Source organism: Centropristis striata, chromosome 16, assembly GCF_030273125.1.
Source record: "Centropristis striata isolate RG_2023a ecotype Rhode Island chromosome 16, C.striata_1.0, whole genome shotgun sequence".
In the NCBI taxonomy this organism is placed as follows: Eukaryota; Metazoa; Chordata; class Actinopteri; order Perciformes; family Serranidae; genus Centropristis; species Centropristis striata.
Genome location: NC_081532.1, coordinates 11,757,576 through 11,822,605, shown reverse-complemented (window position 1 = coordinate 11,822,605; position 65,030 = coordinate 11,757,576). Strand labels below are relative to the sequence as shown.

The 65,030-nt window shown below is 36.8% G+C and overlaps 5 protein-coding genes across 7 annotated transcripts; all 5 read right to left on the bottom strand.

Moving 5' to 3' along the window:
• Positions 1-9,489: 9,489 nt before the first annotated feature.
• Positions 9,490-12,762, bottom strand: LOC131988463 (probable N-acetyltransferase camello). Of its 2 annotated transcripts, none has more exons than XM_059353580.1 (2): positions 12,386-12,762; positions 9,490-10,559 (listed from the first exon to the last, which is right to left on the bottom strand). In XM_059353580.1, the coding sequence occupies exon 2, from the start codon at positions 10,545-10,547 to the stop codon at positions 9,873-9,875; it is 675 nt and encodes a 224-aa protein (XP_059209563.1). In that variant the 5' UTR covers positions 10,548-10,559; positions 12,386-12,762; the 3' UTR covers positions 9,490-9,872. The 2 variants fall into 2 exon arrangements, with proteins under 2 accessions (XP_059209563.1, XP_059209562.1); XM_059353579.1 differs by having other exon boundaries at positions 9,490-10,556; positions 12,386-12,760.
• Positions 12,763-13,667: 905 nt separating this feature from the next.
• Positions 13,668-26,734, bottom strand: slc39a8 (solute carrier family 39 member 8). The gene is made up of 8 exons (XM_059353226.1): positions 26,115-26,734; positions 24,797-24,959; positions 21,391-21,560; positions 21,147-21,269; positions 19,574-19,744; positions 17,400-17,607; positions 15,550-15,734; positions 13,668-14,074 (listed from the first exon to the last, which is right to left on the bottom strand). Exons 1-8 carry the CDS (start codon positions 26,337-26,339, stop codon positions 13,928-13,930), a joined length of 1,392 nt encoding a protein of 463 aa, XP_059209209.1. The 5' UTR covers positions 26,340-26,734; the 3' UTR covers positions 13,668-13,927.
• A 1,816-nt stretch (positions 26,735-28,550) lies between these two features.
• manba (mannosidase, beta A, lysosomal) lies at positions 28,551-41,828 on the bottom strand. Of its 2 annotated transcripts, XM_059353224.1 has the most exons (17): positions 41,555-41,828; positions 40,669-40,763; positions 40,479-40,584; positions 39,392-39,565; positions 38,900-39,023; positions 38,013-38,182; positions 37,660-37,770; positions 37,032-37,183; positions 36,669-36,786; positions 35,264-35,350; positions 34,806-34,973; positions 33,745-33,963; positions 32,926-33,090; positions 32,698-32,842; positions 31,501-31,643; positions 30,400-30,657; positions 28,608-29,680 (listed from the first exon to the last, which is right to left on the bottom strand). In XM_059353224.1, exons 1-17 carry the CDS (start codon positions 41,750-41,752, stop codon positions 29,456-29,458), a joined length of 2,658 nt encoding a protein of 885 aa, XP_059209207.1. In that variant the 5' UTR covers positions 41,753-41,828; the 3' UTR covers positions 28,608-29,455. The 2 variants fall into 2 exon arrangements, with proteins under 2 accessions (XP_059209208.1, XP_059209207.1); XM_059353225.1 differs by lacking the exons at positions 40,669-40,763; positions 41,555-41,828 and having other exon boundaries at positions 28,551-29,680; positions 37,660-37,765; positions 40,479-40,641.
• A 1,267-nt stretch (positions 41,829-43,095) lies between these two features.
• Positions 43,096-51,599, bottom strand: LOC131988118 (ubiquitin-conjugating enzyme E2 D3-like). Its single transcript, XM_059353144.1, has 7 exons — positions 51,194-51,599; positions 49,699-49,762; positions 48,767-48,798; positions 48,479-48,556; positions 47,951-48,056; positions 47,284-47,377; positions 43,096-44,173 (listed from the first exon to the last, which is right to left on the bottom strand). Exons 1-7 carry the CDS (start codon positions 51,215-51,217, stop codon positions 44,128-44,130), a joined length of 444 nt encoding a protein of 147 aa, XP_059209127.1. The 5' UTR covers positions 51,218-51,599; the 3' UTR covers positions 43,096-44,127.
• Positions 51,600-54,487: 2,888 nt separating this feature from the next.
• Positions 54,488-64,825, bottom strand: zmp:0000000662 (RING finger protein 145). Its single transcript, XM_059353989.1, has 11 exons — positions 64,476-64,825; positions 63,995-64,263; positions 62,674-62,782; positions 61,983-62,074; positions 61,210-61,451; positions 60,520-60,695; positions 60,262-60,402; positions 59,036-59,218; positions 58,784-58,931; positions 57,574-57,930; positions 54,488-56,050 (listed from the first exon to the last, which is right to left on the bottom strand). The coding sequence occupies exons 2-11, from the start codon at positions 64,161-64,163 to the stop codon at positions 55,151-55,153; spliced, it is 2,517 nt and encodes an 838-aa protein (XP_059209972.1). The 5' UTR covers positions 64,164-64,263; positions 64,476-64,825; the 3' UTR covers positions 54,488-55,150.
• Between the last annotated feature and the right edge of the window lie 205 nt (positions 64,826-65,030).

Sequence of the window (65,030 nt, the reverse complement as noted above, 5' to 3'; positions counted from 1 at the left end):
CAGCAGCACTCTTGTTTTCTGGCTTTTCTAATAATTCCATGGCAACAATCACCTGAGATTTCATAAAGCACTGAAGGTCTCATGTGTGGAGAAGAAAATCACACAGTAAAACGTTTCAACACGGGCTGCGATATGTTGTAATCAAATAATCCTGCATAACCCAATTTACAGTGTGATGTCCTAGAACTGCTGGTGACTCAGCAGAACAGAGAGGAGCAGATATTATTACTCTGTGAGAGAACAGGCTCTCCTTGACTTTACTGTAAACATATACTGTCTTTGAGCTGCTGTTTAACTCAAAAGTTACATAAAAGGCAGGACAGAGAACCAAAACAGACAGACAGCAGCAACGTGCACTGCAGGTTTCTGTGGTCATGTTGAATCCATTTTGAATCAAGCTGTTTTATTTCTGACTACTTCTAAAAAGTCGCCATAGCTTAGCTTGTTGACAACTTAAGCCTGTTTCATGCTTCTTGCGGTCAGTGCGGCCGGAGGGGTGCGGACGGCGATATGTCGCAATCACGGCTGGGCGACTGTGTGTGGAGGGTCTGGGCGCCAAATCATTTATCTGCAAAATTTTGTAACAATGTGGACAGGGCTGCACAGGTCGCGTTGTAATAATTGGCTAGCTCTGCTTGAAATACGCATTACAAATACAGTCCTGGAAAAAATGATTAGACCACTTTTTTGTAGATCTGATATCTAGCCATATTCCATGGTTTTCTTGATAATAACCAAAATCATTATCAAGAAAACCATGAAAAATGGCTCTTAAATTACTCTCTTTATTTTTTTTGCTATCTTTATGATTGCCCAAACAATTGTACCTTTAGTTGTACCAGGCATTAAAATGAACAAGTAATTGAAGAAAACAAGGGGGGTCTAATAATGTTTTCCATGACTGTATATCTTAATTTACTGGGGCAAAACACTCAACCAATATCAAACAACTAAGTTTATTCTTACTAATAACAAGTTACTTGGAAAGTTTTGAAACATAACAATTTATCTTATATAGGAGCCAAGAATTGTCTTTTGCCTATGTTTTTGTTATTATCGGATTAGGCTGCACACTCTTTTTGGCTACCATCACCTCTGGTAGATGGTACATAAGTGTGGTTTCACATTATTTCCCTCTTTAATTGTATCGTGGGATCCAGACAAAGAGGGTAAGAAGGGCTCTGATATTTTCTGTTGACTGTTACATCTTGTTTTCGTTATTACAGTACAGTTTTTTTGGAAATAACTGTGTTGAATACAAAACATTAAACACATCTTGACTTCAGTATGGATTACACATCAGAGTTAACAGCCTACTTATGCTTTTTATCCTCGCCAAACCCAACAATGGTGACAGCAGTGACATGGCGAGCAATACAAGGTGACTGGCCATTATAATATGAAAGGGACAGAAACAAGAAAATGTCATAAAACTGTTCCTGTAGGCTTTAACATTCGGCTGTCCATACTACACAAGGTGAGGGCATTAAATCTAAGTATGGGCTGGAATGTGGTCACATAAAGAGGTTTTCCTTTAAGTGAGTTTTAAACATAAGCTCAAAGAGGGTGTCACTACTTAAGAGGCATACAAAAGATTTACATTTCTCAACCATAGCTCTGCTAAACCACAGATTTGATGTATACAGAAATATTCTCAGCCACAATACTAGGGAAACTGTTACTGTTACTTATTTCTATTCTTAGCTTATTATCAGTGGAAATTAATTGGGTGTCTGCTCAGGCCTAACTTAGAGCTATAATAACAGTTCCTTTCTCTCTCCTTAAATAAATCCAAACATTTTCTCGACAAAAACATGAAATATTATCAAGAAGAGTAGAAACTATCTTCCGGTGGCCGTTCATCTGCACTGCTTAAAAAAAGGAACAGACATAATTTAACAGTTAGAGATGATGATCTTTTATGAACATCACTGTTAAGATATTCAGCGATGCAGCAGCACTTACACAAACCCTGAATTCCCCTGATTGCTTTATATCAAATTAACCTAGCTTTTAATTTATGACCAAAATGGCAAGAGACACTCTAACATGTTATATGCAGTAAATGCCTCCTCGAGTCTTTGTCAAGCATTTCCTACGCCACAGACAAAATCTTTTATTCAAGCAGGGATCTTTGGTTTGAAGACTCACATGCACCTGTCAACAATCTGCAATCAAACATCCATTTGTGGTTTCTAAGTCATGCCTTCTTTATAAAAATAAATGCTCCAACTGACACTAGTGTGTACCGAAGCCTTCACTGTTGTTCAGTCATTGCTCCGACCTGTTTGCCACGTGCTGGAGGCAGAGACGACCCGTGGAGGGCGTGTTGAATTATTTAGTGCCACTCTACTCTTAAAACACGCAAGCTCACAATGACTGTAATGCTAAAAGAAGATGAAAACAGTGAAACAGCCTCATTTGCTGCACTGTAACCCTCCGTTTTGGTACGGGACGGTTTTGTTTTCACAGAAAAGTAAGCTACCAAAATGCTGTCAAGCACCCATCACCTTGTTACGCAGTCTCAATGATAAAGTATACAATCTAGTCTTGATGAGAAAGGGTTATCTTGTGATCTGAAGGAATGGAAGGATGGTGTATGAGCACTGATGTCATCCCTCATGGTGACAGGAAAGCTGCCTGACTCAGAGACTAACAGGAAGTCTTCTGGGGCTGGTGGATTGTGTGTCCAGCGTCTAATGACAACAAAAAGCCTCACGGTCCCATTAACTGCCTGTCATACATCATCTCCTGCTCAGAGTACAGTCATCACAGAGGTCTGAACCTCAACATCATCACAGCAGCGATGTTGAACCCGGAGGGGCATCAGAGCCGAACAAAGAGGCGACAATTCAGACAGAGGAATGCAGCGCTGAAATGGATTAGAAACCCTTCTATTCAAAGTGAAAATCGACATGGAGCGGATGACAGAGTGAAACAAATTGAACAGACAGAACAGAAAAACGATGGCGCATCAGGACTAACTTAAACATCCCAGTCTGGCCCATTCATTCACCTCACTGGGATGTATAAACTCCCTGTACACACTCACCCGGGTGTACGTGTTCCTCCTAGTCTGTGACATGTTTCCTGCTCGCCCCCCAAACCGCCTGTCTCGACTGAAGGGGTGTTATGGGGAGAGCGCCGGCCAGACAGAAGGGGGTCTAAGAGATGGGTGGGGGGGGGTTCGGTGATGTTGCCGGAGCGTCTCTTCTCTTCCTCTCCTTTTCTTTACAGAATCACACCATCCCTCTCCTTATCCTCACAGCCCAGCCTGAGCTTTCCAAAGTCCCCGTCCCTCCTCTCTGCTGCTGCCAGAGGAAAAGCCGGCAGGAGCTTTATTGTTTTAGCTCCGTGAGGAAGTTTCTGAGGGGCAGACGGTGGACGATCCACCCCTCCGATGAATGGACCAGAGGAAGACAGCGGAGCAAACAAGGAGGAGGAAAAAACATCCAGGTTCAGTCTGCTGTGAGTGCATCAGCTGAGCGGCAGCACTGCTCTGCGCTAGTGTCTGTGCTGGCTTCTGCAGGAGGGAGGGTGGTTTAGGCCCAGACTGAGGTGCTGGGTCCTAAAGCCTGCAATAACCCTCTTTAAAGCTTCTCAAAATAAAACAGTCACAGTCATTATTCCCATGCATGTCCGCCTGTCCTGGCATGATGCAGAAGTTTGCATTTGTTTTGGACTTCTTCAGGACAGCTCTGGCTGATCACAGAGCTTTCTAAGTCCTGATAAATAAATTCTCAAAATACAAAATCATATTATTATCACTACAGTTAATGATAGGATTTTGAACAGCTTTTGTACAGCTTCAAGTCGTCAAGTACATGCATTTTAAAGGTACCTAAACCCCAAAAATAAAAATGCCCAGTTTCATTTCAGTGCACATGTCAGTGAAGTCCTCTGGAGTGATGCCAGGAGACAACAAACAAATTTGACAACGTAATTGCTTGATTTAAAATATTCAAGATTTTTGGTTTACATCAGTGATTGGGTTAGGGTTAGGGTTTTGATGAAAATCAACATAGAAACATAACGGTTGATATTCAAGAGTTATAAATGATTAATCGTCAATAAAAACAACTATTTTAAGACCATCAATGATGCAAAGAAATATTTTTTAAAGGGGGGGAGGCGTATAACAAAACCTACACTTTTTCAGTGCTTACGCGTATCTGCACCCACAGCTTTGTCAACTACCTTTGCAAAGGTACACCTTTTTTTTCTCACGACCCAATCAGAGCAGACTGGGCTTTTTAAGGAGGTGGGGCTTAAAGAGACAGGGACTAAAACTGTGTTTCAGACAGGTGAATAGACGTTTGTCCTCTCCAAAGACTGAAAGGAGGATAAGTTACCCTCCATACAGCAGACCAGGGGGCAACTGCTTGGCTTAAGGACTTTGCATTCGCTAAATAAATAAATAGACGTATGTTCAAATGTTCAAAACAAAAATGTTTTTTGAACATTAAAGCCTGTAAACACATTCATAAAGAAACCCAAACACCAGTATGAACCTGAAAATGAGTACAATGTGCTCCCTTTAAAGAGCCCAGATGTTTCCTTGCACCACAGTCTATGTCAGATTACTGTCAAATGTCTTCAAAAAGCACTTTACTTTCTTTTTTCTACTAAAAACATGAGAACTGGGAAGAAATAAATTAAAAAACAAAAACACCAGCAGTAAGCAATACCCAACCGGGGGGGGGGGGGGGATGGGGTGAGCCAGTTCAACCCAATCTGATGCAGTTTCATTGTGATTGAACACAAAAGGCCCAGGTGAGGCTCTGTAATGCAGCACACTGTAAGCAAAAGCCATGGGATTGCATTCGGGCCCCGCCTGATGCTGTGGCCCGTCACAGAGCGAGGATTAACTCTCCTTTATCAGCTTTTATCAGCTAACTGCATGGCTGGGGCTTTTTTTTAAAACTCTCAGTCCTCTCTGTTTCTGTGTTGTCATCTTTTTGCAACAGAAGCGAACGCTGCAGGGTTTCTGTGTAAAAGCTTTCGGCTTAGAGGCTGATGAGAGATGTTGTAAGAGTATGCATTTGCAGCATCACAACAAAAGAGACCCAGCCTTCAGGAGGGGGAATAATGCATCACTCATAAAGCAACAAAAATGGACCAGGACAACAAAATGTACTGTCTGTAGGCTCAGGTCAGTGTACGTTTGTGGTTTCAAAGCCTAAATAAAACTCCCAAAGTCCAGAGAACAGCTTAAATATACAAAATTAAAGCTATGATTTAAGACGCGGGAGGGTTATCCACAGTTGAGGATGTTTAGGGACATGAAATAAATCTCTGCAGTCTCTTTGCACCCTTTTATGCAAATGACGAAGGCAGGACCAAAAAAAAGAGTGGGTGTTGAGGATTTGTGGGAGGTGGAGGGGAGAGGAGAGGGGGAGCCCTTATCTCTCACAAAGAAATAATAAGGAGACAACCAGCAAACAGCCAAAAATCAAAGAACTGCCTCCCTCCAGAAAATGAGGACAACAGCAGAGAGAGAGAGGCGTCACCAGCTCAGCCTGATGCTGACTGCTGCTGCACAGGAACAGAGGTGACACTCGTTAAAACCACACTGCACCTCAGCCGGTCTGCAAGTCTAGGAGGAACAATCGGCATCACTAAACAAGGTACAGATGAGCATGTCTACGCCCTGAAACTGGCATCGATTAAGGCTATTTTGGGATGTAACATACTGAAGTTACATTGACAGCTAAATAATAATAGGCTGAAATGTAAAGTGCTGCGTATGGAGTCATCAAGGTGTCATCATTATGTCATCAAGGTAAAGAATTTTAATGTACGTCACAGAACAGAGAGTTTAGTTTAGGGCTGCTAATGACAGTGGGGGGGGGGGGGGGGGGGGTTTATCATTAGAAATGAATTCCTTTTTTCTTGTGATGAAGTTGTTGGTTTGTAATTTGTTCATTTTATTTGAAAATTAATCATAAATGCTCAATGTTAGCGTCTTCTTCTTCAGATTAAGGGTATAAAGATATGAAACAGATCAACTTAAGTACAGTATTAATGAACAAATATTTATTTTTTTTACCTGATAAATGGTTTAAATTATTGGTCGGATAAATTCCTTTCTAGTTGCTTGACTCTTGGCATATGATGATACTTTACTAACTGAATGTCACTAGAGATAATTTAATCTAACATTTTGCTGGCTTGCTATTGTAACATAGGGGTTATGCTTTAATAAAAGTGCAAGTCATGTCATCCAATATAAGCAACTCATTTTTTCCTCTAAATTTTGAAAGAAAAAATATTTTCTCAATAAAAATAATCAAACTATGATCATTTTAATATGTTTTTTTAAAAAGAAAAGTAGAACAATAATGCCCGAGTATTGATTTATCAATAAATTGGTTAGTTAGATCAACAGGATATTATTGTGCAACTATTTCAATAGTCAAGAAATTGTTTTTCAGTCATTAAACATTCACTTAAATGTGCTTTTCATTGTTTTATATATAAAATATATTTGGCAATTGAATTTTTATTTTGACAGACAAACTTGAGGATATCAAATGTTTTTTTTCATCATTTACTTAACTCAATGATTAATTATTTTTTTAAAAAGAAAAAAAAACAGTCGATGAAGTGAATCATTGACTAAGAATAGATCAGCTAATTATATACAGGGCTTCCTCTCCACCACATGCATGCTAATGATATTCAGCCTGGTCTTAACACTACACCATGCAGACAGCAATAAATAGGTCAACCATAGAAAACAAGGGCAAAGCCTGTTCATTCCTCTACTTCACTCTAATGTGTATCAAATTAGCATGAAAGTGCTCAATAATAACTGCATGGTCGACAACAAGATACACTTACAAATATAAATAAAAACGTCTTGTGTGGCATGTATGAGCTAAATCTGTAATTTGGTGCCATCTAGTGAGTTCAAAACCCAGAGACCAGTGCTACACAGACATCCTACTGCCTCACTGACCAAATTAATGTTATATCAGACAGGTTTATTACACAAGGAACAACAAATTAAACCAAAAAATCTAAAAAATATTAATATTCTGCCGGTTAGGTATAGTGGGAATAATAATAAATCACAGCATGGGTGTGGCTGCAGCCTGACATGACATTTTCTCCCGACAGATTAACCAAATTGGATGAGAAATTAGGGGGAAACATTCTGGATTTGAGATTAATTCATTGAAATGAGAATAAAGCCTTATAATCCCAATTAGCGCTGGATATAAGGATCCATACCGCCTCAATAATCACCAGCCATAGCTCATTAAATATTTGTAATGATCTCAATTCCATAATTGGTCGTTTTAATGTGCAAATATTGTATTTTTTAAGAGCCATGATTGGCGTTAAATCATCACTGTTGTGGTTGAGGTTTGGTGCTGTCAGCTGTCAGTTGGACACTCCCTGACCAGCTGCTAGCACAAGTAGCCGTTAGCTTCGGTTGGTTTTCCCCAAACAAAAACCTCTTTTCGAGTTAAATTTAACAAAAACACACATGCATATGACTAAACATGGGTGTGTATTTCTTGTGAATTTATCTCCCATTGTCCAGATAACACCTGGGTACTAATGCTTACCTGTTTACTTCCTAAAATCCTGCTAACGGCTCAGCCTCGTCCCTGACAGGCTACATCCATCCATGGAGGTCTGACCGGACTCATCCGTCCTGAGGTGTCCGAGCTACTGCCTGCCCGGGCCCGCCTCACACACACAGAGGAGCCTGGTATTATCCTTTTTCTTTATTAGACTAGAAAAATGGACTGGCAAGTGCATTACTACATCCATGGGTAATTAAATTACATCTGTGAAGGTTTAAACACAGTTAGACAATGTCGTGTGAAAAATATGTTTTTATTAGGAGAATTTAGTACATTTAAGTAAATTCCTCTGGAAAAAATGGTATGTTTTATTTTGCATTGTTGAAACTTCATCTAGGTTAATTCATTTTAATGAATTTGGTTTAATATATGTATACAGTAATATACCTGAAAGAGGAATGGGTAAGAGTAACAAGTTTAAGTAGCAACAAATAAGTACAAAAAACACATACACATGGAAAAACAAAACAAACAAGAAGAAATAAAAAACTTTGGAAATAAAAGGTAACTAGAAGCACTATGTTCTCTGTATTTTATTTTATATTTGCAATTGTGAGTGTGTGTCAATTGGTCACCTGCCTATTAGACAAATTTATCCTTGGGCACATTGAAGCTGAAACTTGATGTTCCTCGAATCATGATATAAAACACAAATTTGTAGATCTGTGATGAGAAAAGAAACCACTACTTGACAACCTCACAGCTTGTGAGCATCAGTCTGGAACAGTGTGGCATCCTGGATTCAAAACAACCCCCAGAGCAAAACCTTAGTATAGCCTGAAACCATTGATTTCAGATTCAGTTCCTGGTAGAAGCCTCGCCCCGTGGCCACAACCTTCCTCTGGCTCTAATGAAGAAGCTGCTTGTTCTTCCTCTTTTGAACAGATGCTTGACTCTCTTTTAGGCCTACAGTAGCACAATTTGTGGTGAAGGAAAAGATAATGGAAAATGGAAAGCTGTAGGTCTCTTTTTTCAGCAAACCCTATTTTCCCCTGCATATTAGTTTCTACAGCACTCCCCTCTTCCTGTTATAGAAACATCTGACAATTGGTCATCTAGACCAGTCTAGAGATGTAACACAGCTCACTGGCAGAAAAAAAAGGAACTGAAGGGAGATTGTTACATGGAAATGTGTACAGATTACACATGTATTTCAAATAGTATGTCAGAGGGCAATACTGTTAGTGCATGAAGTGCAACTACTGTAAAATAGTTGAGAGCAGCAGAAGATGTGCTCACTCAAGTCACATTTTTTGCTGATATGAAATGAATCAGATCTAAATTCAGACTGAAAACATATTACTCATCGCAGCCTCATCATCTCAAGTTCTATTGCAACTAGGGCTGTAACGATACGTCCGTCTGGATCGATATATAGATTCAATGATCTGTGATCCAATAGTATAAATATGGATATGTATCATCTTTAAGATACACGTTTGTGTTCAAATTCAAACTTCATATTTGTTATTTATTAGAAAGGGTAGATTGTTTTTCATATAAATATACTGTAGAGCTCAGTAATGATGATGATTTAGCAAATTATATTTTATTTGTTTTAGGTCATCTCATATTGATATATTGAATGGTATAGAATTTTTGTTTAATAAAAATCAATGAATGCCGTAGCATGATAAAACCCTTATATGTCTAATGGCAACATAATCTTGTTGCAATCTTAAAGTTTGGTAAAATGATCACATTGACTTATAAGAACTTTCTACCTGTATATTATATGGTAAATAATATCTTCTTAACCCCTATGAAAAGTTTCCACTTTAAATATTTTCCAGAACTTTGTAACCCTAGCTGCTTATAACCCAGTGTGTCTGATCAGTGCATCCCTAATAGTACTAAAGTTAAAAAAAAAAAAAAAAAAGAACGCTACACATTTGTAGAATCATGATCAGGTCAATCAATTTATTCTAAGTATGACGAATAAAGGAAATCCTTTACAAAATTAAAATATGCATATTATTTTCAAGACAATCGACACAGACCCTTTGACAACATGGACATAGCAGACTTTGAAAAAAACAATAATACATGATTAATCTGTTTTGTGTGTTTGTAATTAGATTAAAAAAAAGCCAAACCTTTTACTGCAAGTGTGTTGAGTAAACAGTTCCTCATGTGGATGCCGTCACCTGACCTATCTTGAGAGTTTGGTATCTTTCACAGTAATGCATGCTGGGATCTCATAAGCAAAGAAATAGAATGAATGGACGGTACTGTCACCCTGAAATGTTTCGCAGTCTGTCAGTTTCAGACTGCTCAGTCACTTTTCCCATCTTTCTGTAAATCCAGTCTGTACTCAAACAGAGTGAAGTTCATAATTTTGGCAGGAAGCTCAGGAACAACAAACTCTCTTATCTTCTCATAGCCCATGTGCTCGTACAGTTTCTGAGCGTCCGTCTGCACCACAGAGGTGTACAGGATGACTGCTGCGTAGCCCCTGTCACGAGTATAACCAGCGACTGTCCGACACAGAGCCTTAGCGATGCCCATCCCGCGGTGACTGCGGCGTACAGACAATCGTTTCAACTCCAAGCATCCAGGTGCATTCTCATTAGGAAGGCAAGCCACTGAGCCAACCACTCGACCGTCAACTTCAGCCACCCAAAAACACGTGTCCTTCTGGTTCAGGTAGACCTCACTGATGTTGTTGAGGTCCTTCTTGAGGGAGGTGTCGATGTATTTGTTGAACATGTAGACAACGAACTGCCGGGCCCCAGCCAGGAGGAGGGTGACGGCCAGGATGGGCAGCAGGAAGGACTTGGAGCTTGTGATGAGAGCACAGAACGTGCACATGAGCACCATTTGACACAGCGGCTGTTTGAGGAGGTGCATAAAGGACGAGGGCACATGCTCGCTCATCCCCAGGGTGAAGATCTCCCTAACTGCCTCTGCGTCGTCATCGCAAAACTTCCGGATCTGAATACTGGCCATGGCTCAGCTCTGCTTTTAAAAAAACAACAGGAGTTCAAGATGTGAGAAGTGTCAAAATGCTTCAAACATCAAGAAAATTCAGTTTGCAATCATAAGTGAAATATTTTTGTACTTTTATTTTCCTTCTTTTCAGCCCCACAGTGAGCTGAAGCCTGTCCCTGTATCTCTAAACTGTTCAGTATTTAGAAAAACATTAAAAATGATTTTTCAAGTAGCATATTCTCTATTTGTGGTAGTATAAATTGAATAATTCAGATTTTTAGCTTGCTGATTTATCTCACTTTGTTAGCTTGTAATGTGTGTATGAGAGGTGGTAACTAAATACACAGTACTATACATACTGAACTGAAGCTCAGCAAGTACTTTGTTGCTACAGATTTTTGCATACTCAACTTTAAAAAAGCTTGTGCTGTATTTATAGTCTGATGAATTGTGCTGTGCAATACAGTATGGTTTGCGGTTTTCACAAACATATCAGTATTGTATTTATATAATATATATTGTATACATATGTGACTTCCAATATGACATATTTCCAATTGTAACATGACAAATCTGTATATATCGGTCATAATGTTTTAATAATTATATTTGAGGGATCTTAATTAACAATATTTGTTTATGGCATGTGTTTATATTTAAAAATATATATAACTTATCTATTTATAATTTTTTAAACCCAGATATTGATGTCTGTATCAGCATGAGAAATACAGCATTAGTAAGACATTATTTTACTATAACAGACACAGTGCTAATTAATATTCCTTTTTACATATCGTCACACTGTTAAAATAATCGTTATTTTTTGTCTAAATCATCTCCTCATGACGCCGGCCACCTATGGTAAAATCACCTACACCCTCAGTTGATCAGATCATGTGATTTTACCCCTTTAACCTCATCACTTCTTTGACAATTTGCCACATTCATAGGCATCAGATAAGAACCCAGCAAAGAAGAGCTAGAGGGAGATTGTTTAGTTATCAGTTTAGTTTATCAGTGTTTTATTGTTGACACTAATATTGGTAACACTTTACTCTAAGGTGTCTACATAAGAGTGACATGAGCGTGTTATAAACATGACATGGGATGTGTCATGAACATTAATGACACTTTGAAGTAACATTAATGCTCATGATACTTGTCATGTCATGTTTCTGACAGGCTTGTGTGACTCTTATGTAGACACCTTCAAAATAAAGTGTTACCATATCTTGCTTAAGTCACAAAGGCATGTTCAAAAAATTGCCCAAGTCATTTATTTCTCTTAAATTACATAATTTAAACACAGTGTTATTACTATGCCAATAGCCATCCTCTGTTACATCCTTTTTGAGTGAAATGATCAATAAATGTCATATGTTACACTTTTGGTGAAGTTTTTTGTGTTTCCTGCAAAACTTGAAAAAAATGAGTTAGGCGATTATTTTAACAGGGTGACGACATTTCTGCTTGAAGTCACTCGGTAAGAGGGTCACCAGTTAATCCGTAACACAGGTGGAAGTTTAGATGACACACAAAGCAGCGTGACCCTCAAACGTCACGAGTCCGTTTGAAATGTTTAATGATAGACCAGGTTATGCTAGAAATGGTAACTACGAATGCTATCCATTACATAAATACCTCACATGATAATTGGGCATTAAACAAACTGAGTATTGAAAGCGCAAACCACGCGTGTCCTTAAAGAAGACGTTTAAATACTTTAATTCCACTGATTAGCTAACAGCAGCTAGCATCAGGGCTAGTTTTTCAAGGCTGCCACAAATCTGATTTGCTCTGGTTTATTTTGCTCTGGGGAAATAATTCATTCAAATAACATAAAGTAGACTTACGTCGTAAATTAATATTTGATGACAGCAGAGGTTTAGGTGTGCTGAGTGCAGCAAAGTTTCCAAAAGTCAATAACGTCTCATTTCGTTTGTCTCCTACTTCCTCCTGTGCTGCATTGACGGAATACCCAGATAATGGAAAAATCCACTCTCCCGTCATTCCATTACGGGATCCTCGTTAGATTAAACTCAATAATTTTGCTATAGGATTATCGAAACTCTTTTCACTGTCAAATGAACATCCCGGATATATCAGAGAAATTGAGAAAAGTGTTTTCCTCTCTGTGCTGCTTATAATTTTACTATAGTTATGGATAATTACGAGCTGAACAATGTCAGTGAACGCAGCTCCATCTACTTCCTGTTTTCCTGCGGATTGGCTAACACGCCCAGTTCAACCAAAATATATATTTATTTTATTTTTTGATTGAATATTTAGTCAAACAGGTAAATTATCCAATAATTTGCAGGGGGAAATGCCAACATTAAAGAAAATTCTGAATAAATATTTTTTGGTTATCAATCTTTCCGCTTTTTCATCTTGTTCATCATAACACCAATCAGATTTATCCCCCTTGAACAACTGGCCTACAGTATAAGGTTGGCTATTCATGATTCATCATTTCATTTTTTAATTTTACAAAAATCCCAGAAAAAATCCTATATCCCTGAAACATTTTTAAATAATAATGTATAAATAATAACAATTTATATAATTTGGTGGTTGTATTTACAAAATTACATTTAAAAATAATACATAAAATGCAGATATCTTACATTTTGGTCCATTTGCCTTGTTGAGAAGTTCATTAATTTATCTTTAGTACTTGGGGTATCTCATGTTGGTTTTTGTACTAATCAAACAGCCGCTGACAGAAGCCGTCAATGTAATAAAACCAAGAGGGGGAAAACTCATAATTCATAATATAATGGATAGATTGTGACCTTGGACGTAGAGCAAGTAGGCTCAAGTACTTTGAAACTGCATAACTCATTAAAGCTCATGTAATTTGAACATCATGAACATTCATGAACATCTTAACGGTGTCTTAAATTTGCCAGACATCAAACTACTCACTGTATTCAAAAAGATAAAAATTGAAAAAGGACTACTTCTACTACCACTAACTAATACTAAAAGAACCAGTGAAGGTCATAGTGGTGACACAACGTCAAACACAGCTGTTATAGAAGGCAAAACAACAACTGTTGTCACAACAACAGCCTGTGTTCATTTACACCACAAGGTTTGAGGTACAATAAATGTGAGACATTCCACAACATATGAAGACTGAAAAAATAATTTATTGTCCCCGCAAAAACACAATTTGACTAGAGTTCATACAACAAATGATTGTAAAGATTTTCCCTTTTTATGGAGTTCCACTAGTTTGATAGTCACAAGATATAAAAGCATAATTTTTCCTTTGAAGATTTTGGTTTTGTTCGTACAAAACATTCACTTTACATTCACTTTCCCGCCCAGCTGGGTGAGCAGAAACAGAAGCAGCCCTTTTTTTTCTTCTTCCCCTGTCTCCCTCCCTTCTAGCCCAGGTTGATGTTCCCTGCAAACATGGTGATCAGCAGTATGACGGTGAAGCCGCTCAGCAGCCCTGCGTTCTGGATCAGGAAGAAGATGATCTTGGTGGAAGTGCGTTCCTGTTCCCGTAATATGTTGTTCATCTCTGGAAACTGAGATGAAGAACAACAGATCAGATACCAAAAATACAATGGCTTTATTGTGGGAAGTAACAAAACAAGAAGTAAGAATTGGTTGATTTGTTTGACAAGCATTGTTATTTTGTTCCGTTCAATAAAACTCAGGAAAAGAGCATCAGGCCCAGGAAGAAGTGGATTTTTTTGTCAAAACCAACAATGAATTTATCCTTCTAACAATAAGGATGGTAGAAGTATTCACATACTTTACTTAAGCAAAAAAAAAAAAAACTAATACCACACTGTGAAAACACTCTGTTACAGGTAAAAACTATGCATTCAAAACCTTGTTTAAGTGAAAGTATCCAAGCAGTATCTGCATAATGTACTTAAAGTATAAAAATGTTTTTGGATTACTATTACTGTTGCATTCATGTGTATGTTGCATTTTACTGCTGTAGATGTTTAAAATGTTGATTTCAACTCTTTTATTTACTGTTGAGTAGTTTAATCCACAGCAATGGATCATATTCTGTAAAATCATCATATGTTTTTTGTTTTTAGCTTTGTGATGATGCATTTTACAGCTGATCCAAGAGTGTATTTAGAGAATATTCTCATGACGTAAAGAAAGACTTCATCCTTCAGTTCATCACAGTCATTCATAACATCTGGTTTTCACTGGACAGAAGGGGATAAAAAACTGAAATCTATTTAAAAAAAAAACTAAAGCTGTCAGATAAATGTAGTGCAGTAAAAAGTACAATATTTTCCAATATTTGAGACGTAGTGGAGTAAAAGTCTAAAGTGCATAAAGTAGAAATACTCCAGTAAAGTATAAGCAATGTAACCCTAACCCTAATTTAACGGATTTAGGTACAGTGTGTGTAAAGGCCCAGGTCCATAAAGGTATGATCATTTTTAGGGTAGTTATTTTATTGAATAGCGGATACTATTCCAGATAATTTTACCTCTTAAGTTATCTCAAGTTATTCAAATAGATCAATCTGAGGAGGTAAAAAAATCACTCTCTTCTTAAAATTTAATTCTTTTGAGAAATGTTTTCTAACAATTACAGTACACAGCTGTTTAAGGACATTTCTGAGCTGTTGTTAAAAAAATATGTATTTTGTAATGTATTGAGTATTCTTGATTTGTTTAAAAATTCTGGTTTCAAGGGGGCAGCATAACAGGATATAAAAGCAACATAAACATATTATTATTTCATAAAGTTGTAATGGTGAACATGTGAGAACACACAAGGGCTAACAGACTAACTGAATTTCCCCTCTGGGATAAATAAAGTCATTTTGAAATTTTTTTGAATGTGTGTGAATCATTGCTGTTTTACTCAACTAACAGGAACAGAGCTCTTTGTTTTTCTGGGATCTACTGACAATAACAAACTTTAAAAAAAACTCTTAAAAAAGACCAGATTTGAGAATGTAAAATGCAAAGATGAACAGCATTAGAATGTTTGGAGTATCTTCAGGTCATGTTTTGTAACTCACCATGTCTGCCAGTGCAATGTACAGGAACATTCCTCCTGCGATGGCAAAGATTGCATTGGGGGCAAAGTTGCTCCCGAGCAAGATTCCAAACACAAGACCGAAGTAACACGACACCGCTGACAGCAGGTTGAAGAAAATGGCTTGTGGGATGCTCATACCAGAATTCAGCAGGATAACAAAGTCACCTGCAGACGGAACAAAACACAAGGTTAAACTGGCAGTTTGAACATTATTCAAAAGCATTGTGGTTCATTCTGCTGCGTGGAATAGTTTGTTATATAACTGATTATAAGAGTTTTTGATTTTACATGAAACAAACATTTTGGTATTATTTCTGTCAAGGCCAAAGTTTTAAAACAAGTTAAATGTGGTGTAACTGAAATATTCTGACTTTAAAACTTTAGCTTTGAGTGTCAAATGCAATTAGTAAGACTTAAACCCCAAAACACAGTATATTCAATAAAGTATCTGAAGACAAGACCTTTATTCAGCTTTGGCATGAAAAATAATTCAAAGTAGAGCTGGGGGATATAGTGGAAATCAATTATCATGTCACTTTTTTAACCAAATATCTAATATCTTGATATTGATATTCCCACAATATTGTAGGGTTGATTAGTGCTTTCACAAAATGTTTACGCAATTTGTTTTTTCACAAATAATGATACATCACTTTACTGTCATGCAGCCTTTAAAAAACAGAAAAAAACAGTACTTACGCTGTATTATGATATTATATATAAAAAAGACTATTTGGAGTTTCATATCATGATATTGAAATAATTACAATATCTATGTAATTCAAAGAAGCCCTATACAACTCAATTACCTACTTTATCTCTTTGACTTAATACATGCTGTATAAGTAAGCTGAAAAAAAAAGTGTTCAAAACATATCCCACAAAACCGTAATCTCCTCTACCTCTCTTCCCTCATCTCCTGTCTACTCTTAAAAATCAGTTGTACAATAAAGAATATAAGCCCTATAAAGATAAAGCACATCCTGAGTAGAATTATATAACGGATCGGAAGAATAGAAACCCTTGGACAATGACATATAATGCAATGCCATATTGTTATATTTCTAATATTGTTCACCAAAACTGTCAGAAACAAAACACAGCCTAGTTCTTACATAAAAGTTGGACTGGATTATATTACAGTGTTTAGAGTTACACATGTCATAGGAGAAAATACAGTAAAAGTTTTGGGTGCAATTCTGCAGGTTGTCAGCAGAGGTCAATAAAGATCATAGATTCCCAATGGCCCTTTTAAGTTTGAGTGAAAAGACATAACCTGCTTGTAATCCCTTATACTGAAGTTTTCCTGTTTAATGTCCCTTTAAATTGCTTTAAGATGTCATTTATTGTTTTCTATATAGCGTCATAGAAACACATATTAAATATGCTTGTTCAAGCTCTTCACTGAAGCTATGTGATCTATGTGGTTTCTGGATGTCACCATTTTTGCACAAAGCTACAAAATTGCAGACACAGCGAAGCAAAATACCAAGCAGATGTTTAACCGAGAGTGAGTCTAAGGTTTGCTTTCCCTTTTGCTGCCATATTATGCTGCAGGTTGTACATTGCGCTGTGTTCTGGCAACCACGGTCAGGGGATGAATGCATTTGGTGTCTTTTAGCCGAAAGGAGGAGGGGTCAACTTTGAATTTTGTGTTTACAAACACTAATTCCTGCATAGTATGTATTAAAATACCAAAACTTGAGACATTTTTATTAAGCTATTCTAAATGCCTTATATTATGCCATATATTATGCTCTCGACCAGAATTTAAAATAAAGTGTTTGAGCAATGTTTGAAACAGTACAGGTTGGTAAAAGACTCACTCACCCAGCTCGTGGGGAAACTCCTCACACACGATGGCAATGGACGTACTGAACCCCGTCAGTACCGACACAGTGAATGAGGCGCCGATAGCGAGACCGTCAATGAAGTTGTGCAACGCGTCACTCAGTGTTATCATCCACGCCACTGTCCTGATGCTGGAGATACGGTGTCCACGCAGCCAGTGGCACATCACACCGGACGTCTGGACGTCCTGGAAGAGTGATGAGATGGATTAAATGCACACAACTACTCGTTGATTACACCAGAGAAGAGTGATATACAAACAATGACATATGGTGTCTGTGGATTTAGTGAGCCACTAAGATAACAAACTATGATAACTTTAAAACCCAAAGTTCAAATCATCCAGAAAAGTAAGGACAAAGTTGAACAATTTTACCTTTGGCATCTTTCGGTATTTACATTTTGTTAGAGCATTTTCTAAACAATATTAGAAACTTGAGAGCAATAAATGTTTAGCTTTTCAATTCATTGATTGGATCTTATTGCTTGATAATCATGCATGTTTAATTTAGTTAGCATGCTAATATTTGCAAAATGATCACTAAACACAAGGTAAGGTTGATGATTACAGCCAGGCATGATTTTTAAGGCTAATACTGATATTGATATTTAAGACTTCTTATACAACATATAAGAGCTCACATAACATGAATACGCTTGAAGGGCACTATAGTGCATACCTTCGCTAAGGCTTCTTCTCCGACTTGGGAGAGTGTGAATGTTTCCAGTTGGGAACCTACTTTTCCGATGATTCCAACACCACATGAATGCAGCATAACTGCCATATCTGGCAATGATAACAAAATTTAAAAAATAATTTGCGTATCGCCCTGTAAATCAGATCTTGTACTGATGTACTGGGTTCTTCTTTGGCCATTGCTATACCCTTCCAGCAAAATTTATAAAAATTGGGCCAGTAGTTTTTCTGTAATACAGCTGACAAACAGACTCACAAATAAACCGAGCGGAAAACATGAGCTCCTGGCAGAGGTAATAGCGTAATTTTTTTCCTTTTTTTACTGACTTAGCTGGCCATTTTACTGTTATGAAGTGATCTCTGATGGTGTTAGAGGTACAGTAGGTCAGTAGATTACCAGAGTCAAGGAATTCATAAATGTCTCTTACAGTCTATCCCTCCAATAGTTTTACCAAAGTGGACACAGACTGACCAACCGATGGCTAAAAAAAGACTTTGAGGATATCTTACTTACTAAATGCTTTAATCAGCGAAGCCTGTCCATCTGGATCCACAAATTGAGTACCTGACACTGATTAATCAAACTACAGGAAATATTTTCCCTAAATTGAAGTGAAGTATTTGCAACGGAACTCTTCAATTACAAATATAATGGCACAAGTGTTTTTAATGGGAAACCTGAGGACAGGCAGACATGAAAAGAGCCTTCGGGTCTTGGTTGAAGATACTTTGTCAGTGACAAAACGCCCCTTTTATTAGCCACCGCCAGACAAGGAGTCTTTGTGCTCCAGTCAGACAATTCTAGCATTTACCAGGAGGGGAAGGATCTGAGGCCTTCATCCCTCTGTGAATCATGCCTGTTTGTTTAGTTTTTTGATCCCTTCAAAGCCCGACTTCTCCATATGACACAAGAGGTTTCACTGTTAAATATTAACAGTAGCTCTAATCACACTGTGTCACTGATAAAAGCTCAATAAATTACTCTTAAGTTAAAACTAAAAGCTTGAGATTGTGGAAAAGCGAGGGCATACTCTGAAATACTGTACACGTTGACATAATTCTCTAAATGCATGATTAGACTGATAAGATGTTTTAAATACAGTTGTCGATTACAGTGATAGTGATAGTGATAGTGATAGTGATATAGTGCATGATGGATTCCGGTCAGGTGGGTTTGTGATTGAGGACGGAGATGGACATTAATCTTTATCAAGCATACAATTACTTAAGATAACATTTCTAGGAGGACTTACTGTTTTTACAAGCTTATCTGAAGACTTAGCTACTCATTGGATAAAACATGATTGAGTTCAAGGCTGGATGCCATGTGGGTTAATGTGAAATATGTGCAGTTGATCAATCCCACATGGGATCTAGAGGTATAATTTCCTCTATAACTTTATATAACTTCCACATCTTTATTGTTTTATTCAGCCTTCAGAGCGGACTCTGGTACCTGAGATGGTGCCACATTTGTCTGTGGAGGTTCTGGATTCGGGCTGCTCTTGTCTGTGGCAATGACGTTGATGCCAGTCAAAACGATGGAGTCCTTTTTCTCCCCTATGTCGCCATTCTGGACAGAGTTTTCTTGAGGCTCCTCTGCAGGAGTGAAGTGACTGTGGCCATGCTAAAGACAAGCGAGACAAAGAAAATCAGCTGATGAAGAGAAACAAACATACAATATATATTAATAATAATAAATATCTGAATCTGTGAGATTACAACGCTCCACTGATTTGAATATAACAAAGAAATAAAAAGAGCTGAGACATAAATGTGGCATCAGGAAATAAAAATCCCCTGAGAAAAAAAAAGAATACATATTTAATTGAGCTGTATTGACTGAATTTATATATATTTATATTTACATGTATATATATTTATTTATTTTCAAATGTATTTACTAAGGGTTTATTCAATAGCAATAGCAATTTCATTGTTGACCTAAATGGCATTCCATAGTAAGGTGTGTAACTGAATTATTCATTCATTCATCATCTTTAACCGCTTATCCAAACTCGGGTCGCGGGGGGCTGAGGCCGATCCCAGCTCACATTGGGGAAGAGGCGAGGTACACCCTGGACAGGTCGCCAGACTATCACAGGGCTGTCACATAGAGACAGACAACCATTCATGCTCTCATTCACACCTATGGGCAATTTAGAGTCAATCAATTAAACCTAAGCTGCATGTTTTTGGACTGTGTGAGGAAGCCAGAGAACATGCAAACTCCACACAGAAGAGCTGCAGGCTGGAGTCTAACTGGTGACCCTCTTACTGTGAGGCAAGTGTGCTAACCAATAAACCATCGTGAAGCCCATAACTGAATTATTGAAGAATGAATAGAGTATAGTTGCATTAAGAGTCTGTAGCCATGCTAGCAGCTCTGAAAAGCTGCACTTTGGCACAGTTGTACGTTGAGCTACACACTGATATTGGCATACTAACACACTCTCAGTGAAAATGCAAACATGCAGGTGTTTAAAGGTGTAAGTTTACCTTCCTAGTTTAGTGTAGTTCATTCAGTCTCTCAGCAAGAAAACAAATAAGCAATGCTTTTATCAAAATGTCTATTCTTGAATGTCGACTTTAATACTGTATAGTTGTATTCTACTTATTCGAGTTTTTCAGCTTTTATCAAATAGTTCTTTTGCCTTTGAAATTCTGTTCTGATTTTTCATACTTGACTCGATTGTGATGGCTTATATTAAAGGTAATATGAGGATCCTTTGCTATCATATACCATAAATGTCATATTTACTGCAGGTCACAATCAGTGACCCTAATGTCCATGAACCTTTTAAAGTAGCAATTCAGCATGTATATGACCTAATTATGTGTAGTCTCCCTCATCATTAGTCACTAATTAGCAGCTTAATTAGCTAATAAATAAGATTGATGATTCACTGGCTTACTTGTACAATTTATGGTTACTGGCAGTTATACAACTGTTGTAAATGATATCACTATACAAAAAAGAAAAAAATGCTTTGCAGCGAATAAACTTCTGTACAGCACTGTTATCTTACTCCATTCTCCAGCCGGAGAGCCATTTTCAGGATCTTCTCCATGAAGAACAGAATATAAAACCCTCCGAATATTCCAACTGCATTCGCAACATAGTTATCCGTTTTGGGATCAAACCCCAGAGCCTGTGGAAGAAAAGGAGAATGTTTAAGGCATGTTAGCATACAATAACGACATGTATAAAGCACTACACTGTCTCCAACACAACTTCAATATCTTGGCTCCATAGTAGCTGCTCTAACAAACCTCTGGGATGAGTTGAAGCACAGCGTTGGAGAAGAGCGTCCCAATGGCGAGGCCGATGAAGTAGGTCAGCACTTTGGGGAAATAAGGCTTCTTGGTGAAGGGGATCAGGAAGAGGCCAAGCAGAGACGCAAGGTTGATCACAGTGACCGCCAAAAATCCATAACCCCACACTGACAGGGCATAAACCAGAGGAAGAGTTGGTTAACATTATTATGCTAGAGTTTCTTCTTGGCATCTATCATGCTTGAGTTACAATGGATCGTACTGTCAAATCAAGTACTGTACTTGAGTACAAATTTGGGGTACTTATACTTTAGTTGGGTATTTCCATTTTCCACTTTATATTTGTACTCCAATCACACGTCAGAGATAAATACCATACTTTTTACTAGACAACATCTGGCTGACAGCTTTTTTCACTTTCCAGGTCACAATTTCTCATCCACTTCCCATCCAGGGAGATTTTTTTTCTGATCAATAAAGGTTAAAGTTATTCTTTATGTGTTGAGAAAATCATCATGCTTCTTATCATGAAAAGTGGACTTTTTAGAGATACATGGTTCTCATAGGACAGCAACGCAACAAACATATAATAACCTTACAGGATTTGATGAATTGCTGCAGATTAAACTACTCAATAGTATATATAAGAGTTCAAAATAGCACAACCTTAAAGATCTACAGCAGTAAAGTGCAGCATATGCAGTAATATTAATCCAAAAAACACTGACAGGGCACATTTTACTGCAAAATTAATAATATTACTTTTCATACAACAGTGCTGATAATATTTACACTTATTCAGTCATAAATATTTAATGTTATAGATAAGTATTGAAGCCACATTGAGCTTTAAACACATCTGAATGACTTGTTATTCGTCTTTCAACTAAACATTCATAAATAGACATACACGGCTTACACAAAAACATCTATTATCAATTTTTTTTTCCTGAGTCAAAAACTGTATTTAAACAAAAAAAAAACATGGCCAACTGAGCCACGTTTTGGGCCACAAAAAGCTTGTACCTTCTGGGAAAAGGAGTCACAAAGGCATTAACAGCAGGAATTCATTTGTGAAGAAATGCTCATTGTTAGCTCCTCAGCAACCACAAACGTCTTGTGTTTGTTGGTTGCTAGTGTCATTTATATCTAGAGATTTATTAAACTCATTGCTCTATGAGGTGTCTGAGCTATCTTAGACAAGTTTCTGTGCTAAATTAGTATTGACTCAATCATTATATTTCAGTTATGTTTATATGCAAAACGTATCTAGTAGTAAGAGTAAATATTAGCGTGGGAACTAGCCTGTGGAGCTAGTGGCTTGTAAATACTGAATTAGCCTCCTAGCTAGAAAGCAGTCAGACTGAGCTGAGCTTTCTCACAACAAAATGGTTTTCTGTGTGATAGAGACTAAAATTTTGGATGTAATGTTATGCATCACTAAATTGATCTACAACCAAATAGCATGTTTTAAAGGATCTATTATGTTATACAATCTTAGGTTATTTAGGCAGAATCAGCTCTTAAAAAAGCACCTCCATCATGATGAAAACCTACATTTTAAAAATATTTATTACAACAGACGTTTAACTCAACAAAAGGCACTAAACTATTTATTTGCAGAGGGGAGATTCTGCTCACAGGGCCGGTGAAGAAACAGCATGCGTCGTGAACAACATACTGAACAACAGTCACAGTTGGTTGTAACTGCGTCAACAGCACCAAAGAGGGAGTGTTTAAGGACACACACACACACACACACACACACACACACACACACACACACACACACACACACACACACAGGACATAGTGTGTGTGTTATACTCACGGTGTCCACTCACAGTGTTTTTTTTTAAATGACTGGATTCTGATAAGTTAGAGTGGGAGGTAAAGGGTAATGACCTTAGACAAAAGGCCCAGATTCAAACATCACGATTCACCAGGACAACCATTCACTTTTAGTTGTTAAAGCAGCTACAAAGATATTTTAACTGGTTATGAAACATTTTCAATTTAATACTGGTGTCTCTGTATGACCTCCATAAGCAAACAAGACCATCAGCAAGAAAACTGGCTATTTCTATAAAGTTGTGAATGCCTGTCCCAAGGTCAAATTCACGATGAAATCAGACGAGAAAATTTAAGGGACAGGAAGATCGTTTGTTACATTTTCCCATTCAACAGGTAGAGAGAATTCTCAAGCATTTGAGTGTTGAATTATTTCTAACTGGTGCCGATTATTTCTTTATTTGTCTCTTTGTGCTTTTATCAATGTTTCATTATTTGTGAGCTTGAACTACCTGGTCTGGTCTGTACATCACTTTGGACGACATAACATGCTTTTGAATGTGCTGTATAAATACATTTGACTTGACTTGACATGAGAATTGTGGGATTTGAAACCACTTCTGAATGATCCCTCTCTTAAATACATTGCAAGGCTTTGGTTTACATCACTATATGAATTTACATTAGTGGCTAGTTTCACCGTTAATATTACAGTATACAGTATTACAGTAATTGATCCATCACTAAGCCTCCTGCTAAAGATAAAACAGTTTCTTTCCAACCACTTGTGTTGCATTATTAAAGTTAACAAGACCTGGAAATCACCTGATTTTCTGTTTTATAGTAAGTCAGTTTATGTGTCACCATTTGAGATCAGTTTCCTCAATAATGGGCTGTCAACTCCGGATACATCACCAACTAAAATGATATAACTTCCAGATATAAATTATTTTACAATGGTTGGTGCCGGTAAAAAAAACCCAGAGGTGTATTTTTTTTTCTTTTTTAGCTAATTGTGCATTCTTTTTTTAATTCACATTGTATATGACAAACAGACAAGAGGTTACAATTAGCACTAGCTATAAACTCTCAGTTTCATGCTCTGTATTGGAACTTAAATTCCTTAATTTCTTTCAAATAACAATATTATTGTCAATAAAATGTAAAAATCTAAATTATAAATAATTATTATGTTTCCTGTCTGTTTGCTTCTTGTTTTATAAATTGAGTAAAAGACTGTGAAAAATAAAAAGTTGAGCTTTGTTTTAATAGTTTGATATGGTGGGGATTCTGTTATAGAAGACAGTTTACAAAGAAAAGAGAGAGTAAAGATAAGAGACAGAGGAAAGGTAGACCTCTGAGGTCAGATTTGAACCATGCATCAGATAAAACTTCAGTGTCCACAGATGCCCTATATTCTCTTGTTTTTTACAAAACAAACAAAAAAACAAAGGCAATCACTGTCTTTAAGGAGGGTCCTCCATCATCAGTGACTATATCAGTGAGTATAATCAACTCTGCCAGATTTAAGGCAACAAACCTCATGAACTGTGAATTATCTGAGATGCAGGGGTCTCAACAAATAAACCAACGTGGTGATGAAGCAACTCACCAGTGTAGTCTGCAGGCAGCGGAGCCTTGGGGGCGGTGTAGGGGCAGGAGGGCAGCAGCACCTGGGTCAACACAGCGGGGCAGATCCTCCCCAGATGTCCCACAGTCAGCTGACTGACATTACTGAACCCAAAGTGGGACAAGATCTGCTCTGCTGAAGGACACTGTGGAGCAAGAAACAATATTAAACATCTTATTGTTTTTAAATCTCTGTTTTGTCTCTAAAATCCTTCCTGTCTTTTTTTTTTTGGTCTTCTTGCATCTCTTTATTGTCTTTAAGATCTTTGCTTAACCCATTGAGGCCTGAAAAATTGCTGGGCGATTTTAAAATAAGCCTCTAATTTTCTGGAAATTCTGGAAAAATTCTGGGAAAAAAAGTGTCAACTCTCCTACTAAATAATAGATTTTTCAGCCTCTGTAGCAGATAGAAATGAAATTCAAAAAAGGTATTTGAGAGCTTATACAAATACTACAAAACGACGTATCCGCTTTCCAGGCTTCAATGGGTTAACAGTGCTGATTAAATATATGCATAGAAAAAAAAATCATGCAAGTAAAAAACAAAAAAAGAAAAGAGTGAAAGTTAAAATAGGTGCTAAAATCTCAATAAATTACATAGTAATTGCAAATGAATAAACTGAATACAAACAGGAGTGTTGTTAATGTATATGCAGTTGTAAAACAATAAGTAATCTTTTTTTTCTGAAATGTGCTACACAAGTGAGTTTTATTATTAGTAGGGCATAAAAGGATATTTAGCCTATTATATTAGCCCAAATCTGTAGAAAAGAGTAGGACACAGTAAACAGTAAAGTTACATGGATATTTAAGTTTGTTATAGTAGACTATTTTAATACATTATCAACATGTTGTGCATATTATTGCATAATGATGTGTAGTGATTATATCAGAAAGCAAAAATTATGAGACAAAACATACGTATAATGGGAAATGACATGAAATCTGTATTAATGATCAGTATTTGGTCAAAAATAAACCAAATAATTTAAACTACAACTGCATATACATAGGTTAGTCAGATATAATAATAGACAGAATGTTTCAGGCATGTATTATAGTAGTTGTGAATACTAGAGTATATATAAGAAGTAAATAAGGTCTTAGTTTAGTTTTCTATCCATAAATAACATTTATAAACTGCGTATTACTGCATGTTTCACACTATAAGAAATAATTTTAGATTCTGTGCAGTTCTGCAGATGATCATTAATAAGTAAAACAGTAAACAGTAAAAAACAAAAAAACAAAACAGCAACAACAACAACACATCAGTAAATATACATAGATAATTTACTCACCTCTTGGTCTTGCAGTGGATTTCCTTCATTTACTGACTCAGATCTTCTTTTTGAGATTAACAGCAGTAAATCACTCAGATGCTCGGTTGGGATTGAATCATTTTCACCATAATAGTGTAAAATGTTCTGTAGGAATGCCTGTCCATCCCGATGAACCACATTTATACTCTGAGACGTTGAAATAAAAACTAAAACGCACGCAATTAGACATCTTAAGTTAAACATATCTGTTTTTTAGTTTGTGTTTTTTTCTCTTTCAGTAAATAAATCTGTTACTTCTGTTGCTCTGAAAGCATTTCACTCAAAAATCATGATACCCGCTGAGTTTGTCCGCAGTCCAGAATCAAATCCATGGCAGTGAGAGTATAAATATTTGAGTAGTGCAGTTTCTTCCAGCCTGGTTAACTTGTTTCAGGAGTAGCAGTCTCTTCTGATGTGCTCTGAGTGATCGAGCAGGACTTTTAGAGGTAGATCAGGTTCAAAGATCAGTCTGCAGAGCCATGAAGGAAAAACATGGAGGTGACCGACCGCGTGCACTCACTGTTTCAATGCCTTCTTTTGTGACCGACTTTCTCACTTGGTATGCAACGTGCTCTCTCACACACACGCACACAGACAAACACACACTCTTACTCGGAAGCGTGTTCGTGTGTGTGTGTGTGTGTGTGTGTGTGCATGTGCATGTGCAAAGGGTGACAATGTTAATTGGAGCGAAACATGCACGACTGTATAACTCAGTGTGACTCAGTTTACATCTGTGACTCCGGTCGTTCAATTATGAAACAGCTGGAGGGAGAAAAAAAATCATAAACATGAACCATGTGTGTCGGCTGCGTTTAAAGGTCCGTGTCACCCCCTGCTGGAAGCGGGTGTTAAACGCATGAAGAAGAGCAAATCAAAGAGATGCAAAATAGAGCAAAAAGGATGCACTATTGTGATGTATAGTAGCACAATCATTTCCATGCCATCCCAACCAGAGGATCTTACCTAACTGGGTACTACTGCAGTGACCTTGGGGTATACGGAAAGTATTTCAGCTAATTTGAAAATAAAATTCTGATCAATCATGTTGCGAAACAAGTGAGAAAGCCAGCACACATGTTTAAGGGTCAATGACGTGATCTAACGCAGTGTCAGGTGCTGTAACCAGTCATTTCCCCCCCATAAAAATCTGATTATATACAGGGAAATAAATACAATCCACGTTTACATTGCAACACTATGGTATAAAACACATTTTTACATAATTTGTCAAAACCTTTGAAAAAAAATGGTTGTATTTAGAATATGTTCTGGTCAAAATTGACGAAATATGTAAATTTAGAAATACTAAGAAAAAAATTAATTTGATGGGGTTTTTTTTAAATTAAGTAATTATAAGTCGACTTAAATACACTGTAGTTGGATGAAGTATTTAATATTTTTCAATTTTTGTGGTTACACCATTTGACATCTTGCCAACCCTTATTAGTCACTGACCCTCAAACAGACAGTCAAGCTAAAGGTAATGAATAGATGATCAAAGTAACGACTAAACAGTTGATGTAGTTAAAGAAGGCTACTGACTAAATAGAACTCAAATAGTTGACAATGGCTGAAAGTATGGTTGAAACAGTTAAGGTTAACTAAAGTAAGTTAGCCTAACAAAGGTTGAAATAGTTAACTATTTCAAGGTGTATCACTTTCACCGTTATTTTAACTAAAGGTATGGTACCATAACGGTTAAAAAAGTTTGCTAAAACTTTAATTGATAAACCTTGAAATTGTTAACAACCTAAAAGGATGTTAGCCTACCGGATTAACGGTCGAAATAGTGAGCCCAAGTAACGTTCATTGATAAACGGTTGAAATAGTTAATGTTACCTAAAAGGCTGTTGGCCTAACGGATAAACGGTTAGCTAAATATAATGTTAACGTAAACGGTTGATATCCATTAACGATATTTCCACTGTATCTACGGTTGAACCGTTATTATAGTCTGTCAAAAAAACAAAAACAAATTTGCCATATGATGTAAAATGTCAAAATGTACATCCTGCATTTTGTCCAAAAATGCCACAGAATAGTGCGTCGATCATTCTGATAGCAGTTTGTTCAAAAACGTAAACTAAAAACAACACTGTTATGTGACAATGCGAACAATGGGAAAAAAAAAAAAAAAAAAGTCATGGGTCGTAAAATCCAAAAATGGCAACAGCAAAAAAATGTTAAAATAGTCCGTTGATAATTGTGATAGCATCGAACAATGTAAAAAAAAAATATGCAAGAAAAAAAAAAGGCTAAATCCTTGTACAAATATGTGAAAACTTCGTAATAAATCTGTTTCTGATTCTGACGTAGGGGCTTTCCAAAGACATAGTATTACACTTCCATAAAGTTGGAGGAATTGCCAGTTCAGAAAATGTATCAAAATAGAAGCAGCTGAGATCAAGTCATATTAATTTTTAATCTCTAGCTCCATATCTGATTCTAAATTTTCCCATAATAGCAACCATGGGTAGTGTCTTTCGTGAGACTAAGCCTTTCTGTTAAATATATAAAGCTTGTATAACAATGTATATTTTGGTTTTGTGTACTTATTGTATACTCTCTCCCATTTACATTTGTATATAGCTTTATATTAACTTGAGTTTATGGTGTTCTTTTCCTTATTTTATTCAACAGGATTTTAAAACACTGATCAATTGAATAAAATACTCTATGTCAACAAACATATTTAAATTCAGTACAAACACATTTTGGACAGTATTGTAAACAATACAGCACATCCATGATGTCAAGTATTACAGAGTATTTTCTCTGTTAATTATCTGAGAAATGTGCAAAAAAAGCAAAACACACAAATGTAGAATGGTTTTCAGGGCACAATACACAAGTTCAGATTGCAGAGAAAACTACTGATCAGTGCAGGAAACTTAAATTATTCATTATCCATCTGTTTCAGCAGCTCTAGAAATTTAAGATGCAGGAGATTAAGAGGTCCTGAACCAGGCTAATATTGGCCAGTTCATCCTTTTCACCTTTATCAAAATTGCATGGGTCTTTGCTCATTTCACTTGTGTGCATGAATACTTTATGTAAATGCACATTAGGTCCTGTGGGTCACCCTGTTGTCAAAAAAACACCTGATATTATTTTCCTTTGTTTGGAAAAGTTCAGGTGTGACTGTCATTTTCTGCTCTGATGAGAAGAGAGGAAAACAAGTTTAAACATTTAGATAATTGGCACAAAGTATCAGCTGCATCATCTTCAGAAAACAAATATCTTTCTGACACTCCAACCTAAGTATCTCTTTAAAAAACAGGCACAGGACAGTCTGATTTTTTCTTGCTGGTCTCAGGTCAGTATACTTCCCTTAAAGATGTGATGGTGAGCGATCGGGAGAGTTCTGTGACGCTGGTGTTACGCCAAGCATTAAAACTGACTGTCCTGTTTCTAGAAACCATCAGGAAGCCGTTGGAGCTGAATCGTCCGGGGACGTTTCCCACATCGAGCCAGACGAAAGCAGCCACAGAGGCAGACTGGAGGATGACGGTGTAGCTGCTCTGATCCTCCTGCACCTTGGCCTGCAGGAAACACACTCCGTTTAGAACAAATGAACAAATTGTTTTGGTCCAACAAAGTGTAATTTGTCTAACTGACAATGCGTGTTCGGTGGCCTTGGTACCTTTGTTTACTTTCTGTTTAATTAAATCTTGTTAACTGTTTCCTTTCTGCATGTGTATTATTTGGAATTTGCACCTTATTGATAAACTGTACTATTTAGATTTTTCACTGCAACTGCTGCACAACAATCTTCCTCAGGATAAATAACATTTTTATCTCCTTGAATTTTTCACCTTTTCACTATCTAGCCAAATTTCCTATCTGTATCTCTACTGTGACTATTTAAATAAAAGGTGAAAATGCCACAAAAATGAAGTCAGATCAGTATTTTAAATAAGTGTTTAATGTGGACGATAATTTGTCTCTCTCTGAATAAGGAATAAAAGGTGTAGCTCACTAGGTTTATAATCAGTCCCTTCCATTATATATATGAATACATTTCCCTAAAATAAGTAAATGTGGAATTATTATATTTCTATTTAAATTTCTTTATAGATTTTTTTGGCTAATTTCAGGATGTTTTTAATAGCCATATTTATTTATTTATGCATTTTCTTTGATTGAATATTGACTTGAATGGCATTCCATACTTTTTCACAATTCAGATTTAAGGACTCTTTCATCACATGCATTATTTTAAATCTGTGCATAAATAAATAAATAAAAGTTTGTATTTTACTGTGATGTTGGGTCTCTGGAGTCCCTGAGCGTCTTTGGGAGAGGATAGGAAGTGGTGGTTGGTGGGACCCTGCTGGCCGCTGCTGTCCTCAAGGTGAAAGGTGAGCAGGCAGGTGAGGCGGGTGCAGCGTCCACATCCTGCCAGCAGGGCGGCGACTGGCTGTTTAAAAATGACCACAGCGCTGCCTCCGGGGATCATGAGCGGGTCTGACTTCAGAGTGCACACTGGATCCAGATCAGACCAGGAGTACACAGACACCTGAGCAACAAGAGAGTAGACTCGTTTTTGCTCATGTGCCAGAAAAATTACCATTTCGTCACCCTGTTAAAATAATCGCCTAACTAATTTTTTCAAGTTTTGCAGGAAACACAAAAAACTTCACCAAAAGTGTAACATGACATTTATTGATCATTTCACTCAATAAGGATGTAACAAAGGATGGCTATTGGCATAGTAATAACACTGTGTGTAAATTATGTAACTTAAGAAAAATAAATGACTTAGGCAATTTTTTTGAACATGCCTTTGTGACTTAAGCAAGATATGGTAACACTTTATTTTGAAGGTGTCTACATAAGAGTCACACAAGCCTGTCAGAAACATGACATGACAAGTATCATGAGCATTAATGTTACTTCAAAGTGTCATAAATGTTCATGACACATCCCATGTCATGTTTATGACATGCTCATGTCACTCTTATGTAGATACCTTCAAAATAAAGTGTAATATAGTGTTACCATATCTTCACAAAGACATGTTAAAAAAATTGCCTAAGTCACATTTTATTTTGACTTAGGCATAATAAATCCGCTTAAGTCACACACTTGACATAGGCCATTATCTTAAAGGGATAAAATCACATGATCTGATCAACTGAGGATGTAGGCAATTTTACCATAGGTGGTCGGCGTCATGAGGATTTAGGCAAAAAAAAACAATTTTAACAAATAATGACTTAGGCGATTATTTTAACAGTGTGACGATATAATATATACAAATTAATATATTGTATTTATATTATTTTACTTATATTCGAACAGTGGAGTCATCCTGCACAATGAATATAATGTACAGACCCAGTTAACAGCTGAGACATACCACAGCCCAGAGCTTCAGGTCGTGACTCAGGTCTGAGACGGCGTAGATGAACAGCATGTCGTCATCCTCAAAGCCGACCGGCAGAACAGCAGCAAAGAAGTTTTGTGCAAAATAATGCAGCATTTTCCATTTCCCACCAAACTCTGGCAAACACAGACACATAAGAACATTATATGATTGTTCTTGCATCAGTGAAGGCAAGTACAACAGTAGTGGAAGAAGCATTCAGGTCATTTACTGAACTAAAGGCACTAATACAACACTGTGAAAATACTCCATTACAAGTCCTGCAGTTCCTGTGCAGTGCATTGTTTTACTATTATACATGTGGATTTTGGAATTTTACTGCTTTTCTTTTCTCCCTTCCTCTCACACTCTATCTACCCTATTCTACTCCGTTAATCTGTTCTGTACAACATCAATTGCATGTCTGTCCATCCTGGGAGGGGGATCCCTCCTCTGTCGCTCTCCCTAAGGTTTCTTCTTTTTTTCCCCCGTTAAAGGGGTTTTTGAGGAGTTTTTACTTGGCCCGTGTGAGGGTCTAAGGACATAGGGTGTCGTACCCTGTACAGCCTGTAAAGCCCTTAGACGCAAATTTTTGATTTGTTATTCTAGGTTATATAAATAAAATAAAATTTAATTGAATATTGCTGCATTAATTATGTCACTTTTACTGCTGCAGATGTTTATGGTCGTGGTCTTTCTAACTTCTTCATATCCTGTTGGGTAATACAATTTAAAGAAATGCATCATATTCTATAAGACAATCATGTTTGTAGTGCTGCTGTCCTGTGAGAACCACGTATCTCTAAAAGGTCTTTGGCGATGATGCATTTTTCAGCTGAGATTTGTAAACAGATCATTTAGCTTGAGGATAATTTTGTCAACACATTAAGGAACTTTAACTTTCAGTTTATCACAAAAATTCTAAATTGTCACATCTGGAGATGGTTTTTTACTGTAATCTATGAAGTAACTAAAGCGTTCAAACAAACTTGGACTTAAATACGGTTAAATAGAGTAAATGTAATTAGTTACATTTAGCACTGATTCTCAAGTAAGGATAAGCACAGCATATTTGCCATATCCCTACAAACAGGAGTCCAAAATATAAACAATTTCATCATAAAAATGTTGGAAAAGGTTTCAGCAAAAGATGAATGTAAAAATGTGTCTGCTGAGTCAGCGTTTACTCACCGATCGATGACCAGGAAGGCGCCTGCCAAATATCATTGAGCTGCCAGTAGAGAGCGCCCATAGTGTGACCTTTGCCCTCGATGATCTCACTCTGACTTCTGCGATAAAACTCAGTCTGTGCCCTCACACACTCAGCCTGCATGACCTGGACACGACACACAGTCATTACGACAAGCAAACAGTGTTTAAGTGATCGGACATGAAGCAACTGCAGTTTGTGTGATTAACCTGAGTGATGTAAAGAGTGTCTGTGAATCTTTTCAGGGGATCTGTGGAGTTCGGCAGGTTGAAGTGTATCGCAGCCTGCAGCAACATCTGCTGGTTCCCGTCCTCATGGTGTTGACGATGGGAAGTGAACTTACTGTTGTAACTCCAGTCTTCCTTTATGGAAACCTGAAACAAAAACAAAACAGACGAAAGCTTTATATCACCTAGTTTGACAAGTGTCAAACAAAATCCTCTTTCTAAAGCTAGTGGTTTTATAATTATAAATATTTCACCATCTTTCATATTTTACCTTCTTAATTTTTTATCCTACCGAGATTTCTTGATATTGCAGTGGTGGAAAGTAACTGATTATATTTACTTTAGTACAATTTTGAGGTACTTTACTATTAGGTATTTCCATTTTCTGCTACTTTATGCTTCAACTCCACTACATCTCAGAGGCAAACATTTACTTTTTGTTCCATTTATTTGATTTGATAAAGGCGACTTTTCATATTGACAGTAATAATACAAAATGTAACAAACAAATTGTGCTATTATATATCAATAATACTTTATAGATCCCTATGGGGAAATTCACAGGTTACGCAGCAGTGAAAACTTGGTTTCTTTCTCAAAGCAATTATGCAGTCAAAGAAATCTGACCATTGTGGCATCTTTGTTCCTTAGTCAGTGAAAACCAAATAAACAAATGAAACTTAAAAAAAATTAGCACAAAAGCGACCCCAACATGCCTGCTGACAAATTTAAAGAGGATAGGATCCCTCAGATTTTAGATACAAATCTGCTGGTAAAATGTGGAAATGTTTGTTCATTCACCGGCTGCAGAGTGGAGAAGGAAGGCCAGGACTGGAAGCCGTACTCAGAGGAGAAACGTGTTCGAGGGAAAGTCCTCCAGTCCCAGCAGTCCAGAGTGTAGCTGTAGAAATGTGTGTCCCCATAGTGAGGGTCGTAGGGGTTTGCTGCCACCCAGCCTTCCTGCTCCGACTCAGCTCCGTTTGTTGGGCTGGAGACGAGGAACGGCCGACTCTGGTCCTCCTGAGGCAGATATCAAGGGCTCACTTCGTTTCATTACATTACATTACATTACATGTCATTTAGCTGACGATTTTGTCCAAAGCGACTTACAATAAGTGCATTCAACCTGAGGGTACTAGACATAGACCATAGGAATCAAGTAAGTGCATAACTTTAAGAGCTAACTGTCATCACTACAGGAGTGCTATATGTTAAAGAGGACAAGAAGAGAAGAAGAGAAAAGAAGAAGAGCTTTTAAAAAAAAAAAAAAAAAATCTATATATATATATGTTAGGTGACCATGACTTAACCGAGGTATTGTTGGAAGAGGTAGGTCTTCAGCGTGCGGCGGAAGATGTTCAGGCTTCATAATCTTTTGTTTCTACAGACTTCTTACATCATTATTAACACCATGTAATTATGATTCTTTAACAACATACATGGCTGAATTTTTCTAATGAAATATCTATTATATATCGTCAGCAACCACCACTCTTGTGTTCCAGTGGCACATTGTGGTAATCCGCATTTATAGTGTTGAAAGGCTCATTGATCATTAAAACACCTGTGCATTATGTTAGCACAGTTGAAAACTGTTTGTGCTGATTTGAGAAGCAATAAAATAATCCTTTCCTCAGGCTGGTTGAATATCTAGAGGTAAAGTTGGAGATTTGAACAGGTTAAAATTATTATTTCTACCCTGATCAATGTCTTTATTCTATTTTTGATTCATTTTGTAACTAATTTAATGAACAGTTTGTTTTCATGCAAAACAACACAGACATTTTCTGGGTGACCCCAAACATTTGAGCGTGTAAATCCTAACAAGTTTTCTTCAACATGACATATGACTTGACCATCACCTCCTGAACTATCGCCCTGATATTGTCCACATACAGCTTCACGTAATCTTTCAGGTAAGTAGGCCTCTGGGAAACTGGGATGTTGAACCAGTCTGTTGCCAGAGCAGCTTCGTTTTCATTGTTCCCGCTCCAAATTATTATGGAAGGATGAGAGTTTAGGCGCTGAACCTGACAGGTAAAAGCACAAGAGTACATTCACCGTCAGTTGCAACAACAAACTTTATAGATGCTTAAACCAGCTTCAAATGCTTTTGCTTAGCAGAAGCTGTGCTCAATATTTCTGTTGGCATCTTAAAACATGCTTTGGCCGAGTTAATTTGCCATGTAAAATGTGTTTTGATAAAACATACCAAAAAACACTGAATATGAAGTACCAGTTTTCTTAATATTTACATGTGGTTTTATATCATCTCTACTTATGACATCTTCTAAAATAAATAAATAAATAAACCGCTCACCTGTTGGATGACCTCTTCTCTTACGGTCTGTATGAAGTCCTCCTCGGTGGGATACATAGCACAGGCAAACATGAAGTCCTGCCAAACCTAAAGATGCAAATCTAATCACTTTAAACATCCATCTGTTCGACAATATGTTCATGACTCACAGTGGTGTCAGAATCACACAGAAATATAGTCATCTGTCCTAAAATGTTCCACATTTCTTCAGTAATTGAATGCAACACTGAGGGGGAAATGTATTTTTGGAACAACTATTTATCTTCCTGATTTACTGTATTGTTGATTTTTATTGACATCAATCTGTTTAAATATATGTCACATCTGTGTGTCAGAGCCTTAACAATACAGCATTTTATACATGGTTGTCTGTAGCAGTGACGTGCTAAAAATGAAAAGTGCTATCATGTACCGTACAGGAAATTCAACAACTCCCGATAGTACAAAGATCATAAGTCAATTACACAATAAAACAATAAACTTAGATCAATTGTGCAAGCAGCTCTGGCATAAAATATATTAAATCAATGCTTTATTTTTTTAAGGCAACTTATTCGGTTTATAAATGCATCAAAATGCGAGTTCTGTTGAGTGCATACTGTATACAGGGTTCCCTATGTGTCCTTTAACAAATGCTATAACACTGACAGTTGATTTCACTGTAACAGTGTTATATCTCTTAAACAGAATAATCAAGTAAATAATATTCTTACAGGCCAAACCCTGTAATTTAAAGCTGAAAAAAATCAATCTGATGAAAACACAAAAGAGCAAAGCTGCAATAAATGAATGATAACTGTTTAAAAAAAAAAAAAAAAAAAAAAAAAAAGAGGCCAACAATGTGCTTTTCCCACATTTAGCATCAATAAATAAATCACAGGACCTGTAACCTCCTTAGTTGTTGAGCTGTTGTTGTGTTAGGATCACAATTTCCATTAACCCCAGTTTCTTCCTGATTAATGTCTCCTGTTTCATAGCTAACAAGAAAATGTGTTATTTTTATGCTGATGATGGTCTCGTGTTTAATAACTAATGTAATAAGAAAATTATATATTTTTGTGCTGATGATAAGTCTCTTGTTTCATATTATTGTAACAAGAAAGTTAGTTATTTTTATGCTGATGATGGTCTACTGTTTCATAACTATTGTAATAAGAAAAATATATCCTTTTGTGCTGATGATGTTCTCCTGTTTCATAACTAATGGCAAAAAGTAAATAATTTCAGGTTTGTTTCAGTTCAAATATTGCAGGTAGCCCCTGTTACTGTCCATACAAAGATTCAGCAATGTGTTGTGTTTCATAGAGAGATTTGGTCACATTATGATATTATTTTTACATATGCGGTGGTAGTTATTTTGATAACTCAAGTAATATTGATATAACTAAAGGATGCCAGTAGTTACCATGATTCCCATCTCATCACAGATGCTGTAGAAAAGATCCTGTTCATACACTCCTCCACCCCAGACCCTGAGGGCGTTCATGCTAGCATCTACAGCGGACTGCAACAAGTTCCTTAAACTGCAGGACAAACAGAGAGCATGCAGATTGTGTCATAATATATTCATAACTGAAAGATATTCAGTAGTTCAAACAAAAACCTATCCTGTGATTCCAAATCCTGACAAACACACAGAAGAGGCAACAGTTTGTCTAAGAATATTATCATTATTAATGATCAATATTCTCCTCACTAGGCTGAACTCAAAAGAATCAAGCAAAAGGTGCAGAGAGATTTTTTAAAAAGCTTTTCAAACTAAACCTACACAGCAGGAGTGACTCGGTCCTGGAAAGAGTGGGCTGGGATCCAGTTGGAGCCTTTGAGGAAAATTGGTTTCCCATTGATGCGGAAATAAAAGCTCAAGCCGGGAGAGCCAACCACTGGCTCCTGGACAAGCTCCACTGTGCGAAAATACACCTGCAGGAGACATTTTCAACAAAACACTGAAACACTTCAATGACAAAGAAAGCACTCATGTCTATGAATGAATCCAGTTTAAGGGTCCATAACAACACCAGAATGTTAACACACAGGCTGGATCAGGAAAAAAAAAACTTCTCTCCGTTTTACTGCTGCAGCCCCACCTTGTGTTTTACATTCGTAAGACATTTATAAATGATTCTTTACATCAAAACCATGGCTGTTTCCGTGCATAACAATTTGAGCTGCATAACAAATTATTTATTACTTTATAGGCATCGTATTAGTAATCTAATATCCTGTTAGATGTCAAATTAAGCAGCTAGAAATTAAACAACAGCTCCATCTTCATAACATATGTCATGTTTTCAGATTGAAAAATTGAAGGTGACTCTACTGTTGCACATATTTTACAGTTCATTATTAACTTAATACGTCAATAACAATTGAGGAGAATGTAAGTGAGCTCTGACCTTAGACTCTGTATTCAGGATCATGAATCCGTCCTGAAAACCACTGACAGTGAGACGGTAAAAGGGTTGGTCGCCGTGTCCGTTGGGCCACCACAGCTTCACCTGGCTACTCTGGAGGAAGAAGAAAAGCTCTCAAAACTTCTGCACAGTTGTTTAGAAACTGATTTTTCACAATTGAGACACTAAGGAGAGCCATGTGGTCACTACACACTCATAACAGTATAGAGGAGAGTTAATCTTAACTGGACAGACATTTCAAAACAATTCACTGTACTACTGACACACAGGTGAATATTTCTTCCCAACTTCAAACTGAAAATCTAAAAGCAGTTTCATCGAACTGTATATCGTACCTTGCTGATGTGTAAAGTGAAGCTGTTCTTGGCCTTCCCAGGTAGAAACTGTGTCTGGACGATCTGCTCTGAGCCGAGCTCAGGTATGGAGAGGGTGATTTGGCCTTTTGTTGTCTGAACCGCATCAACAAGAAGCTCAACCTGAACTCTCCACTGAGAGAGGCTGAAATCTGGACAAACAGATGAAATAGACTTTAAATAAAAAGACAAAAAAAACAACACATTTAATTTATTCACATAGGGTGAATGGAGTGAGAAAAAGAGCTGCTGGCAGAAAAAGAAAAATGGAATAACTTTTCATTTGTTCTGGAAATGTGAAAAAGAAATTAAAAAAGAAAAGTCTAATCTACAGTCAACTGCCAAATTATTAGGTATACTTAGCAAAAACTAATGAAGTCTAATAAAACAGTCCTGCAATAAGTCCTTCATGAAGGTTATATATAAGGTTTTTTTTTATGGCATTAAGTATACAAAAAATAATTACCGTAAATTTTTGTGTTTTTTTTTTTTTACATAGAAAACATCAGTGTCTCTTACTAAACAAACTGGCATGTAAAGGGTTAAAGTATTTGGTATTTGTAAGTTATGATCAGGACTGAAGTGTAAAAATTGTAATAAATTATACTATAAAATGTTTTTATAGCAGTTTCAGGAAGGGGATATTTTTTATTTTTTTAAATCTGACATTGCACAACATTTTTTTATTGCTAATAATTGTTATATCGTGGACTGTGAAAAACATCTCCCCTAAATATTATGTAAACATAAAGGCTAAATAACAGAAACTCTTGTGGAAAAAAGCATCCTTGTTCATTTTTAACAGTATTTCTTATTTTTTTAAATTAACCAAAACAACGTGTTGGTGATAAAGGTTAAATGAGACGTACTGTACAGAGGAACAGAGGAAACCTGGATGAGCTGCAGGACATCAAACGCCTCGAGCCGAACTCCTTTCCACAGCCCCATCGTGGGGAACGATGGTCCCCAATCCCAACTGAAAGAGCTTTGCTCCTTTAACCAAAAAAGAGTATTTACATTTTAGATTAGCGTTAAAATATCGCTGCTGTTAAAAGATGTCACTGTGTTATTATTTTTACCCACCTGAAAATGTAATAATTTCCCAGTATTATAATAAGGTATTACATAATCACTCAAATATTATCACAATATGAGACAGGAGAATTTACGACATTATTGTGTGATATTATCGATCCGGTTAAGTGACATTTTTATTGCATTCTCAAGAAATTATTCAATTATTGGGTGTTACAGATTTATTGGATAAAAACTTTTCTCTTTTGACTCAATTTTTTTACTTATTTTACTTTATTACTTTCAGGTTACCAGAGGAGCAGTAAAACGTGGCAGGACGTACTTACTTTTCTGATGAAGTTGACGTGACATTCCCCCTTCTGGACATCTGGAGGACATTCAGGAGGAACACTGTAGGCAGAATGAGCTCTCCTCCGCTCAGACGCATAAAGAACAGGAGACAACAAGGTCACTTTCAGCACGTTATCCCCATCCTTCAGCAGGTCTCTGACCGAAAAGTCCTACACACCAAAAACAGATTTTAAAAAAGGCACAAAAAAAGCACATATTAAAATGCGTACAGTGCATCGCGAACCTCTCCCATTTTATTTCATATAATTTACTCTCCTCCAAATATTTTTTTAAGTATTATATTTTTAAGTCTGGCTCCCTGAGCTACCTTGAAGTTGACATAGAACAAATATTTACCTATTTTAAGTCTGCAATAAATATTCTCTTCTTTAAAAAGTTGAAAGGAAATTAAAATAATCATTCTTGGCAAAATATACAGTCAAAATATGTTAAAATGTTTTTTCAGAACCACATTCATACTACTCGTAGTCAATATGTGGTTGCAAGAAAGTGAAAACCAGTGCAACTATTTTTTTTAAATTAAAGGTTCTTCGGATATTTTTAAAATGTATTATTAATAAATGATTCTTTAAAAAATATATATATGTTAATACTCAGCAATTGACTGACACTGAACATATGGTATTGACATTCCTTTAGCTATAACTATAGAATACATTGTTGGCATATTGTTTAATAATGTAATTTTATGTGCAAAAAGATTCCAGCTCAAAAGTTTAGTATATTGGCCATCATGTCTGTTATCTGTGAGTTTTTACAATCTAAAATCAATATCAGACTAAAAAAAAATCCCATATCAGTTGGGCTCTAATGTTAAGTTCAAATTTCAACTAAATCCAGTGAAAGCTATTGGTGAGACACATAATACATAACGAAAAATTATTAAGTTTAGCTCAGATGGCCAAAAATGCAAATAAAAAGTATTTGGAGTAGAGCGGTAGGATTTTGCAAGATTCAGTGAATTTAATAAAGTTTTCCAATGATTTTTTTTTTCCAAGAAGATGAACCGGGAGGTCACAGGTGAGTAGGTATCGAATGACCAATATTTTTGAATTAACCTACATATCTACGAAACATGTTGTCCGTCTTCCCAATAATGACTCCATTGAGCCAAATTGATGCTACAGTGTCGACACCATCAAAGACAAGCAGCACCTTCTGTTTGGTTCTGTTAATGCAGAGAACAGTTCAGTCAGGAAGAGGACAAAAAAAAATGGTAACAAAAAAAAAAAAAAAGAATCATCACACTGACGTCAGCTGGGTGGAGCCGGTAAATGTAGTCGTGTACGTCCAGTTGTCGAAGGAAATCCACCGATAAGACACATCATTGAACCTGAAATATGGGTCCTGAAATTAGATGTAAGGAATATGTTTTACTAGAAATGACAGGGTGTGGCTGGCATTGTATTCACATTGTGAGTCTGAGTGTGTGTGTGTGTGTGTCATCTTGGCAAAATGCAGAGCTCGAGGGAACTTTCTGTAGCGGGAAGTACCACACTTTGCCAAGTGTTTATCAGCCTGTAGACAGATTTTTATCACCGTCAGAATTGTGCAAGATGCAGTCATGGAACTTTACAGGTGTGTGGTACAAAGCAAAGTGAAGGCTGAGTTCGCAGATGGATGTGGTTGAGAAAGGGGGGAAGGGGGGGGGGGGGGGGGGGGCATAAAATAAATAAAATAATAATAATAATTTATTTTAATTAAAAAGCATTTTCATGGGTTTTCAGGGAATGTAGACCAATTTCTTTATTTTATATATTTGTTCATAAATACTATTTTGGGGATTTATTTTTTTCATTTAATGAATGCATTTTAGTTCTTTTAATTTCTTTTTTACCTATTGATTTTTATTATTTTTTTTATTAATAAATAATAAACCTCCATTAAATTCCATTAAAGTTTTTTTTAGTTAAGGAAGTTGGAGAGTTTTCTCAACCCACTTCATCCTGGACAGTATACAGCAACAAAATACTGATATACTTAATTGAAATACCTTAAAATTGTGAAAGTGAAAGTGAAAATATAATGAAACCCAGCATCATGTCACAGCAAGATTCACAACAAGCTTTTTCTTTACAGAATACAATAAAATAAAGGAAATACACATTATATCTTCATATAGTCATACATTTGTCTACCTGGATGAGTCCTTCTTGTTGTAGAGCTGAATGAACACATCCAGGTATCTCTGCAGGTAGAGACACTGACCCGTTAGAGTTTGACAGACTCCATTTACCGTTCAGATTTAACGTTTCTGAACTAAATCCCGATAAAACTTCGAAAAACAAACACAAAAAAATACTAAAAACGCAAACAGGGTTGCCGCACAGAGTCATGGTCTGTGGTGTGTTGTTTCTGGCATGGTTATTCACGGAAACACTCTTCGAAAAGGCATATTTTGTTGTTTTCTGAACAGGCGCTTCCTTGTTTGTCATGTGACCCACTCGTGTCAGTCACGTCATCGAAGTGTTGGCGCGAAAAGGTTTGACAGCTTTGAATAGATTTTATTAAAAGAAAGTTTTGTGAAACATTGCTTTTTATTGAAAAGCATTTTTGAATCATATACTTTATATCATCAGTCTTAGGGAATGTTGTACAATGTATTTTATTTAATGGGGATTTATTTTTGTTAATGTAATGAATACATTTTATTTCTTTACATTTTGTTGTATTTATTAATAAATAAATCTCCATTAAATTATTATTTTAGTTAGAAAGTGGGAGTTTTCTCAATCCATATAAAAACACTTCATCCTTCAGTTTATCACAAATAAAGTAAAGAAATTATTTGGTAAACAAATACATCATTCAATGTACCAAAAAATATTGAAAATAAATGTAGCTATTAATTGATGAAATGGGACATAAATTGATATTTGTTTTAATTTGCTTCCTTATTTACCATGGTATTCATTACTACATTTGTTTATTTTTTTTAAAAGATTGTGCTGATGTTCCCTTTTATTTTCTCCCTGATTTTATTATGTTTCACAGATGTGTTTCATTAATTTGGTAATTTTTTTGGCAGGTTCCACTCTCCATAATTTAGCTCGGACACAAAAACATGCATAAAGACTTTCTTTTTACAAAAAAACATTCACAAGGTTTTTAAACATGATAGTGTATTAAGATATTATGCTTGGGTGTTTGGTTGAGAAATCTTTTATATTAATCACAGCCTTCCAACTTTTTGTAATCAGGCTGTAAACTATTTTTGGTATTACACATTCTTTAAAATTTGATGTGTAAATACACACATTAGTAATTATCTGAGGTCAACTTTAATACTAAATACACAAATTGAAAAAGTGAAGTAAAATAAAAAGCAAATATGAATTATGGTAGTTTTCTTTCCACTATTTTGAAAGAAGCAAAATAGTGACAAACAAGTGCATGAAAAAACAAAAAATGGGCCTCATGAGAAAAACATTTTCACATTCTTAACATTCTCTTAATATAGAATTCATAAAGAATTTTCAGAGTCACGTCAAAGTAATGGAATAAATAAATCAATACGTAGGACTCCGAGAACAGGGTCTGGACTGCTTGTAATTTGTGTGAGACCAAAATAAAAAAACAAGAACTGAATTGTACAGCAGTTCTTGCACGAGGCCCTGTGTATGACATTACTAAATTAAAGCAAAAAAACGAACAAGAACAAACACACAACTCCAATCCATTTTATTGTTGAAGTAACTTTATTGAAGGGAGAACTAAAAAGAAACAGAGCCACAAGTTGATTATCAACCATTAGCTTTGCATCAATATTTTAGGGCTACAAGAAGACAGTGTTCGAGTGGGCGTAAAACTAAAAGCTCATCTACTGGCTTCTAAATAACAAAAAAGAAATAGAAAGCTGTTGAGGGGAACCACATTTTTCCAACTGTTCAGCCGTACAATCCACTTAATTTGCAGAAACATATCAGATATAATAGCCTACCTTTATTAACATGCATAAAATACAACATTGAAGTTCTTATATTTTGTTTCCTTAACATTGATATATACTGCTGTGCTTCTCTGTACACACACTTTGATAGTGGAATAAGATACACGTCTTTCCTCAGGTAATAGATTCCTATACTAAAGATCAGAAGAACATACCGACACCACACCAGCCCCAGGAGCCACCAAACAGTTTTCCAAATCTTTCAGATTATTCCCAGTTTCAGATTTTCACCACTTTCAAATAAAACGCAGCAGAATTTTTTACCAATTTTGAAACTTTAAAATTTACAGGTATGGCAGAAGACAGGCTTCTCTATAAGTGCTCTGAGAGATCCAGCGTTCAGTGAAGTAAGTATCAACCGCACAGGATCCACCGAGACAAACTGGATCATCGTGGGGTTGATATCATTGTCGCATCAGATTCTACTAAGTGTGTGCAGAGTAAATGACTAACATCACCAACTCTTACTGGTGCATGCTCAAGCTGAGTGTTCAGAACCATGGTGATTTATTTATTAATTTTTTTAAACTTCTTCAAACAAAATGGGAGTCGAAACTTCACAGAAACTGGCATGTATCCTAGAGAGAAAACACTATCTTCTTATGAGCGCGCAGGTGGAAAAACGAGGGGGTAAAATGTTCTGATTGACCAGAAAAAAAAAAAAAGAAAAGAAACAAAAAGGTGAAAAAGAAAACCAGAATCCCGGATTTTTTTTGTTTGAACCAGCAACAACATTTTCCACCAGCTTTCCAAATGATGCCATCACATAGCGTATTTTTGTGTCCAGTCTTTTGCCATTCTGGTGTATCTGCAAAGAGAGAAAAGGGAAAAAATTAACACCCGAGACTCTAAAACCAAAACAGCAGCACCTGAACTCAGCAAATGTTTGAGCACAAAAACTATGACGTGCATGCACTTGAGCACAATGCTTTTAAAACCCAGGAAAGCTAAGTTAGCATCCTAAAAACAATGATAGTTTATAAATAAACTGAATATACTCAATTTTCTTGATTTACAGAGAGTTAAATATATTTATTTGAAAAGTAAGGATATGTTTTTGTTGCAACGCCAAACCTTTTCATGCTGGAGTTAGTGGCTACATTCGCATGCAAAGAAATGTCTGCTTCTCGGCTACAATTCTTGTTACAATAATATGCTGCATTCATATAGTGTCAGAATATGGAACATTTTTTTTTTGCAAATGCCCCCTCAAGTCAGAATAACAACAACTCAGAAAGTCATCAAAAGTTGGGTAAACCAAGTTGACGTCATATTGCGCAGAAACATGGCGGACAAAAGTAAATATTAGGCTGATGGTTAGACATTTACATTAATTTCGACTTTTGTATTTAACCAGTTAAAATAAACTGATAAAAGCCTTATTCCAAATGTTGATCTGGCCCAGAAGGAAGCAAAGTTACATGTCGAGTAGACGTCGAACACATACAATACAATAACACAGAAGATTACAAACGCTACAATAGATTATAATCCACATCCATATGAATGCAATGCGAACATTAAATTTGTACAATGGTATTAGGGTTGCAACTGTTAGTTGCTGCCGGTATAAAGTAACCTTAAAAAAGTCATAGTAAGACAATATTTTAGTTGTTTTTGTATTGTGCTGTTGAAACACTGAGTAATAAAGTACAACACATTTTTTGTAGCATCTGTTGTTTCCACATTACGACTTAAAGTTCATGAAACATGCCAAAGTAAACGCAATTGTAGGGATAGTATGCTAGGAGTCTAGTTGGGATCAACAATAAAGATAGAAAAGTAAAATGCCACGCCCGGCCAGTAAATCTTAGCAACACACTTGCCTGATCATAAAAAAGCATTAAGCACATTGTTAGCAACATTAACATTGAACCATGTAGATGAGACTTCTTCTTAAAACGTATATAAATATCAAAGTGTCTGGTTATTAGTTGATTTGATTTATTTGGCACAGTTCTGAAAGAAAATAACAAAAGTAATAATAATAAATTATACATTATAAATTCCAAAAAGAAAAATATCTGGAGAAAGAAAGAAAAAAAAAAAAAAAAAAAAAAAAAGACCTGTCTGGGTTACATGGGTTAGATTTCAAATCATAGCCAATAAACGTTTTATTCAAATTATTGACCCATCACTTTTATATTAGCTTCCTATTTATTATAATCAACCCACTCTTGTATCTCCTGCTCTACGTTATATTCGAATGGCAAGATAGTTGTTTTCTTTTTAAAATATCTACTCGTTTCCATCTACCGGTTTCTTAAAATTAACCAAAAAAAAACAAAAAAAAAAAAAACAAAACAACAATCAACCAACCAACGCAAAATCAAACAGCATATCCACCTTGCTACTTTTTCAAACCATACATGTTTCGATTCATTTCATTTAAGTGGTGTCTGTATGTCAGCCCACTTTCATAATGTACTGAAATAGATTTTTAAGTCTTTGGATAATCAAATAAAGACAGGAACAGACTTGTTGCCTTTTTCCTGATACATTAGATGATAGCATGGTGAATCAGTTGCCAGCAGTGTTACTTTTAGTTTGTTTTGTGAAGTTTCACAATGGTCATTTTAAAAGAAAAGCCCTTTCAGTCAAAGAAACCTGTTGAGCTTCAGACATTTAAGTTCATGAATGTAGTTTCTGGCAGCCACATGTTGGTGAGTCCTCAAATGCACCACCAAGAGAATTTTTCAAAACGGCCCCTGCTGACAACTGCTTTACCCCGCAACAACTAACAAATAAAAGCAACCCATTATTAACTGTGATGGATCACCCATCTCAAGTCTCTACATGTTGATTTTCCACTCAAACTATCAAAAGGAACGTAATACTGACTTGTGGTACATGTTGGAAAAGGGTCAGCAATGTCAAATCATGTACAATTTGTCAAATGTATTTTATGATATTGATTTTGCTACAGTGTTTGTGAGAGCACACTTATTTTCATGCAATGCAGAACTCTCTTGTACCAGTAATAATCATACTAGATCTTCATTTCTTTGGCCTGTATTGGCAGGAACCACTGACTGACAAGAAACTATTTTATCTGTGGGCAGGACAGGAGATAGGACCCATGACAAATATTCAGTTAACTTGTTTATGTATAACAACAGGCTCCATCTGCATTGTATCAATGTGCATGTAAAAATAATTAAACTCAAGATCTGAGCAGATTAAGACAAAGCTAACTAGATACTCTATATGTACACATATACAACCAGATTAGTACAACCACTGTAAAGTCAGTGAGACCAAAGCATCACCACAACAGCCCAAACCCATAACACCAACCAAGATGCAGCACTGGCTCCCGATCTTACCCTAAAGCATGGCATACTTTGCTGTCCACTCCTGAGCTAGTTTATTGTACCTGACAGAGTGAAACTAGGTTACATACTAGACTCAGGTGACACTCATTTAAATCATCCAGGCGTCTAAAGGTCGGGTAGGTTGTTATGGATATAATTTTTTTTTTTAAACCCGTAGTTGCCAGTTTATTTTGGTACATTTCGCTAAAAGTAACTCATTCTAACAGTTGTTTAATAAATCATGAAGCGGCTGTTGGTATTGATGCAACTCTACGATCATCCTGGACGTTTGAGTTTGTTAAAATAGGTTGCATTATTCTTTTAATTTTGTCGACCTCATTCACATCAGTGAGAGTAGGCTAAATAGCAGAAATGTCTCTAAAATGCGATACAATTAACAGCAACACTGTCAGACTGCACTACTTCAATTCAACACAAAATGATTTAATGGAAGACCGCTGCATTTTTTTACCGAAACGCACCTAATAAACTGGCAACTGAATGAAAATTGCAGAGCTGTGGTTATTTTAGAAGAGAAAAGAAAATGTGCTGCCTCATATAGAGAAAAGTGAAACCCAAACATATATAGAATATATACACTTACCTCGGACTATCTGTTTTGTAGATTCGTGCGATCTCTGGCACTAGTGGGTCATCAGGGTTTGGGTCACATAGGAGTGAGCAAATGGAGAGAAGTACTACAAGAAACACAAATATCCATGTCAGACAATTTTCAAATGAGCAATTAAAAGAGAAAATACTACTTCTAGCCCATTTACAACTCACTTTTGTCTCATTTCTTGGACACACAAACCTAGACTGAATGTATGACAATGTCTATGTTTCTACATGAGAATGTGACACATGACCCCGTTTATTGGTCATATTATTTTAGAAATTTGACTGCAAGAAAGCTGCAGGGATGGCATATTTCTTTAGGCCAAAAATGAGGTTTTTAGAGAAAATAAACTATTTGGCAAACAAACATTTATAGTACTTGCACATTTTATTAGGCAAGATAATCTTTAAAAAGGAACAAAACATTTGACTATTTGAAGCGTAAATGTTAGCGCCAGAAGTGAAAAGATTAGGGTATAAACAAACTACACCGGGATCTTACTGTTGTGAAAGTTAAACACAAAATCAAGGAAGGTGACAACATTTAAACAGGTGATCCTTACTGGTTTGCTACGAGCTACAAAAGCACCAAAACAGTCAATCAATTGAAGATTGTGGTCAAGTACATTGTGTTCTTTTAAGACAGTCCATACCTTTAGAAATAGTAAGTGCAGGAGACCACTGTGATCTGAGAATATCCAGACAGATACTGCCATTACTGTTAATATTTGGGTGGTAAATTCTTGTTGTAAATGCAACCTGAAAGGAAATAAAAAGTCAAAATGTGAGGATAATGCTGTGTCACACATCAGGTAAATGTTATGCCAGTCAAATTCTTCAACACAAGGCTTTTGACGTTTGATGCGCATGACTATCATTCACTGGAATGACAGGTATTACTCCAAGAGGGTTGTCAACAGCTAAAATGTGTTGATGCCAAAATGCTGGTTCATTTCAGAAGAAAGGTTTCTTTGTCGTTTCTCAGAAACTCATTTACATAATATTTTCATAAAGTAAAGGGTGTTACACATTCAAAATGTTTGACCAGTTTGTGACATTAAATAGAATATGAATACAATATCTCAATGCTTGACAGGTGAATGGCAACATCTCTTTAATTACCCCCAATTAATCAAAGCAAAAGAAAAGGGACACCTTGTTTCAGGTGTGACTCAGCTTACCTTGGGTGGTTTGAAGGGGTAGTCTGTGGGAAAATGAATAGTCAAGAAGAAAACACCTCCCTGATACGGACTGTCACTCTGAAAGTAAGGATGACATCAACATATTTCAGCACAGAATAATCTAAAACCTCCTGTCCACAGCTTCCCATTATCAAGTCAAATTTTAACCTTTATCACGTGAATACATTTAAAGCAGGCAGGAACACAAACGACAGTGACAAACTCCCAACACCATGCTGCTGAGAAGTACAAAGAAAGCAGCAATTATGTCATAAATTATGTACTTACAGGTCCCATGATTGTGGCTTGCCAGTGAAACACTACGGAGAACAGAAAGTAAATGTTAGGAAACAGGGAAAGGTCACAGGTATGTGATCTAGCAGGAACTAGGCCTCTAAACTGTCTTAATACAATTGCATACTTTATACGGTTTTATAGCCCAAGTGGTCATGTTTTAGTTTTACACTAGAAATCATGACTAGTATAAAAAGTTCCCAGCACTATACCTACATCCATTTGTGCTTTCAAAGTAAACTTACACTACAATACACTGCTGTTTCTCTTAAAGTCCAATATTTTGAAAATCTATTTACATGTGTAGCGTATTCAGTTTTAGCCATGTATAATTTTGTTTGCCATTTTACTCCAACCCAAAACGATTCATTAAAAATAAGGGGTCATCAGCAGAAAATTAGTTCCAAACACAAATAATTGTTTGGCTCATTTTTAAAAGCAAAAAGTGTTCAAAAATCTTAATGAATTGGCATTTGCTTTTGTCTGGTCAGTACCGAAATATCAATAAATCAATTCCCTATCTAACTTTATCCTAACGATGACAAAGCTGCTGACAGGGAAAAGTTCAAAAGTGTGGGCTCACTTTACTAATAAAAGCTGAATCTTTTCACATCTTTTCAAGCCTTTATTTTCTTGCACCAGAGTACAATCAATAATAGTGTTGAAAAGTATCGGTATCAATAAGAAAGATCAGTATTGATATCAGTGACAATAAATCTCATGATACCGATACCAATAAGTCATATGATTGAAAACTGACAACTGGGTTTTGGACTGTTGGTCAGTTGAAGATGTCACTTTGGTCTGGAAATATTAATTTTCCTAGCATTTTAAACACGAAACAATCAAGATTAAAGAAAATGGCAGCTATGCAATGGATGATGAAAATAAATACTAAAACTTTGGGCCAGCACAGAGACACTTACTGTCATCACCCACTGGGCCTGCTGAGCACTGTGCTGGAGGGTCACGAGCCAGGTCTTGAAGCTCCTGTAATGAAAAGAAGGTTAGAATAATCAATTACAGCAATCTTCACAGACAAAAACAATGACCGGAAATCAATGTGGAAGACTGAGTAGCACTTAACATCTGGGTAGAAATGTAAAAACACGGAGACACTGGGAAAAGGAGAGGCTACATGAGAAGTCATGTGCTTCATAGATTTCAAAACACTCTCACGGCCGGTGTTGTTATCATCTGCCCTTCCCCTCCAAGTTCAACCAGCTAAAGGGAAGGGGGGGCACTTTGTTATCTACTCCCCCAAGTGACCAGCAAGATGACACCTCGTCTACTACAGCCTCCCCTGTTAATTTTAGGTCTTCAGCTACTTTAGAGTGAGCCACTGCCCCACCCTGGCCTCTCTCCTCTGACAAGCACCATTTCACAAGTTTATGCATTTCCCTGGAAGAAGACCCCAGTAAACAGCAGAGTGAAACCATGGTGGGAACTGTTACTCCAGCCCACTTACACTGCTGCCAATTTCCTCCATTTAACTGCCAGATGATGATGTGCTCAGAACAAACACGACCACATACCAAGGAAGTGTATCATGAACACACACACTGCTCTAACACAGATTCAGTGAATGATATGAGTCATGGGTTCTGGTAACGCCGAGTGTGCCCGCTGTTAAAATAAAAATGTTTCGCCAGACACACACAACCAAGGCTCTTTTTAAGTGGTCAAATTCAAGCACTTTTCAAGGACTTTCAAGGTCCATTGTCAAGCTTTTCCAGTACCTTATAACGGTTGTAAGTTTTATGTTTTAGATGAGTACTTACATGATAAAAGGGGTAATTTCACTCAACCATACCAACAGTCATGGTGTTACACTTTTAATAACCAAAGTACAGTTTGCTAATCTCAATATTCAATTTAGTATTTTTCTAATTGAACGTGTGATTATCTATTGTCAGATTGCAAGAGAAATACAGTAAGAATTTCAAGCACTTCATCCAAAATCCAAACACTTTTCAAACCTTGAAAATACAACATTAAAATGTAAGCATTTTCAAGGATTTCCAGCATCCGTATGAACCCTGACAACGTCAGTGTGAGGCTCCAGTAAAGGCTTTGTATTATCACCAGAGAGCCTTCAATCATATGTGTGTGTTTACGTAAAGCACTGAAGTGTTGGGCAATTCATGCGGCCTCTTTCTTCCGTCATTCATTTCGACGAACAAATAATTGTAACCGAAACTGCTCATGTTAGCTAGTTAGCTTAGCATAATGGTGTTAGCCATACAGACATTGAGACATGTTCAGGCTCAATAAAAACAATTAATTAAACTCGAAACACACCAAATAATAGTACACACAAACTTCACCGAACATGTTTCACCGCCATGTTTCACAGGATATGAAGAAGAGCAATGTGGGAGGCTAGTGCAGCTAGCCCCGCTAACTCCACGGTTCTCTCACCTTGTTGATCCTTTTCAGAGCCATCCTCTCTCGAGGTTCTCGTCTTTGATTAGAAAGGTTTCCGATCCGAGCAGTGAGGGGCAACCGTGGTATGCCAGGGTTATTACGCTATCCGTTAAATAATAATTGACGCTGGGTCAACTCGCCTTGGCCTTTCTTCTCGAGCTAGCGCAGTTAGCCAGCGAGCTAAAACTACGTCAGCGCGGAGTTGGTGACAAAGATAGCTGTCGGTGTTTAACGACAGACGTTAAACGACCCTTCGGTGACTCTCACTTCCCCCGCTAGCTTCGACGTCTTAATTAAGAGTTTTACTCTTATTTTACCCCCAACTGAGGCTGAGTAAGTGCGTGGTGCCAGGTGAAGTAACCCGGTCGGTGAAGGCGCTCTGCTCTCGGTCTCTGCCTGTAGCCGACTAGCGGCTGTCTGCGGGTATTTGAGCTTTCTGATGGCGGAGGAGGGGGCGGGGCTTCGGCTGAGTGACGGGGCGGCTGTGCTGGCAGGTTGGTTACAAGCTGCTGGAGAAATAAAAAAAAAACATGCAGGCAGACCGGTTAGGACATGTCAGTATTTAAATTAAATTGGGATGTTTTTTTAACCCTCTGATCCCCAAGTCGTTTCAGGGCTTTTTTGTGTGCTCTTTTTACTGTGGCCTTGTATTTCACTGCAATATAAATCCTGCACCCATGGCCAGATTAACACTTTGCTGTACCCTGGGCAACAATATTCAAGGGCCCCATCATCACGAACCAAGAATCACCGTAATCTGGCAAAATACAGAATAAATTACAGTAATATACAGTTAATATACTCAATGCATTAATAACTAACTGTCATCAAGTGCATTTTCATGTACAGATGTGCAAACGCTCATAGAGCTACAAATGCACCACTATGTCCTCTTGTCAAGGCCACTCACTCACATATGGTGTACATAGATAATAATAATAATAATAATTTAAAAATAATAATAATAATAATACATTTTATTTGGAAGGTACCTTTCTTGGCACTCAAGGGCACTGTACTAAAAGCTAGAAAAAGAAAGGGAAGGAAGTGTCCTCAATCTTCACAAAAAACAACACCTATTCCCAGCAGCACAAATGTATTGCATTGATAGAGCCATCACAGAGGAAGACAAGACACAAACAAAAATCAAGAATCTAGAATCAAGTAGCATTTTGGTCCTCAGCTCATTTAAACAGAAATCACCCTGTCACCTCAAAATTCATTTTTGAGCAACGGCTCCGATGGACAGTTTAACATATAACAGAGAGATAACCAGATATTTTTGCTTGTGCCCACACTGCCCTGGGCCCTTTAGAGGTCGTGGGCCCCTGGGCAATTGCCCAGTTGCCCATAGGGTTAATCCGGCCTTGCCTGCACCTCTATGGAATCAGCACAATCATGACAATAATGACTTGGAAACAACTAAAAAATATATTTTATGCAGCATAACACCGTTATGATGTCATACATCATAAAAAAGTTGAAATTCTCAGATAAATTATTTTTAAAATTTGAATAAAATAGAATCTATATATACAACACTTTTCCAGGTGCCCACTAGTGTCATGAATATACAGGAAAAAAAGGGTCTCCATATGCTGTACATTGAACTATTTATTTATTTTTACATCTTCTACTCCCAGCTGATCCTGTCCTCTCCTCTGTGCTCTGTGTAAACAGCCTGCAGTTCTGTCTGATTTTCAGTGAATATTTGTCAGGTGACCGTTCATCTCAGCAGAATTAATCACGGCTTCACAGTTGCGTTATGGAGTGCAGAATTTAATGTTTTTAACAGAATGTAGTTATTTTAAACAGTTTGTTTTGGGCGATGTTTTAAATGAGGCATGTACAAACTTTCCTAAGCTATGATCCGTTCAGGGAAAGTTAAAATGCCAATGATAATGTCTGTTTTTACAGTTATTTTCTCCGATAATGTTGTACACCTGCTTTGAGCTACATGTTATGTATGAAAGGTGCCAAAAAATATAGTAATATTTCCTTTCTTAAGGAAGCTCAGATCTCTGGACATCTGTAGTAAGATGCTGCAGATGTTTTATCAGTCTGTGGTGGTAGTGTGTTGTTTTATGCTGCAGTCTGCTGGGGAGGCAGCATCAGACACAGAGATGAAGGCGGTTGGACAGACTGGTCTAAAGAGCTGGTTCTGTGGTTGGAGCCAGGTTGGACACACTGGAGGAGGTGAGATGCACTTTCGAGATGTTCAAGGCCATCGTGAAATACCTGGATCATCCGCTACACAAAACCTTTATGGACCAAAAAAACAGCAGTGGACGGCTCCTCTCTCTCCGTTGCAGGACGGAGAGATACAAAAGATCCTTCGCTCCTACAGCCATCAGGCTGTCTCATTCTTCCAGAGATTCTACCAGAATAACTGAATTTCCCCTCGGGGATAAATAATTTTGATTTGATTTGATTTTTACTGCCATTTATGCATCATCTTACATGATCTTGAACAGGTTGCTTTATGCACATTATTGAAAGCATGATTTCAATAACATTTAAATGTTGTTAATGATGTTTAATACTTTATAAATTATACAATAAATGAGTGTACATTTTAATAAGGAATAAAGTCTATCAGTTTGAATATTAAATATATTTCCTCTGTACATTTTCAATTGAATATGTGTCAAAAACAATTAGCAAATTATCATACTTCTTTGGAATCAGGGTTGTACAATATTTAGGCATTTTGAGTTTTTTCATGTAATTATACTTTAATTTCTACTTATTTCAGCGTGAAATATTATTCTTTTTACCTCACTAACTTTACCTGAGAGCTAGTTTCTACTAGTTCTTTCTCAGATCAAGATCAGTTTATAAAATATGTTGTTATACAAAGCCACTGAACAGTACACAGTTGTGAAAATAAGCTCCACATTGACAATATGTAAATAATGCTTTACATGGCAATACTTATATAAGTACATTTTCCTGTCCATACTTTTGTACAATTATTTAAGTACAATTTTGAATGCAGGGTTTTTAGTTGTAATGGAGTACATCTTTCAAGGCTCACATTATTTGTAAATATTTCAGTTTCAGTTTTTAGAACCTAATTTCATGTTTGATTACATTTTCAAATTAAAATCATTTTATTTACATACCTCTGTATGTTACTAGCTGTGTGCAAGAAAAAAAATTGGGCTATAAATAAAAAATTAAATTGCAAAGTAAATGGCCTACAATTATAAGAAACACAAGAGAAACACAATTTGAAGCATTTTATGATGATGATATTTTACTGTTGATGCCTGTGAAATAATGCAGTGATGTAGAATACTTTATTAACGCTGAATCAACATATCAGACAAAAATTAATCTGGACTCTTTAAGCTTACGGCCACAGAAGTGATATTCTGTTTAGACTTCATAAATCTGGCACACAATGTCAGAAACTACAGTTTTTAAAAAAAAAGGTACATGTTCACAGCAGTAATTGAATACTGGGAGACTGAGCAGTACAAAAGGCATTATGTACTGCTGATTTATGAATAACAAACACAGATGATGAAGCTTTCCTTTTCCACACTGCTTTCACAAAAACAAGAACGACACTGAAAAAAAAGAGAATGAATCAAATGCAATTTAATTTCTCTAAGTAAACTTCTTTACTTGTAACCTGCTAGAATTTGGTGAATATTGACGCAAGGTCTTTATAGTTACACATAATTTCTATGATTTATATATAGATTTCTTTACAATTTTTTTTACAGTTGTACAATAAAGGGTTTCATTTTAACCCAACACAATTTAGTCTCTATATTAAATCCAGACGCACATTATTTGCTAAACTGAAGCACATTCATTACACTGTCTGTCTGGTAAAAGACAGTTTTGATTGGTTCACAGAGAGAAGGCAATTGTGTTTAATTCCCCGTTATGGAGGATGAATCACCCTTTTTTACCCTTCAAGGCACTGATGCAGAGCAGTCAGTCACTGTTGTCTATGCTTGTGCAAGAGAAGGAGGACAGCGGGGGGACCTGTGGGACAGTTTCAGCCTCTCTGAGCCCGTCAAAGTCTGAATACGTGCCGTTACCTTGATGACTGTGAGGATCGTCACTGCAGTCTAAGAGTTCAGAGTTTTTATGACATGATTTGACAGACGCTTTGCTCTCAGCAAGGCTCGTACCAGATGCTATAAGATTTTTGTTTGTTTCTGGTGAATCATGGCTGTTCCATGACGTCCCTTCCCAGCAGTCATGTTTATTTTCATCGCCGTTTTGTGGCACTGTTAGACAAAAAGTACTGCTGTCTTCAAGTTCTGCTCCATTAGAGTCAGATTGGTGCTCCACCGTGTTTATATTAAGAGTAGATGGCAGTGGTGAGTCCTTGCCATGCTCCACGCCTTCGTTATGCATGTTTGAAGGAGAAGATTGACTTGATTGAGAACTAGAATTGCCCCCTGAAGAGCAGCTTGATGCTGGACTCACAAATCCAACAAAGTCTCCACTGGAGCTAAAACGAAGACCTTGGACAGCTTCCCCGTGAGGTTTGGCTTCTCTATCTTCTCTCCCACAATCATCACCCTCAAAGCTTTTAGTCTCCTCCTGGTTCTCGCTGGGATCGGAGGTTAAAGCTTCGCTCTGTGTCTCTTGGGACGTACCGCTGTTCTGGTTTAGATCTTGCTCTTGTTGTGCAGCCGGATCTGGACCTGCGTCTCTCTGTGTTGGAGCTGCTGGATCATCGCCTGAAGCCTGGCTCGGACCTGTCGCGGTGGGTCGGACCGTTTGGTGGCACATAGGGCAGGTCTCCTGCACATAGAGCCACTTGCGGAGGCAGTTGCCATGGAAGAAATGTCCACAGTCTGTGATCACAGCAGAATTCATTTCCTGTAATGACAAGAGACATAATAGACTTGAAAACTATATATGGACCAGTATTTGGCTTAACGTAGTAGAATTAAAGTAGTGACATGAAAAAACGGCTGTCACATCAAGGAGCTAAAATCAGAGCCACCCAGCACTGATAAAAGGATAGAAACAATGGATGAAATATTATAGAAAGGTTTTTATTTTGTTTAAAGTGTAAAAGAATCAGAATCGGTGGTATATGGAGGACGGAAAAGGAAAATACATCAATAAATAGATCCCAAAATAATTAGATACATTCAATTTAAAAAACTAATAAAAAGGAAAAATTAAATAGAAAATAAAATAAATTGGGGGATTATTACAAAAGTAAATAAAGAAGCAAATTAAAACCAGAAATATGCATTTTTGTCACATTTTATAAATAAATGCCTATATATATTTTTAACATTCGTTTTGATAAATTAAATATTTATTTATTAATGAAGTAATTTATGTATTCTTTTTGGCAGCTCTTGTCCTCCATAGTCATGTATCCAGTCTAAGGTATTGTCATGTATTCATCAGTATGGTATATAGAGTATAGTGGTTGTTTAATGTCTCCACTTTTAATAATCACTCACACATCTTCTCTACAACTGTTGTCAAGAATTTCTCTAGAAGTTTCCTCACAATAAACTTGTCATCAACGAGGTAAAAACGTCACTAACCGGTTTTAACAAAATAAACAAAAAACATGGCTAAAGGCCAAGTAATCGTGCCTGTACAGCACAAGAAGAGGCGGGGCTAAACTGAAAAAACAGGATCAACATGCTTTGAGGTACCATACACAGAAACAATACACACACGTAGTTGTGCATGTCACATGTTCACAGCCTGCCACGTGAATGTACAGCTCAGCAATACTAGCAAATATCACAAAAGGCTCAACTCTATACTAATGTTGATGCTCTGATGATGTTTTGGGTATGAATATATATTTGGAGATGGATTATGGATTGTAGGTTCTTTTAGCTACATTTCTCAAAACAACAACAACAACAGGAACAGGAACATTGTTTAGGATGCAGCATATTCCTCCTCCCTATTTTTCCAGCCTGTGCTGAATCAGTGGTTGATTAATGAAGATTAAAAAAGAAATTGTACTATATGAATCAGACGAAGATGCACCTGGGTTTGAAATGTTAGTCTTCAATAAATATTTTTTGCATTTGTCCGTGTGTTCTGGTCTACTTTGTAAGTTTTTCCTGTTATAATGAAGATTTATAGGTTTCCCTTGCACAAACGGGGGGAATAAGTAACAACAAAAAATAAATAAACACAGAATAGCATCAGTATCAGCCAAGAATTCGGTACAACTGTAATAATTATAACAGCACAACTGGTCTGAAGCCAGAAGTCCTAAAGTCAAAGTCCTAAATGCCAAAACCTCTGCACACATGTACTGCCTGCCCTTTGTGGTTGAATGCAGACAAAAATAAAATCTGATGTTTTGGTTTTTGATGTTACACTTTGTTGTGGAGTTTGTACCCTGTGTGACGCACCTGGAAGCAGATGGAACAGACGTCGTTGTGCAGCTGCAGCTGTTGAGCCGTGGCTCTGGGGAGGGAGTTGATCTTCTTTGCCGCTTCCTGTCTGAGTAGGAAGCTCCTCCAGCCGGACTGAGCCCTGAGCCAGACGTTGAAGTAAGAGTGAATGATAATGACGGAGGCGCCCATCCAGCTCCACTCGCCAAACAGCGACTCCCATGTGCCGTACGCCACCACGCAGAGCGCCACCACAAACTCCAGCACCCTGCTGACAGCGTTCACCCAGTAGATCACCTCATCCAGACTCTCGATCGGGTCGCTGCGGAACAGCTCCACCATGAAGAGGGAGTAGATCAGCATCGTACCTGTAACCTGCACAAACAGTACACACTTTCATTTACAATATTACAAATAACCTATTCTATAAGGGAAATATTATCACTTGAAATGTTTAAAGGAAGAACTTTAGAGGAATGAGTTTCCTTTTTCACTTTACAGGTGTTATATGTCAAATTATATGTGATTATAACATGTTTGAAATTGTTCTGGCTCGTTGCATCTGCCACAGTGTCTTATTTTATACGACCACTGTGGGGCGCCAACGCCGGGAGTTTTCAAAATCTACAGAAACATTTACTTTTATACACAATCCCTATTTTAATATATGTACAAGTGCTTCCCAATACATTAGAATATCATGGTAAAGTCCATTTCCAGTCAAATAGCCCCAACCAAGTATTGAGTGCATATAGATGGACTTACTCTTCAGAGGCCAACATTTCAATATCAAACATTACTTTTAAAATTCTTTGTATTTTTAAAAGTCTTTTGTAATATTCATTTTTTTTGAGACACTGAATTTCAGGTCTTCATTAAATGTAAGCCTTAATCATTATGATTAGAAGAAATGAAATAAATTAAGACATGAGACATGTGTTATTTCCACTTTTTGAATTCAATTACTGACATACATAAACTTTTCCATGATATTCTAATTGATTGAGATGCACCTGAATATAGTGCTATTTTACCTATTTTCAATGTCATCCCATCTTATCTTGCATCCTATTGTAAATTTATTCTATCTTTATATGACTAGTTAAAAAAAATGTCAGCCAATCAAAACATCAAGCATGTGAATAAATGAAAGTATTCAATGCCAAAGTAACTTTATCAGTTATAGGATTTAGTTATTTTACTTAATTTAGTAACTTAATGTTCATACCTGAAGGGAAGTCAGCATGCAGCTGGACACCAGTATGAGGAGCCAGAAGTCCATGTGGAAGAACTGGGAGATTTTATAAGCCATAAACACGGGGAAAACCAGCAGAAGCAGACACATGCTGAGGCCACGGAAGTGTTTCCACACACTCCTAGAAGCACAGAAGGAATGAAGAGTACAATGGAAAATCCTCAGAAAACTGTTCATCACCTTCTTTTCCCTTAAAGAAACAATTTTCACTGTTGCTGTTGTTACCTGTTGCGCGATGCACCCAGGGCCAAAATAACTGGATCTGTTATCTCGATCATTGACTGCAGGGTTGAAGTGACCACGATGAAGAGGATGATACTGAGGAGGAAGGTGCGCTGCAGAGTCTGCATATCTAACAGACCCGTCTGAAGAGCGAGCAGGAGCAGAGTGACGCCCTCCGTCACACCTCTGAAGACAAGGAGGGTAAAAACTATGGTCATAATAGAGCTGAAGTAACATAGCAGCTCTGACTTTGACTTTAGACCCCAACAATTTAAGCCCAACAGATATATTGGTTGACAGATATCATTGACCTATATTATCTGTATTGGTTTATATGCTGTCCGATACATTGCTTAGCATGATTAAGAAATGGTGTTAGCAATTATTTTGTAGCAATTGTTTTTTTAAATAGCCAGCAATTCACTGAAACTGAACAGTAATGATGCTTTTTTTTTAGCTATTTATTGTATTCCTTTTTATTCTATATTTACTCAGTTATCATTTAAAGAATTGCCTGTCAATGTCAAACATTTTTGTATGATGTATAAAAATTTATAACAATGTTAAATATTATTTAATAAAGTTTGAGTGTGGAAAAATTGGTGCAAAATCTACATAAAAAAGGTCTATTTTCATTTCAGCTCAATGAATTTTCCCCTTCTAAAATCAGTATCGGCCTCGGTCTCAAAAATCTCATATCAGTCAAGCTCTAATAACGATGCACCACTATAAACAAAACTCTCCTCATGTGAGTCAATGTCATGTTGAAGATGATGTCATGGAAGCTTAACACAATGTCGATATGCGATCAGCTGAGATTCCCGCCTCCAGTGAGGGGGATCTACTTTCGGCAGTGGAATACGAAATAAAGAAAAGGCCCTGGTACCAAAGGTGAGTCGAGTCGAGCTGAACCATGCCATGGATATGAGGAATTAGTAGAGGATAAAGCAGCTAAAGTGTCAGCTATTATAAATAACAAAGATATATAAAAACAGAGCTAAAAGAGAGCTCACCATCAGGTGGACACAAACACAACTCCAAATAAATGCTAATGTTGCTCTGTCACTGGTGGATGTGTAAAATAAATAACTGTTTGCTAACAAGTACAGCATGTCAAAGGTGATGATCGGCCAATTTTGTGTCTGAAATGGCCTTTATTGCAGGTTTAAATGTGGTCCAAAATAGTTTTATACTGGTGATGCAATATAAAACTGGAGACAAAAACTCACCTGTGCATGACGTTCTCATTCTGAACAGCCACATAACCTCCCAGATAGAACTTGCATAGGTTGAGCAGTCCAAGAGCGAGATAGGACACCACGAAGGTCAGACCCAGAAGAGAGTACGGTGTGGCACAACATTCAGAGACACTGTAGGGTTCAATGAATACAGCAAAGAAAACGCCACATTAACAACAAGATGTCACATTTTTAATGTGAATTACAAAAACACACAGAGGAATAATAATTCACTTAATCACATCACACCTTGTGAGCAGGAAGAACATGATTCCCTGATGGCCTGCCGAGGCGCCGGCAGACATGGTGTCTGAGCACAGCTGCACGATGAACAGAACAAACCAGAAGACACTGAAGAGCACTGGGACGGCAAACTGGTTCCACAGAGAGATTCCCACAGCCAGAAGTCTGTACAGCTCGATCACCTGAGGTACAGGAAACCAGAGACGTGACAGAGACACAGAGTGAACAAAAGATTTTTTTTTTTTAAAACAACGAAAAAAGACACATAACCAAAATAAGAGCAGCTTATTGTTATCTTGTATGACAGAGAAACTGTAGGTCATGTTCCATTACAAATAAATAAGAAATTATATGTGCTAAAATCTTCTGAGAATCTGAGAAATAACATATATGTATGAAAATGTATGTAAACCTGATATATTTACAAAATCTGTGATACCTGCACTTCAAAGTTTCAATTTACTTGTTATTGAATATACCAAAATAAATAACTACACTAAACTGAATACCTATGTCATAATGATAAAATGGGAAAAATCGTGAGTAATGCTTCTCAAAAACAGTCAAAATATCTCTTGGCCGACTGAGGTGGTTTTATTGGTTTTATATAAACTTGGAAACCCTTGTCAGAAATATTTAGCATATACAAACTACTCAGACAAACAGGATGTAATGAACATTTCAGAATAAGAGTACCTCCAGCTGCAGCAGCTCTGAATAGGCAGCCTTTGCGAGGCGATATGGCACAAAGAGATGTGAGAGGAGAAACACGGTTATTCCTGCTCCCGTCAGTCCCATGGAGAACGTGTTGACAGTTAGCAGCGTGGCGTGATGAGCGGAGCAGATTCTGGCCAGCAGGGGGAGCATGTGAACAGAGAACAACCACACCTTTCTGGTCTTCATCAGGAAGGCACACAGCGTGCTGAGAATAATCTGACCTGAACAAAAAGTAACACCATTAATAATGATTAGCTTTTGCTCCTAAAAAGTAAATACTGTGATTACGACCATGTATTGTATTTTTGGGAGCTGATGACTAAAAACAAACATTTAATATTATGTTAGTTTTTGACTTTGACTGTAAGTTGATGTAAACTTTTTTTTGTGTTATTCATGCAACTGTTGTAGGGAACTGATTTTCTTGTGTTTCAAATACATGGGCCAGACGTGGCCATCGCACAGGCTGGTGGGGTCTGGCACAGTGTAGTTTCTAGACTGCTTGTACGTGCACATATTTAGTAAAATATATATTTTTTCACTTTTCTGTATTCGGAACCTCTTGTTCTTTTTTCTTTGCATGATCACTGAAATGTTTGAGACACCTATTTTTTTTAATTTTTTTTACAATTTTTAAAGATGTTTTCATTGATGCAAAATAACAAGTTTTTCCGCAAAACAAATACACATGAGAAAGACATAAAGGGAAAAAGTGTTGCGATTTGGAAAACTGCTCATGTTTCGGGACTCACTTGTCATTGCAGAGACAAATCTGTTGAAGGACAGAGAATCAAGGTACACTGCTCCTTCATAACCGTACTGCAGCTCCTCACGGACATAATCCCTGTAAAATAAGCAGAAAAAAAACAATTAAATAATAAAGTTATGTTGGGTTTTTTAGTAGACAAGCCATCTAAAGAACACACTAATGTAAGTGTGCTTTTTTGGAGTTATTCTTCCTAATTCGGAGTGAATTATCATTACTGTGCACATAAATAAACAAAATGCTTAAATTAAATCAAACTAATAAATTAATTAATTGAGCAGAAAGTAAGTAGATGAACAAATATAATAAAGTCATTTTGATTTGATTTGATTATGAAAGTATTTCTCAGTTTTTGTGTTCATTTTTTCTTTCCTTCTTTTTTAAATCAACTTAGTCATTCATTCATTTATGTCCAAATAAGTCAGCTCAGGTCTTTTTATAGTAACAAGCCTGAAGCATTTGAAGAAACCACCGGTTGTTCTCACGTTACAACACATGATATTCTGATACATGTTACTCGGTCTACTAAAATTAAATATAAGGCTGAAGGAAACTGGATACACAGAGACACAGACTGCAGCCACACTTCGTCAGGAGAGAAAACCGATCCTGGTTCAATAAATCTGGGAAGTCCAATAGTAGTAGTACTATTAGCAGTAGTAGTAGTAGTATCTCACTTGGAAATCTGATGCCCCATGTACAGGAGAAGTGCAGCGAGGATATGGAGGTAGAGTGTCACAATGTGTCTCAATGGCAAAACCAACACCACAACATTTATCAGATGACCTGCAAGGAAAACAAAAATGCTCACATTATGTTTTCTGCGTTTCATGAAGCCAAGAGTAAAGATACTAGTAGACACACTTTGAGTATAAAAGACACAGACAAGAAAGGTACAGAAGGTGAACTCACACCCAACTATTGTCATTAGATCTGTTGTATTTGACAATCTGTATAATTTAAGACATTAAAAATATGTTGAATTCACTTATCAGTCTGACTATGCTGCCAATTACACAATTACACTTTGCTCAACTGTGTTTTAGAGTTTGTGGTTTGAACAAATGATGATTTTCATTAATTAATCTGAACTTTTGTGAATAAAAATGTCATAAAAAAGTAAATAATGTCTTCAAATATCTTGTTTGGACAAACAGTCTAAATAGAAATTGCTTGCCTAAAACAGGGCAAATACTCACATCTGACCAGCAAAACACTCAATTTTCAAAATGGTGGTTCATTTTCTATCAATCAACTAATTGATTAATCGGCTCATTGCTTCTGCTCTACTCTGACCAACAAGTCACTACTGCAGACCACATGACAGTATGGCTTCCTAAAACCACAAAAAAAGCAGAACAAAAATCTATACAGAAAGTAATTTTTCAGATAATCTATCAATGAAAAAGTGTAATTTTCAAAGGGTCTTTTCAATATTTTAGCGCCTTCCATTGGTGATACTTCTAGTTCTAATGACCAAATTTGTCCTTAGATAATGATTACAAAGGACAGTATAAAAAAAGCTGTCTATTTAGTTCAACTCGCAGTTAACAATTCTTAATTTAAACATTATGTTCCATGTGTGGGCTTATAAAACTATATTATTCTAAATCTGTCTGTCTATGTGAGATTAGGTAGAAGGTTAAGTTTCTTTTTCTCTTGTGTGGGCGCCCAAATGTTCCTTTGAGTGTCTAGAGAGTTATCTGATCTCCGAAAAGCGCCTGCGCCCTACATTTACCTGAGATATATGCTGCAAAAGTGAAAGCATGCAGAGCTTGAGCCAAAAAAATAGCATGTTTCATTGTGGCCGATTCTAGCAGCTATGGTTATTGACTTTAATTGAATAATATCCAAGAAAAAAATAATTTGTGGGGAAGTATTGGACAGGTGTGCAACTCTCAATGCATGAATTCACATACTGATTTAAGTCTGTGAAAACTTTACCCAAAATGTGCATGTATTAGCTTTCTTTTATTATTTTATCATATGCATACTTACCAATGTAGTACATGTTCCAGATCACATATTTGTATTTGAACAGCATGTCTTCATTTTTGGCCTTGAGGTGCTCCGTTAAACCTTCGATGTCACATTTGTACAGCAGGTCCAGCACCAGGATGCTCGGCACCCTGAGGGCAACGTTGGCCAACTCTTCCAGACGAGGCATCTTTGCAACCAACTTTTTTAGGGGAGGTGAGCAGAAAGCTTGTACGTGTGTCACATGCTGTTAGCTTACTGTCTCACTGCTTTGCTCGTCTTATTGTCATCTGAAAAAAACATACAAAAGTTCATGTTTGGGTACTCAAGGACTTCTAGGAGCAACCAGGCCGTTATTTAGCTGTGAATTCCTGACTTAGCGTCAAATTTAAACATTTAAATCAACGCTAGAGAAGTGCGGAAGTTAGCTTGTGAATTAAGACATCACAACTACAACGATTTTAAGTACTTAGTGTGTCTAAATTGGTTAAAATTCACTTACTTTGCACGGTAAGAGACATCACAGCCGAACAGCCATTTGCTAGCTAGTTGCTGCTGCTGTCGATTAGCTTTCACAGCGACCAGCAACATGTTTTCATATCAACACACGCAAAAATATTTAACTTTTTCTGCGACGTCCGCTTGTCAAGGGCAGTTAGAAACAGTCGCCATGGGAAAAGTTAAAGTAAATAGCTGGAATTCAACGATAAGAGCATGAGTAAAGAGACTTCTAATGCAATGTTATGATTCCTCTCGCTTGCGTGGCCATTTCCCGTGTACACGTCATAGCGGAATGGACCAATCAGCTTCAGGTATTCTCCATTTCAAAATAAAAGTCATGTTTTAGATGCTACTGGTTTTACTACGATTACCACCAATATAACAAGGAATAAGAATTTTCATAGCGCAAAAATGTAACCCTAACCCCATTTAAAATATTTTTTATTAGGCCAATGAACATTACATACATGTAGTATATTCCGTACATGCATATTTTTTATTTATAGGAAATATTTAAAGGAAAAAGTATATAAAAATATATAGGACTGTATTTTAA

Bases quoted from the DNA above. Each gene is read 5' to 3' on its own strand.
- zmp:0000000662 (XM_059353989.1), bottom strand. From the start codon at position 64,163: ATGCCTCGTCTGGAAGAGTTGGCCAACGTTGCCCTCAGGGTGCCGAGC. The intron at 61,452-61,982 runs GTGAGTCCCGAA...CTTTTTGTTCAG, and splicing joins ATTTGTCTCTGCAATGACAA to GTCAGATTATTCTCAGCACG. The intron at 58,932-59,035 runs GTAACAACAGCA...CTGTGCTTCTAG, and splicing joins CTGGGTGCATCGCGCAACAG to GAGTGTGTGGAAACACTTCC.
- manba (XM_059353224.1), bottom strand. From the start codon at position 41,752: ATGACTCTGTGCGGCAACCCTGTTTGCGTTTTTAGTATTTTTTTGTGT. The intron at 37,771-38,012 runs GTACGATATACA...TTCTTCCTCCAG, and splicing joins TCACTTTACACATCAGCAAG to AGTAGCCAGGTGAAGCTGTG. The intron at 32,843-32,925 runs GTTAATCACACA...TGTCGTGTCCAG, and splicing joins ACACTCTTTACATCACTCAG to GTCATGCAGGCTGAGTGTGT.
- slc39a8 (XM_059353226.1), bottom strand. From the start codon at position 26,339: ATGTTTAACTTAAGATGTCTAATTGCGTGCGTTTTAGTTTTTATTTCA. The intron at 21,561-24,796 runs GTGAGTTGCTTC...ATGCCCTGTCAG, and splicing joins GCTGCCTGCAGACTACACTG to TGTGGGGTTATGGATTTTTG. The intron at 17,608-19,573 runs GTACCAGAGTCC...TCACTCTTCCAG, and splicing joins CAAATGTGGCACCATCTCAG to GACGTCCAGACGTCCGGTGT.
- LOC131988463 (XM_059353580.1), bottom strand. From the start codon at position 10,547: ATGGCCAGTATTCAGATCCGGAAGTTTTGCGATGACGACGCAGAGGCA.
- LOC131988118 (XM_059353144.1), bottom strand. From the start codon at position 51,217: ATGGCTCTGAAAAGGATCAACAAG. The intron at 48,799-49,698 runs GTAAGTGTCTCT...TGTTCTCCGTAG, and splicing joins AGGCCCAGTGGGTGATGACA to TGTTTCACTGGCAAGCCACA. The intron at 47,378-47,950 runs GTATGGACTGTC...TGTTTCTTGTAG, and splicing joins TGCACTTACTATTTCTAAAG to TACTTCTCTCCATTTGCTCA.